Raw genomic sequence first — 60,948 nt, 5'->3', positions numbered from 1 at the left:
AATATAAGAAATAGAACAAATATACAAATGTGTACAAAAAGATAAACCCTGGTTTTATTATAGTAGAAAAGCATAGCTCTTACAGATTTAGCAAACTGTATAAAATACAAAATATATTGAGTTATGTCAATTTTTTAAATGTGATAATTAGCGCTCAGGGCCATTAGTGTAACAGTGTTAGACTATGAATAAATGTATAGACATATGTATATAGATATATAGACCACTAGATAACTATCAGCAAAATGGTATTCGACAAAATATTGTTTATTTGTGCTGACATTTTTTTTTACTGGTAGTTTGCAAATACTTTGTAAATAATACTATCTACTGTACAGGACAATAACAAAATTCAAAATTAACACAATACACAAAACAGCATGAACAAACAATAGGAAACACTAAGAAAAAAAAATCTGTTTTCCTTTGTTATCAGATCTTGACCATTGACTGTCTAAGGGTATGTGCACACACACTAATTACGTCCGTAATTGACGGACATATTTCGGCCGCAAGTACCGGACCGAACACAGTGCAGGGAGCCGGGCTCCTAGCATCATACTTATGTACGATGCTAGGAGTCCCTGCCTCGCTGCAGGACAACTGTCCCGTACTGTAATCATGTTTTCAGTACGGGCCAGTTGTCCTGCAGCGAGGCAGGGACTCCTAGCATCGTACATAAGTATGATGCTAGGAGCCCGGCTCCCTGCACTGTGTTCGGTCCGGTACTTGCGGCCGAAATACGTCCGTCAATTACGGACGTAATTAGTGTGTGTGCACATACCCTAAGGGCATGGGTTCTTTGACTTTTAATCGGTATCCACTGCATACATTGCTTAAAAAAATCACTAAGTGGGCCATGAGGTAAAAGCTTAGCCCCGAGGCAGCAACTGAATACTCAAAATTAATACTCCATACTTTTGCTTGAATCAACTTGCAAAATTCACCTTTAGTGCATTCTATATGGTATTGTACTTCAGGTTGCCTAGCAACCACTGGCTTCCTGTTTGGGTGTCCACCTTTTGAGAACATAAGTTAGAAATACGGAAGTCTACAATAATTTGCCCCTTCATGCTACAGAGGCTAGTTTTAGGTTACTCCCTCTGAGACAACAAGAAGCATTACAGGACTGCAGAAGAAGTAATGAAGCTTCAGGATATAAAGCAATCTAGACTTAGGGGTGAAATGTGTAGGAACAAGAAATATTGTAGGTAATGCACTTTATTTGTATTGAGTGGGAGGTTCTGGAGGAAACATTGTGAACCATACGGGGATACACTTGAAGAGCCTGGTTCAAAATTACTGCCACGATGCTATGATGTGCAAGTAATGGTTTTCGTTTCATGGTTTTTGCTAGAACCTATAATATTGTCACATAATGTTAACAATGTATAAAAGAAGAACATTGAAATGCAGCTAACAATTAGATTATAAACAATTACTTTGCAAAGCAAGTATTATAGAAACCAATCCTAAATAAAATATTAATAATCTAGTTCCCCAACTACATCAAAAACCCTTAGTTAAGGGAATACTAAAATACACAGTGTGCCTGTCACTCTCCTGTGTACAAGTAAAGCCTCTGGACTGATCTATGACCACAATGCTTATCTCGACATTGCATATCCCTGAGCTTTTATAGTATTGTTATACTGTTTTACCTTCAATTGATGTAAAGAATCAATGTCATGTGGGTGTCCAGATGGTAAAAGGAATGACGCCAGGCTAAGCAGCCCGGCCATTTCTGTCCTACAGATATATATATATATATATATGTACAGCATGTCCTATAGACTGCATAGAGTAATATATATGTTCAGCGAGGATCATATGAGAGAAACATCATGCAACATTCTCAATGAACATGGTGCACAGATATACTGCAAACTATGGCAGCCAATAAGATATTAACTTTGCAAACGCTCAGTAAATCAGCACGTAAAGCAGTTTTTACATCTCAGTTTCTTTTACAGATGCCACATTACCAACCATACACAAAAGGCAAACAACAGCAATATACATTCCTATGCAATGCATTCTGGGGATTGATCTTCACAGGTCAATCTTACAATCTCTTATGGATATCCCCACAAGGTGCTTTAAAAAAAATGTTATGAATCATTTTGATAGTTTTTGTTTGTAGTAGATCTTTGCTATATCCATTGCTTGACCATTGAGCTCAAAGAACCAATGCATTGATGGTGATGTATGTTGACCCACAATATATTAAGACACCATGTCCATTGAGAAGCTTTCCCAAGAAATGGCTGCTGATATTATAACTGCCATTGATCTTCCAAAAAAAATAAAAAAGATAAACTACATTTTGTATTTCAGTGAATTAAAAGGAAATTCAGGAATGTGGCCTATCGCCCAATAGAAATAAAATGTTTCAGGTTGAGGTTTCTGGTTGGACTTTTGACACTAGGTGCAATCACTGAGAAGCATATACATATTAAGACGTGTAGATACAAAATAAAGCAATTTAGCAGCAAGGCCTCAAACGCCTCTCACTGTTTTAGGAGACATGGAAAATCAAGAAATGTGTTGTTTTTCGGGAGAACACATGGCTCCATAGAGCAGAGCTTTATCTCACTCCGATCTTCTGGCATTTCAGCACATTGCACACAGTACTTAATATCAAATATCGGATAATATAACCTAATACAGGTGCAGTGTGCTGCTTGAATGAATAATGCATCTTATATCTTCTCACAGTGCCGTGTATCACTAGCATTCACTTGTCCTTTCGTGCAAAATAAAATGATCACTTTCTTTTGCATTTTCCTCTTCATTTTCCTTTCCTGCCATTTTCTCCTCAATTCCACTGTTTTCTGAGTCTTCATCTTCCTCATCTTTTTCATGTTTTTTTGTTTTTCCTTCCACACTATTTCTTATGCCATAGGCAAAGTAAATCAGAAAACCTTCAAAACAAGAATAGTAAAAATTAAAGGATAAAAATATAATACATAAAGTAAGTTGTACACTAAACTTTATATTAACAAAGGCATAGCTGCCAACAGTCCCAAATTTGCCAGGACTGTCCCGAATTTACAGAGACATTCCCAGCAAATTACTCTCCCAGACGTGCCCCGGCAACTTGCGACTGTCATATTCAATTGTATCTGTGTCCTGCTCTGCCATTCACTAGGCGAAAGGCCACATTAGGCTTGTAGCCTATAAGATGCTGGGATCGCGCCGGCCTCCACAAGGATCCCGTCTTGGCGCCTAGTATGCTGCAGGACTGAGGAGGCTGTGGATCTCCGTTCTTTGCGGGAACGGTGCTAGGTGAGTATAAGGTTTTTTTATTTGTTCGGGTGGCACCCGAGCACCACCTACAGGGGGCTTTGTGGTACTATCGATAAAGGGAGGAGTATGGCACTATCTATAGAGGGTGACTGTGTGGCACTATCTACAAAGGGGGGAGTGTGGCACTATCTATAAAGCGGGAGTGTCTGGCACTATCTACAAAGGGGGTGTGTGGCACTATCTACAATGGGGTGTATGTGGCACTATATACAGGGGATGTGTGTGGTACTATCTACAAGGGGTGTGGCACTATTTACAGGGGGTGTGTGGCACTATCTACAGAGGGCACTGTGGCATTATCTACAGAGGGCACTGTGGCACTATCTACAGGGGGCCATGTGGCACTATTTACAAGGGGTCCATGTGGCACTATCTACAGAAGTGCCGTGTGGCACTATCTACACGGGGCCGTGCGGCACTATCTACAGGGCGCCGTGTGGCACTATCTATAGGGGTGCCGTGTTGCACTATCTACAGGGGACCATGGGGCACTATCTACAGAGGGGCCGTGTGGCACTATCTATGATTCTGAGATTGTTTTCTCGTGACATATTGTACTTTGTGTTGCTGAAAAAATTTGGTCAATAAATTCAGTATTTATTTGTGAAAAACATCAAAATTTAGAGAAAATTTGCAAAAAATAGAATTTTTCTAAATTTAAACGTATCTGCTTGTAAAACAGATAGTAATACCACACAAAATACTTACTAGTTTATATTTCCCATATGTCTACTTTATGTTTGCATCATTTTTTGAACGTCCTTTTATTTTTCTAGGACGTTACAAGGCTTAAAACTTTAGCAGCAATTTCTCACATTTTCAAGAAAATTTCAAAAGGCCATTTTTTCAGGGACCAGTTCACTTCTGAAGTAGCTTTAAGGGCCTTATATATTTGAAAGTCCCCATGAATCACCCCATTTTCAAAGTATTCAAAACAGCATTCAGAAAGTTTCTTAACCCCTTAGGTGTTTCACAGGAATTAAAGCAACGTAGAGGTGAAATTTAAAATGTTCATATTTTTTGCAAAAATTCTTTTGTAATACTTTTTTTTCTGTAACACAGTAGGATTTACCAACGAAACCCAACTCAACATTTATTGCCCAGATTCTGCAGTTTTTATAAATATCCCACATGTGGCGCTAGTGTCCTAATGGACTGAAACACAGGCCTCAGAAGCAAAGGAGCACCTAGTGTATTTTGGAGCCTCCTTTTTAAAAAAATATATTTTAGGCAACATGTCAGGTTTGAAGAGGTCTTGTGGTGCAAAAACAGTGAAAACCCCCAAAAAGTGAACCCATTTTGGAAACTACACCCCTCAAGGAATGTGTCTAGGGCTATAGTTACAATTTTGACCCCACAGGGTTTTTGCTAAACTTATTGGAATTAGTCTATAAAAATAAAAATCGACTTTTGTTGTGAAAAAAATTAGAACGTTTTAATTTTTACAAGGAATAAAGGAGAAAAAGCACCCCAACATTTTTAAAGCAATTTCTCCCGATTACAGCAATACCGCATATGTGGTAATAAACTGCTGTATGCACCCATGACAGGGCTCAGAAGGGAAGGAGCACTATTTGGATTTTGGAGCGCAGATTTTGCTGGAATGGTTTTCAGTGCCATGTCGTGTTTGCAACACCCTGGTGGGACCAAAACAGTGGAAACCCCCAAAAAGTGACCCGATTTTGGAAACTACACCCCAAGGAATTTTTCTAGTAGTATAGTTAGCATTTTGACCCTGCAGGCATTTTGCAGACTTTATTGAAATTAGGCCGTGAAATTGAAAATCTACATTTTATCTAATAAAATGTAGTTTTAGCTCCGATTTTTTCATTTTCACAATAGATAAAGAAGAAAAAGCACCACAACATTTGTAAAGCAATTTCTCCCGAGTACAGCAATACCCCATATGTGGTAATGAACTGCTATTTTGACACATGGCAGGGCTTAGAAAGGAAGGAGCACCATTTTACTTTTAGAGCTCAAGTTTTGCTGGAATGGTTTGCGGCACCATATCACATTTGCAAAGCCACTGAGGGGCCAAAACAGTGCAAACCCCGCAAAATTGATCCCATTTGGGAAACTACACCCCTCATGGAATTTATCTAGCGGTATAGTGAGCATTTTGTCCCCACAGTCTTTTTGCTGAATTTATTGGAATTAGGCAGTGAAAATGAAATTCAACATTTTTCCACTAAAATTTTGAATTTTTTCATTTTCACAAGGAATAAAGGAAAAAAAGCACCCCAACAACTGTAAATCAATTTCTCCCGAGTACGGAAAAACCCCATATGTGGTCATAAACTGCTGTTTGGACATACCGCAGGGCTCAGAATGGTACTACTTGTCATGCAAATTTTGTTTGATTGATTTCTCTGCACCATATCACATTTGCAGAGCCCCTGAGGTACCAGTACAGTAGAAACCCATGAGAAGTGACTCCATTTTGGAAACTATACCCTTTAGGGCATTCATCTAGGGGTATAATGAGCATTTTGATCCCACAGGTGTTTCATAGATTGTATTAGAATTAGGCAGTGAAAATGAAATTAAATTTTTTCCAAAAATACATAGTTTTTGTTCCCAATTTTTAATTTTCACAAGGGGTAATAGGAGAAAAAAACGGGACACAATTTGTTACCCAATTTCTTCCGAGTACAGCAATACCCCATGTGTGGCCCTAAACTGCTGATTGGGCACATGACAGAGCTCAAAATGGATGGAGCGCCATTTGGCTTTTAGAGTGCAGATTTTTCTGGACTAGTGAACGGGCACCATGTCGCATTTGCAGAGCTCCAGCGTAGTGTAGAAAACCCTGAGAAGTGACCCCATTTTCTAAACTACACCCCTCAAGGCATTTATCATTTCCCTGGACTCATGACAAGTAATAGAGCACCATGCGCATGTGAGGTCTATTTTGGTGATTATTACAAAATTGGCCCACAATGTCAGGGCTCTGGGGTCAAATAGTAAAACAAACCCCCAAGGTGTGACCCCAAATTTGGAAACTGCACTCCCCAAGGCATTCAGGTTTTTTTTTTTATTAGAAATGAACGCTCAGTGGATGGTGCAAAGTGAAAATTGCAATTTTCCATTGATATGCCATTTTAGTGCACAATATGTTGTGCCCAGTTCGTGCCACTGAAGACAAATACTGCAAACTGTTAAGTGGGTTCTCCCAATATGTGGACATAGGGAGGGAGCGCCATTTGGCTTTTGGAGCGCAGATTTTGCTTGGTCATAGTTCTGCTTGAAGTTTTGCTAATATTTCAGTTTATAATGTGGAGGCATATGTAAGCTGGGCAGAGTACATCAGGGCATAATAGGGTGGTATAATAATACGGTAAATAAATAATAATTCATAGATATGTGGCTGGTGTCGCACTGATAAATGGTGCCCAATCTTATCGGCTTTTGGAACACTGCACATTTTCGTCGCCATATTCTGAGAGCCAGAACTTTTTGATTTTTTCTCCACCGGAGCTGTGTGAGGGCTTATTTGTTGCGGGACAATCTGTAGATTTCATTAGTACCATTTTGGGGTACATGCGATTTTTTTATCACTTTTTATTTAAATTTTATGCAAGCAAGGTAAGCAAAAACCAGCAATTCTGATTATTTGTATTTTATTTTTTCTTACGACGTTCACCGTGTCGATGCGATTACAGCGATACCAAATGTATATTTTTTTTTTAATGTTTTGCAGCGTTTGCACAATAAAATCACTTTTGTTTCAAATAATTTTATTTTTGTGTCACCATATTCTGAGAGCCATTTTTCCTGCAAAAAAGCTGTGAGAGAGCATGTTTTTTTGCGGGACAGCTGTAGTTTTTAATGGTATAAGTTTGGGGTACATGCAACATTTTGATCACTTTTTTTATTCTGTTTTGGGAGGGGTGGTGACTAAAAAACAGCGATTCTGGAATTGTTTTTTATTTTATTTTTTTACGGTGTTCACTTCCGTACTAGGAGGACATTGTTACCATCGGTTGCCACAGAAACCATCGGGTGCGATCTAACCACCTAAATGCAGCGATAGCATTTTATTGCTACATCTAATGGGTTAATCGGCCGGATCGGAGCCTAGCTCCGGTCCTGGCCGTTACAGCAGGATGTCAGCTATGGCAAATAGCTGACACCCGCGTACACGGCACCTGTCAAGGGTGGAGACAGGCTAAATACCACTTAGATGGTCTCTGCAACTAAGGAGTTAATCGGCCGGATCAGAGCCTAGCTCCGGTCCTGGCCGTTATAGTGGGGTGTCGGCAGAAATATACAGCCGACACCCGACACTTCTGAGCCAGCTCCATTACATACCCGTTCTCAAGGAGCTGTGATTGGTCAGTCTGTTGTGACTGACCAATCACAGCATTCGCCGGCAGGAGACCGCTGTGCTTGGTCCCCTGCCGTCTTACTGTGCCGATCAACTGTCATAAACAGTTGATGGCACAGTTCTGTCACCCTGTCAAAGGGTGACAGGGTGACAGCTAACATCCATTACGCACCAGTACTGCCCGGTGCGTTAAAGCATTGTAATGCATGACGTACCGCTACGTCAAGGTGCGTCAAGGGGTTAAATCCCGCGATCAATTGTGATCGCGGCATCTAAGAAGCTAGAACGAGGAGATAGCCCCCTTCGACGGCCCACTGTTGCGGGCTGCTGATGTTTGTCAAGGCAGCTTGGGGGCCTAATGTAGGCCTCCGGCAGGGCTTGAAAGGGGACTGGCAAAATAACGACATACCTCAATACTTTAGCATTGAAATATATAGTACCAGAGATCAAACGACCACTGGTTCAGGACATCTAGTTGGACTAATAAAAAAAAGTTAAATACAGTTAAGTAACATTTGTATGTATATGTATATATATATATATATATATATATATATATATATATATATTAAGAGTAAAAAAATATTCCCTCAAACACAATGTAAAGTTTTTTTTAATAATTAACATTTCTGGTATCATCATGTTTGTAAAAGTCCACACTATTACAATATACCATTATTTAACTCACACGGTGAATGCTGTAAAAGTATAAAAACGCCAGAATCTTAGTTTTTTGGTCACTTCATCTCACACAAAAAATTTAATAAAAAGTGATCAAAAAGTCTCATGTATCCCAAAATGGTACCAGTAGAAACTACAGCTCGCCCCGCAAAAAATAAGTCCTCACACCACTCAATCGAGAGAAAAATAAAACGTTATGGCTCTCAGAATGTGGTGTTAAAAAAATTATTTTATTTTTAACAATTAGTTTTTTCATTGTAAAAGTAGTAAAACATAAAAAAAACGATATAAATTTGGTATCTCTGTAATCGTATTGACCCGCAGAATAAAGTTAACATGTAGTTTTTACTGCATGGTAAATGCCATAAAAACAAAACCCCCCTAAAAATGGTGGGATCACTGTTTTTTTCCCATTCCACTACACAAAGAATCTTTTGCCAGTTTCCCAGTACGTTATATGGTACAATAAATGGTGTCATGAACATCTACAACTCGCCCCGCAAAAAACAAGCCCTCATACGTCTATGTCGACGAAAAAATATAAAGAAGTTATAGTTTTTGGAATGTGGGGAAGAAAAAACAAAAGTGAAAATCAGAAAAATGGTTGTGAAGGGAAGGGGCTCAAAGGGGTGAACTGCACTGTGAAAATCTGTAATCGAAATTGATATGCTACGAACTAAAAATTCTGCACCCCAGGTAAATTTTCGAAAAATATCCCCTACAAAATGAGACCACTTTTAGATTTTTTTGCAGGGCTCAACCTGCCCCTGAATGACTGTCATTTTTAGATAGCTAGTGACAGGTACGAGAGCTGACGTCTGATAACTGACCCCAAGCCATCTCCTGCCACTTGACCAAGAGGACAGACATGAGAAGAGTCAGCAAATAAACAAAGTTAATATCAAAGATTGCTGAAAAACCAAGCTTTCAACTTTTCATTGGTGTTCTCTTTTAAGACGATTTCTTTGTTTTTGTTATGGGACAATTTTTGATGGAAATATGAACTAATAATATACATTAAGGTAAAAATATTCCAATGAGTTTATAGAGTCAAATTCTAATATTTCTTACCAAGCGCCATCCAAACACTAAATCGTATCCATGTGTCACCGCTCAGCTGTACCATCAAGTAAACATTTACCAGGACACTAAAAACTGGCAGAAATGGTAGTAGTGGAACCTAGTCGGAGAAAAGTAAAAAGGAAATTGCATTATACAGTAATACCTATTTTACTAGATGTCTACTATAATAAAACGGAACAGATAGAGAAATTGCCGCTGTGGATTAGTCCCTAGACATAGAGTAAATCACTAACATGAGCCAAACAGCACAAGAGGGCATAAGACATATACTGGGTCCTTTGTGGGTTCTGGTCAAGTAATTTTTCACTCTTCCCCCACTATTTAATAAAAATGTGACTTTGTGCATGATCAACAATTTATTTTGTGGTGCCCAACTGCTGCTGTATACACCAAAATTTCCATATTAAAATTTAATTTTTAATTGCCTCTAAAATAATACTTGCATCCAGCATCATTTTCTTTCTCTATACAGACTTCTAACATCAGGCTACAACATACAGATTCCAAACTATACTCAAGCAACGTTTACCATAAAAGCGACTTTATGTTGGTTCTGAGGTTGTCTCCAGATGATGAAAACAATCAGTAAGATCAGTATAAAGAATAAAGCAAGAAGCAGGATACTCCATATCTCCAGGTTGCCTATGGCTTGGACTGCATATGTTGTAAGGACACTCAGTGCACAAATTATAAATGCTGCAAAAAAACACAGAAAAAGAGTCTTAAGTTCTCTACTTATTCACTTCAATATCTATCCCACATAAACCCAGAATATTAGAAAGTTATAGAACATGCATTGAAGCTTTACTGTGCTAGATCAGAGGAAAATTAAGATGTCATTTATTATATAATTTACATATTAAAGGGGCTGTCTAGCTTGGAGAACCCCATTTCCGATTAGTGGTTCCTCTTCATGAGGATGAGTTCCCCCTGCCAGATGTCTGTGTGAGCATTTTTTATACATACGGGTGTACTGCAATTTAAATGTACATTTCCCCCCCAAAAAAAATATTCAGAGAATACTGAAGTCAATGTACAATGTGCGTCTATAGTTTTCAATGGAAATTCTGGTGTCATCCACAGGGCTCTCTGCATAAGCTTCAAGTTCCCAAGCAGGAGACCCCCACTATAACATCAAAATTCTCTAATGTGGCATATAAGAAGTTAACATTTTACTTTTATACAATACATTTTCCTGTGCTGTAGAGTACAGCAATCTTAGTATGTAATAAATGGGGTGGGTATCAAGACCTTCTTAGTAAACTATGAAGAGCTGATCTTCACTGCCCAGTACTCATGCTATGTTATCTGGAAGCTAATATGTATGTTTCTTCCCTTACTGTTCTTTCTAGTGACAAGTACTAATGGCTTCCATTACACCTACTTGTCACTCAGCTTTGCCATCAACAAATCTGCCTTAATATACTGCAATACAAGGCAAATGATGTATCACTGCAGACATAGGTCGATTTGCTACTTAGGGAAAATTAAACTCAGAAAACTTGGAAGAAATCCCTATAAAAGGATTATTCTTTTTAACAATATGACCGGCATCGAAACCATGGAACAAAAAGAAGACAAAACATTATAAAATGTAAAAAATCTATGCAAATGGTTATGATGCCCCATCTGTGGAGAGACTGCTGCCATCACTGAATGGCGGGCAGGAGAAGCAGAAATCAAGTCTGCATGGTAATTAAAATATCTTGACTAGAATTAAACACAGGCACCGTAATATTCTATTAAAACAAAACATGTAAGCCTGCCCAACACGTCTTCCACTATAACATACTGCATGCAGCAGGGGCATACCTATAGCGAGCAGTAAGTTTGAAGTTGCACCTTGCTTTGGTGTCTAACAGTGCCTAATGGCCCCTCTACCACATAGGAGGACACCAGTATTATAAATGGCACATGATTTTTTGGGGGGTCTGGTAAAGATTTAGCATCGGGGCTCAAGAGCTTCAAGCAACACCTCTGGCCGACAGCTTGTACAGCAACGTGACAGATCAAACCCCTTTTTCTCTTGCTAGTTCCCCTATGATTTACTAATTTTAGGGTTCCTACTTCTGGTAGCCCCAGAAATGTAGTGTTGAATGCCACATTACCCTGTGTAGAAGAATAGAAGGCTTGTGGGTCTTATGATTGGAACCCTCCTCCTATTACCTCAAAATACCCAATTAGGGCATTCTAAAATTAGCTGACAAAGGAAAATCTTAGGTAGGGGCAACATGACAGAATCCTAAAACAGACACATACAGTTGTTATATACTTAATAGCGTCTTACCAAGAAGTCCCACCAGTAGGCTAACCACAGAGGCGGACTGTTCTGTTGGTAGGCTGGGGGGATGCAGGAGGGAGAGAAAGCTAAATCCCTGTTCTTGTAGGATAATAATTTGGGATTCGTTCATCATTGATTCTCTCTCTGATGCTGACAGCATTTCTTTATCTGGAACACATTTAGGCATCTCATAACCAATGCCGGGCTGGTACCTATATAGAGAATAATACATTGAAATTGTACACAAAATGTATGGAAGTCAGGCGTCTTATACTACATATTTAAACTGCAGTCTTTATTAGTTAAACGCTAGGTAGAATGATCTGCAAACGTCAAACAAGTACAGTTGTATGCATATTATTTCCCTAATTTTGACTGAGGTCCCATTGTCCCTCTTTTAGAATAGACCAGCAGATCTGCGTTAATAAATATATTGCTTTCTGATTTATAGTTGCATAATAACTCCTTCCATGTACAGAATATAATGAAAAACTGATACTTGTTTCTCAGAAGTTCCAATAACCACTTATTTTTATGGTATTGAGTAAACGAAAGATGCTGAAGAACATGGTCATGTAATACGGCCCGTTTACACTGGGCAAATATCGTTACTATTTGTTCACTTCCAAACGATCGTAATGATAATTGTACAGTGTAAATGCACTAAAAGATCAACAATACATGATAAAACTATAGAATAAAGACTTTTTTTACTCTAAAAAGTTGAGACAAGTGCCTAAGTAGACTCTTCCATAATTTACGACCCCTTTCCATAAGCCCTTCTAGGGTACATGGATGTCATAGAGGTGAGGGTGACCTGGTCTATTAGCCAGTGTGGAGAGCTGCTAGCAAAAAGTCTACTTCTCTGGTCCATCCACATATCAGGGTATGTTCACACATAAACTCAAAAACTTCTGAAAATATGGAGCGGTTTTCAAGGGAAAACAGCTCCTGATTTTCAGATGTTTTTTAAGCCACTCGCGATTTTCGCAGCGTTTTTGGAGCTGCTTTCAATAGAGTCTATGAAAAACTGCTACAAAAACGCCCCAAGAAGTGACCTGCACTTCTTTTTCGCAGCCGTTTTTTTATGCGGCCGGGTAAAAAAATGGCCCATCGGAACAGAACGCCGTTTTTCCCATTGCAATCAATGGGCATATGATTGGAGGCATTCTGATCCGATTTTTCAGCCATTTTTGTCTGTCTACGGCCCAAAAAACGCCAGAAAATAAGCCGTATGAACATACCCTCACAAGGACAGCCTTTCACTTGAATGCTGGTATGTAATACTATATTTCCCCTCCAATATACCGCGCGCTGAGGCTTTTTATAATGAAAACAGCTTATTGCCAGGCTGCCTTCAATCTGAAAAAAGGAATTGTCTTCATGAGACAACCCCTTTAAGATAATATATTGGATCATATAACAAATAATTGCACATATAATTTAGCTCTGCTACATCTGCATTTAAATGTGTATATCATATTCATAGCAAATACCAAATAATGTTATAATGTCAAATGAATAATGTTCCGTTGTTTATCTCTGTAGACTAAATCAGCAATAATATTTTCATGATGTAGGTATCTCCTACAGCTCTGGACAGCTGTAAGGCCAGTTAAGGCAAATTCACTAAGGAGAAGAAAGCGAGGGACTTGATATAATGGATAAAATAGCTAAGGACTGACATATGGTCGTGCAGCAAAAGCCAATTTCAGCTTCGCTGCTAAAGTTCTCACTGATAGTTTGCAGACCCAATACAAAAAGTGCTGGAAACAAGACAATATGGGTCAATATTTCCGGTCATCTGTCATGACTGTACTGAAGAAAAGACCTCTTGCCCTATGTATTTTAATGGGACTGTCAGCTGAGTGAAGGATCTTTTCTGATATCTCCCTGCAGTTCTGTAAATATAATTAAGTACATTATCCAACAAGACAGAAAAGAAAATCAGGACCTTTTTTAGGCAAAAAAAAATAAACTGTAAAAAATAAGCAAAAATCCTCTGCTTTTCTTTGCATGTTAGAATGTTTCATTTCCTTGGAAACCTAAGGCCAATTTGGCAGGATAACACAGCTGTAGTACAGCATGTGGAGGTATTGGGCTTCTTCCATTGATCTCTAACGCAACTGAAATGAGTTAATTCTACTGTGACAAGAATCATTGACTCATTATTGTGTCAGAGCCTGGGTTGGGAATTCTCTGGTTCTCTGGTGGGCCAGTCTGACCCTAACAATCATTTTTGAGATGAAGATAGACTTTACAGCCTGATGCTAGCTATTTTTAATTGCGTCTTTTACCAGGTTCAATATGGACCCCTTTCATTTCGAGAAACAATAAACTACACACAGCTGTATACTGTAGTCATATGATTGATACATTACGATCTATTATGAGCCATTATGACCCATTGATATATCTGTCATGACAGGTTCGAAATTATTCATTATGAATGTTTTTGTTTTTTCCACCCATTAACTTATAACAGGTTCTCCAGGTGTCCATCAGGTGAATTTAGTGAATAAATTAGCTCAGCATACTACACTATGCCGACCTTCAAAATGCTAGGAAAACCTGATGGAAAATAAGTAACGCAAGACAACCCCTGTTCCTATGCTCTGTTAGGACATATGGACATCATAAAAGGGGATACCTCGCATAGTACACCCCGCTATGAGCCTAAACGACCGGCTTCTTTCATCTTCCTTCCATTCTGGCGGACTATAGCCGTCCTTGTATTACAAGGACGGCAATTTATCTGAACGGCCGCCATGTAATACTGTATGTCCTTCGCTGTGCCCACTGCAGAGGAAATGCCTGGTTGCCATGGCTTTCCCCACAAAATCAGCTGTTTGTCAGGGGTCCTGGGAACAGGACCTATGCAATCAGCTTAAACCCCCCATTGTGGCCACATTCTATAAAGGGTTGTCTTTGTTGAGACAACCCCTGTAATATTGAAACAAAACTACTTCTAGTATGGATGGCTTCTATAACAACATTTTGAGATGTTAATCAATATGGTATGTACTGTACCGGAGGATGAGGACACAGGCGGCCACAAGGGAATAGGCAAGGAGTGTTCCAATGGACATCATGTCAACCAGAGCTTTTAGGTCAAACAGAAACGCCATTATAGCTATGAGGAAAAAAATTCACACGTTTTAGCTCCACCTAGTTATATAACAGTAGGTCAAGTAATAAGTGTACAAATATTTAGAGGCATACTGCTCTGTGTAAACAGGGCAATGATCAGCCAATGAACGAGCAAACATCTTATAAGGGAGATGTCCTGCCGACTAGCGACCATTTCATCCCCATATATTACCGATTATAGCTCCTTGTGAAAGGAGAAAACGAGTGGCCGATCAACGAGCTGTCTCGTTTTCATGGCCTATATCGGACCATGTAAAAGGACCTTGAGTGGTGATCAGAACATTTCAGATTTATTTTGCAATTGGTAAGACAATGCCATCTCTGTGTCTTTGTCACTTCCATCTGCAAGACTTTCTTTTGCATGGAAATACGATCATATTATTGAATAACCGATTAACAAAGGAATAAGTATCATAGTTTTTGGAATTCCAAATAAATACCATAAGAAAAGCATAAAGGACAAAATACATGCAAATTAACTCCAACCCAAATATTAGTCATTCTCATCAAGTACCATTTATATGTATAGATAATCACCATGCTGTGTTTTTACCTGTACAAGGAAACGATTATATTTACTTTAATACTATAAATATATTTGTACTTCTTTTGTGCTGCAGTTACTATTTCAGTAACAACGGCTTCTGTGGTTACTATTTGTGTTAGTAAATTTTCTGTAACAAAGGCAAACATAGCATGATGTGCATATACAATAAGAACGATTATTATCACATAAGTACAAACTTGCAGCATCCAACATTTCATATAACACCTCTCCTGGATGTCCATGGACCTCCAATTACTGCCAGCCATACATATTGGGATATAATAAATATTCAAAGAGTCTCCAGGCAAAACATGATGGCCCAACTGTGGAGAATGTCAGAAGCGAGTACATGGCATCACCCATAGCATATCTATCCACTAGATGGAAGAGTAGGAAAGTGGGTCAATATTATAGTTCAGAAAGTAATTAAGGGAAAATAAAAGAGGCGATAGAAGCACTAGGACTCATTAAAGGCTATGCATACTTTTGAAGGCAACCTTATTTTTAATAAATCAATGTTTTATTTGATTTTAAACAATTTTTAATAGTTTTTATTAAAAAAAAGTGTTACTTTTTGAGATAAAGCTTCTATGTATCCTGTATACAAAGAAATTGTATCTTGTTGTCAAAACCGATTCCGTCAGGTCAACTGTACTGACGGCTTCAGTCAAAGCTGGTCCTGCATGTCTCTTTATGAACTTAAATGTGTTCGTTATTAGCTGGATCCTGCATGTTAGAGACATGCAGGACCTGCTTTCTGATAAGGAATCAGTCCTACTGGCCTGACAGAATCAGCTTTGACAGCAAGATACAGGTTCTATGTATACAGGATACATAAAAGCTGTATCTCAAAAATTACTCTCTTTATAGTCTGGGATATAGCACTTTTAACATTTGTGTTAAATAATTTTGAAAGTCTCTATACTATTTTTATTATTATTGTTGCTGTTGGTCTCTGGCTATTCATGGATAAAGGTGTAGAATTTGACAATAGCAATTCCTTGGGTTATGCCAAACATTAGCAAACTCCAAATTCCTCATTTCAACGCCTGGAAAATTGCAAGGGAAATTCACTCTTATAAGATTTTCTGCTGGCAAAAAATGAAAGGTCTATTTAGTGACTCAAGGAGAGATGGAAATGATGACAACAAATGTGTTACATTCCACAAGTTTGTGAAAAGAGTAAATATGTCTTAAGACTACACACACTGGACTTCAGTTTCAAAAGGCAAAATGAGGAATTGCTTACATTGAAGAAATTCGTCTTCAGTGTCACATGATTTAGAAGATGCCCATTTTTTGCATAAGGTGGCACCCTATACTTTTATTGGGTCCTATATTTAACTTGATTTGCACTGTGAAGCCACAGCACCTCCACCTCACATTGTTTGCCTTTCGTAACAGAGGTCCATTGCGGCAACCAATTTTTAAGCAGAACTACTGACCAACAAACTTCAGTGATGTCATTTATTATGAATCGATGACATCAGATTCATGGTTGTTGGTTCAATCCACAAAATGCTTGCCTCTTTTGCACAGGGCTATTAATATTTACACCACACATCCCATGTAGTTCATGCATATATAAATCAATAAATAAAAAGAATGGAAGAACATTTATAAATTGATTATTAATTATTGCAGTATCAAAGCAATTCCGATGATAGTTTTACCTCTTACATTAAACCAGTAGCTCACCCCTGACTTACATGCAAAGAAAGACACAAAGCAGATCCCACTGATAAACTTGCATGCAAACCACCATGAGCCATTTTCCAGAGATCTTCTTTTTCACATCTTACCAGAAATCACACCAGCTGTTAGTGTGGCGGCAACTGGTGACTGACGTTGACTCACGTTGGAAAGATATCTAAATAGTAAACCGTCTCTTGCCATGGCAAACAGAATTCGGGGGAGAGGAAACATAGAGCCCAGCAGGCTAGAATAGAAAAATGATGGATGTTGAAAAGCAGCTTTTAGCGCTAAAGAACTACACGGGTGTAAAGTCAGCAAGCCCAAAGTGAGAGCGTTTGAAGAAACAATGAAAAATCATTTACCCTTGACTACCACAGAATCATTTCAATAAGTTAGATCTATGGTTAAAATTGTATCAAAATATTCAATCTTTTAACTACATGTGGTTTTCAAGGGTACTTGGTTAAAATTTCTTCAATGACAAAGAATAAAGTAGATTTCAAAAGTGGATTCAGGTTATGAAATGGATTAAAAAATGTTGACAGGTTTAGTGAGTCAGTACAAACAAACATAAAGACCAAACTGTGATCTCACTGTATATAATCTACATTAAATGTTCCAATGATTTTGTGCTATTTACTCCTGAGCAATCTCACCTGCCACTGCACCAGACGAAAGGGTGGCAATTACAGGGGTCTTCGTCCTGGGACTGATCTGAGCTAGAGATTTGAAAAGCAACCCATCCTCCGCCATAGCATAGATTACACGAGGCATTGGGAAAATGGATCCGAGTAGACTGAATAGAAATCAAACACATGCAACACAGCAAAACACCGGTCATGCAAGATTGTGAGAGAGAAATTAATATTTAATTACAGTCAATAAGCCACCACCATATTATACAAAGACTTGAAACTATAGAGAATTAATAGGGCTAATAGATCGTTAGCCCTAGACCTGGACCCAGACAATAAATTGGCTGCATATGTATATATATACATATATATATACATACATAGTATTGTGCAGATGTTTTAGGCAGTTGTACAAAAATGCTGCAAAGTACACAAACAGAAGATAAATCAAAATCAAATCAATACTTTGTGTGACCATCCTTTGCCTTCAAACAAGCATCAATTCTTCTAGGTAGTTTTCATATGTAAATTAACTGTAACAGAAACAGCTGTGTAGGAAGCTTAAAACTGTGTGAGGAACAGCCAAACTCTGATACAGAGGTGAGGTTGTGGAAGAAAGTTTCATGTCACAGGTCCACTATGGCAAGACTGAGCACAGCAACAAGACACAAGATAGTTATACTGCATCAGGCTATGATTTCAAAGCAAGATGTGCTGTTCAAACTCTTTTGCAGAAGGGCAAAGAAACGGGCAGCATTGAGGACTATAGACGCAGTGGTCAGTCGAAGAAACTTAGTGCAGCAGATCAAAGACAGGCTATGCTTACTTTACTTCAAAATTGGAAGATATCCAGCAGTGTCATCAGCTCACAACTGACAGAAACCAGTGGGACCCAGGTACACCCATCTTTTGTTTGGAGATGTCTGGCCAGAAGTGGTCTTCATGGAAGAATTGTGACCAAAAAGCAATACCTTTGAGATTGAAAACAAGGCCAAGCGACTCAACTATGCATGAAAACATAGAAACTGGGGTGCAGAAAAATTGGAGCTCTGGACTGATGAGTCAAAATTTTAAATATTTGCCTGTAACAGAAGACAGTTTGTATGCCGAAAGACTAGAGAGCAGTACAATAATGTGTTTCTGCAGGGAGCAGTGAAGCATGGTGGAAGGTCCTTGCAAGTTTAAGGCTGTATTTCAGCGAATGAAGTTGGGGATTTGCTCAGGATTATTGATGTCCTAAATTCTGAGAAATACGGGCAGATACTTATCCATCATGCAATACCATCAGGGAGGCGTCTGATTGGCTCTAAATTTATGTTGCAGCAGGACAATGATCCCAAACATACAGCCAATGTCATTAAGAACTATCTTCAGCATACAGAAGAACAAGGAGCACTGGAAGTGATGATATGGCCCCCACAGTGTCCTGATCTCAAAATCATTGTTTGTCTGGGATTACATGAAGAGATAGAAGATTTTGAGGAAGCCTACATCTACAGAAGATCTGGGGTTAGTTCTCCAAGATGTTTGAAACTACCTCTCTGGCTAGTCCTTTACAAAACTGTGTGCAAGTGTACCTAGAGGAATTGATGCGGTTTTGAAAGCAAAGGGTGGTCACATCTAATATTGATTTAATGTAAATTTATCTTCTTTTCATTCACTTTGCATTTTAACTTCTTAAAAAAAACTATTAACACTTCTACTTTTGAAAGCATTCTTACTTTGAAGAATTTCTCCACAACTGCCTAAAACTTTTGCACAGTACTGTATATATATATATATATATATATATATATATATATATATGTATACACTATACTCTGTTAACAGCTTATAGTCAAACAGTGAAGCTGTGAATGTTCTGCAGATTTGAAAAGTTGAATACATTTTAAGGACATGCAGGGGCTCTAAATGTTACCACTGTTCCTTAAAGACATTCTCCACTAGATTTATGTTTTAGAAAATTCTTATAGTACAGACTGAGATGAGGATTGGCATGAAGTGACTGCTTCCAAACTCCTTTTCCCATCTCTGCATTCAGTAAGGGCTTGTCCACACGTAACGGAATTGCTGCATATTTTTCGTCCGGAATGAAAAATATGCAGCAGAATACGGTAGCAGCAAAGTGGGCGAGATTTAACAAATCTCATCCACACGCTGCGTAGAATTTTCAGAGCAGAAATTCACCTGCGGTGCGTATTTTTCATACTGCAGCATGCCAATTCCTGCTGCGGAAAGTGGACTGAATTGCTGCGTTTTCAGAGGAGATATCATCACCTCCCAGCATTGAGAAAAAAATGCCGCAAAATCCACACCCGTAAAAAATGCAAGAAATGGTGTGGTTTTTCCGCAGCGGAATGTCTGCTAGTTTCTGCTGAATTGCTGCACTTCTGTTATGTGTGGACAAGCCCTAAACATCCAATACCACTTTGAGCTGATCAGCACAATCATGTTTGACAGTTTGGTTACTAGGGATGTACTGCAATGGGATTGTCACTCAGCATGTCCCTAGCAACTAGTATGTCTCAAATTCAAATTGCCAGTGAACTGAGGGCAGAGAGGGGGCAATGAGGCTTGGCAAGGTGTAACCAATACCTTTCTCTCCCCCTGCCTGCTGCATTAATCATATTTTTGTAATAGTAAATCTAAGTGAAGAACCTCTTTCAGTATCCCCAACAGTCCATGATTAAAACATCTCCATGTCTGGAAAAAGATAACATAATCAACTAGGTTATAGAAATCGTCTATAAAACTAGGTCCTTGCACAAGTGGTAACACAATTTACTGAAAGTAATACTGGTCTAATAGTGACCAAGATCAATCTACATGACTTTCATTTGACAGAACTATAGGGTTCTTGAGTCACCCGTACAAGTTCATTATAAGAACAGGACAAAACTGAATTACTTGTAATCGGATTATATACATGATTAAAGGAGTCCTCCAATTATGTACTGTTGAGGAATTTCAGGGCAAAACATGGTTAGATTATTTGCTACAAGGATCTTAAAGAGGCTCTGTCACCAGATTATAAGTGCCCTATCTGCTACATAATCTGATCGGCGCTGTAATGTAGATAACAGCAGTGGTTTTTATTTTGAAAAACGATCATTTTTGAGCAAGTTATGAGCTAGTTTAGATTTATGCTAATGAGTTTCTCAATGGACAACTGGGCATGTTTTTACTTTTACCAACTAGGTGTTGTACAGAGGAGTGTATGACGCTGACCAATCAGTGTCCTACACTTCTCATTGTTCCAGCCCAGCATGATCCACAGCACAGTGTGATTGTGCAGTGAAAGAAGTAAACACGCCCAGTTGCTAAAAACACAATACACGCCCAGTAGGAAATAAGAGAAAACACGCCCAGTTGTCCATTAGAAAGGCTCATTTGCATAAATATAAAATTGCTCATAACTTAGCCAAAAATGATCGTTTTAAAAAAAACAAAAAAAAACGTTACTCTTATCTACATTGCAGCGCTGATCACATGCAATAGGAGATAGGGATTTGATAATCTGGTGACAGAGCCTCTTTAAGGATCATGTGACTAAAGCATTTATTAAAATGATAATTTAATGCACAGTACTGAATGCAGAATATTTTTCCTTTTTTTGCTCTTTTACGACAGCACATTTTGAAGACTTACTACAAGTGTGCATTATACAGTGTACTATTGCCATACAAACATATAGAATGTTCAGAAAAATTTAATGTATACCAAATACCAATCTACTTTGTATATAATGAGATTATATTCCTAAAGTGAATGCCCTGCCTTTAACACCATTTTTAAGGAAAATCTAAACAGGTCTAAAATTCTGTGCTAATTTCTGTAATTTCTTAAAATATCTTTATGAGAGTTAGGCCCAGTTCACACAGAGTTTTTTTACGCTGATTTTGACGTGGAAACCGCTGGGAAAAAAAAGCGACATGCTTTTTCTTGCTGCGGTTTCGCCTCTGACTCCCCCATTAAAGTTCCCTTTTTTATATACAGAGGTTTAAAGCCTGATGCAGAGTTAATTAATGAAATTCAGCTTATTTTCAGCTATCTCTGGGGTTAGCATAGGAACTTACTATATGCAAGTTACATATTGAACTCAATAATAAATCTAATAATATATGAAGTAAGCTCCTCCTAGTGTGGGTGGCAGGCAGAAAGGCTCCAAATGCTATAAAGATATATTAAGAAATTAATCATTATAGAAAGGTGAACCTAAAAATGGCATGTGTTAAAACGTGGAGATTCACTTTAAGAATACTCAACCAGATTTCCATGCCTGAAATAAAAATAAAGATAAAAAAAGTTTTGCCAAAAAGAAAAAACTGCAACTATGAATTAGTCCTGAACCACGGTGATTGGTTTTCACCCAGCTTTTCTAGCAGCAGATGAAACCTAAGGACCAGACCCAGCCATTGGCTTTCTTCCGCTTAGTTCTTAAAGGGAAGGTGTCACGAAATTATTTTTTTTATATAATATTGCTTTTAGTATGTTATTAAAATAAATTTTATTTATTTGGGTTTTTGTGTTGTACTTTTTTCTTTTTTCTTACATTTACTTCACTATGGGGGCTGCCATTTTTTTTTCATCTCTGTATGTGTCGATTAACGACACATACAGAGATGGAATACGGCACATACGTCCCCATAGAGAATGCGAACGGGAGCCGTTCCATTCACTATAGCATACGCCGTCTGTGTGGGAAAGGCGCATGCGCCGCTCCCACACAGACCAAAAGGAAGGTCTTTGGTAGAGCGACATACGGCGTCATTTTCATGTGGACCGGAAGACGCGGCTGGACGGTAAGATGACGACTTCCGGTCGCGGCTTCCGGACATATGTTCAAGGCAGCGCAGACATAAGGACTAGGAGCGGAGGCGGCAGGAGCAGGTAAGTTATGTTTGTTTGTGTATGTATGTTAGTGTTATACTGTCTGATTACTACTGTATCTAATCCTCCTACACTGTGCATTCCCGCAGAAAATGGTGGCACACAGTGTAGGAGATTTGAACATTCAACCCCCTCCTTTCTCCTGGCACTAGCCGGGATAAAGGAGGGGGGATTGTGTGAGCACACTAGAGCGAGTGTGTCTACTCCAAATTTGCAGCATAAAGCAATGAGGTTGCTTTACCACATGCCAATGCTGCAATTTTGGGAATTGCTCCCTCTAGTGACCAGCACATGGAAATATTATAAATTAGAATCTAATTTATAATATTTCCTGACTTGTGAAAAATTGTACAAAATTCAAACAATGTGTAATCATTTATATACTAACAGTTTAACTGAAAGAAAAAAAAAATTCTACCGACACATTCCCTTTAAGAATTCTATTCTGCCAAAATATACGTACACAGTCGAGTCACATTATTTTGACCACCAGCTAATATCCAGAGTAACCGCCGTGTGCATCACGGACAGCAGCTAGACGGGCTGGGAGTGACTCAATAGAGTGCTGGTAGGTTGGCTCAGGTATCTGGAGCCATGCTGACTGCAGTGCATCCCACATTTGCAAGGGGGTGTGTGGGGGAGGATCCATAGAGCGAACAAGACGATCAAGGTGGTCCCACAGATGCTCAATTGGGTTCAAGTCTGGCGAATTAGGGGGCCAGGGAAGTATTTGGAAGTCTTGGTCATGCTCACATTGTCTTGCTGGAAGATTCCATCTGCCCCAGGGAAGACAAACAGCATGTATGGGTGGACATGATCTGCAACGATGGACTCATACCCAAATTGGTTCAGAGTGCCTTCCACATGGATGAGTGGGTCCAGAGAATGCCATGAAAAAGTTCCCCAGACATAACGCTGCCGCCACCAGCTTGTGTTCTTCCAGCAATGGTTGCAGGGTGTTTGTTCTCTGATGTTTCTCGCCTGACAAGCGTTCGATGAAGTAGAAAACGTGACTCATCGGATAAGGTAACCGTCTGCCAATCATCAATGGTCGAATTCCGATACTGCCGTGCAAATTGAAGCCTCTTATTCTGATGCACCTTTATTAGCATAGGAGCAGTGACCCTCCGTCTGCTTCAGAGCCCCATACGCAGTAGGGTTCGCTGAACTGTTGTTTTAGACACACGTCTGGTAGCCCCCTGGTTGATTTTCATGGTGAGCTGCTCCACTGTAGCGTCTAGTTCAGCCACCGTGCACCTTCATAGCCGACGTTCACCTCTCACATCCATGGCATGTGGTGCTCTGCAGTTTCCATGTCGGTTATTCCCAATGGGGCCATTTGTCCACTCATGATACACTTTCACCACAGCAGCACGCGAACGGTTCACAAGCTTCACTGCTTGAGAAATACTGCCACCCTTGGCCCGAAAGCCAATAATCATCCCTTTTTGCAACTCTGATAGATCGCCCCTTTTACCCATGGCAACAATGAGTGATATGTCCTCAGACAGTCTATCGCACACCTTATGTATCCACCAAGCCAGCCCACGACACATCACATCCTTCATGGGCTACGCACTGCCGACATCGAAAGTAGGAGGTGGTCATAATAATGTGACTTGACTTTGTATATGCTACTAGGAAAGCTGGGTGAAAAACCAATAAGGATGTTTTGCAGCTCCTGTAGTGGTTGACTACCAGCTTACCTAGACAAATCTGTTTAGTTATGGCCTAAATCATTACCTGCTTCAAAATACTGCAAAACTAGACAGATTTGCTACTCAGGAGTTAAAGTGACAACACTTGTAGGGGCTGTATTGGCTGAACTAAAACAGCAGGTGATAGAAAAAAAAGTCTTATTGTTTATAAGTTTGTCTGGAAATTATTGGAAATTCAAAAATGTTTATAGAAATATCGGTCAAGACTGCAGTTCTTAGACCAATGATGGCATGTACATTTAATGCTATTATTTATAAATAAAGACTGTGCCCAAATTCGTTCCCTAGGTGAAGACCATGGGGACCACAACAGTAAGGGGATAGTCTGTTTACATGTATATGCCTAATCTATGGATTCAATACAAACATATATGTGTGCACACCGTTTAATAAGATATATGATATGAACATGTCGTACACATGTAAATTTTAAGTCCCCCATCCTGCACTAGTGGATTCTTATATCAGCCTGAACAGCATTAAATATACTACATTTAGTCGAACCTTCTTCACAAAAAATCCAACAAAAAAATCACAGCATAACTGTTACTCATTTGCAACCTCAGTGGTTCCTTATGGGAAGAATCATCAATCGCCATGGTGGGAATTATTGTTATTGTCACAAGTCGCCTCAACTTTTTGTCTCATCAGGAAACATTGAGGAAGTGCGCGAGTTATGGTTATACTGAGATTCTACCACGACCACCAAGAAACCAGAAGTCGCTTTGGAGCACTGACCTGTAAGTTTGCTTTGGCACCACAACTAAAATGAGTCTCTACTGCTAACCACCATAAATACGAAATTATTATGGTAGGTATAGTCTAATGCACTATTGCCATCAAACCAAAATCAGTTTTGGTATATATTTATAGGTTAATACATTGTAGAAATTACAGAAAAGTTGAGGATGCTCATAAATTCACTAGAGCAGTGGGAGCTTGAGAATGTATTTTTGGAATATATATTATTGGAATATACGTAATAATATGCTTAATCCAACCGTGAAACTGGTTACTAGTACCTGTTGAGTGATTCTAGGTGTTTACCTGGTCGAGAGTGCGCAGAGAGACCCAACAGCCACAACGTATTTAGCAGGTCCCCAACCAACATACTGAAAGGCAACAGGAAGAGGACTTTTCTCATCTAACAGGTAGTAAGGCATCATTAAGGTCAGGGCTGCGGACACGCCAAAATATGCCATGAAGCACACCAGCAGGGAGGTCACAATTCCAATGGGTATTGCTTTTTGTGGATTTCGCACTTCTTCTCCTGCAAGCAAACAGGTCAAAGTACAGGTGAAAAAGATGCCGTGAACACTTGCTATATATGATCCATTCATGTGTTATCTTTATGCTTCAGTATACCTAATATTAGAGTATTGTTTCCAGGCATGGAGGTTAATTCCGGTTGGGAGATGCATTTATACATTTCACACATAATAAGCCGATGAGGAGAGATTGTAGAGTAACCACACCACTGAATACCATTTTTGACCAGCAACAAGGCATACAGTGGGTTTTCCCAGTACAGACATTTATGACATATTGATTATTGCCCGGTCTCTCATTCCTAGTGGAGTGGTGACCACAAATTTGCAGTCACTCTCCGTTATGGCATATGGGAGATATAGAAAAAGTTGAGCGCACTTACCCAGCTGTTTCTGTATCTTTTATTCACCATAAAGGAGAGTGATTGAATATGCACACCCACGAACCTTTCTGTCTGGAAATGGAGAACCAAGTTCCCAGTAGTCTGACCTCCGCCAAGCAGACGTTTATTATGAATCCAATAGATTTCCCATACTGTACATGTTTATAGAAAGAAAGCCCCTTTCAATTTTCCATAAATAAGAATGATGTAATGCTAACCCCTGTAAAACTATTATCTTAAATAGGTAAAGGTAACTAATATGCCATTGTGCCATGTAGCATTAAATGGGGTGGATATATTACACAAATATGTCTCTGCGTTATATAAGTGATGTAAAGTTAGCCAATACCCATACAAGACAACACATACTGCAAGTTGTTACAGTGAGGTTCTTAGCGCACATTTTGATCAAATTGAGTAACCCCACCCGCCACAACAAGACAACCTCACTTATAAGATGGGTCCCTATGCCGCACATACACCCTATTCTGGGTCTAAGCTTGCAGAATATACTCGGGGACGTCACGAACCAGCATTAAATAATTAAAATCATCCTAGGGCAAGTGAGGAACTAAAATCCCCTTATTAGTGAGGTCGCCTTGTCGTTACGGATGGGCTCACATAATTTGATCAAAATGTGCGCTAAGAACCTCACTATTGTAATTAGATTCAGCAGTAATGCATATTTATTTATATATAGCGTTTTAGGTAGCATTGGTGTTTGCAGAGTGCTGTCGCCAATTTCTTGTGTATATATATACAGTGGAGGAAATAAGTATTTGATCCCTTGCTGATTTTGTAAGTTTGCCCACTGTCAAAGACATGAACAGTCTAGAATTTTTAGGCTAGGTTAATTTTACCAGTGAGAGATAGATTATATATAAAAAAAAAAAAAGAAAATCACATAGTCAAAATGATATATATTTATTTGCATTGTGCACAGAGAAATAAGTATTTGATCCCCTACCAACCATTAAGAGTTCAGCCTCCTCCAGACCAGTTACACGCTCCAAATCAACTTGGTGTCTGCATTAAAGACAGCTGTCTTACATGGTCACCTGTATAAAAGACTCCTGTCCACAGACTCAATTAATCAGTCTGACTCTAACCTCTACAACATGGGCAAGACCAAAGAGCTTTCTAAGGATGTCAGGGACAAGATCATAGACCTGCACAAGGCTGGAATGAGCTACAAAACCATAAGTAAGACGCTGGGTGAGAAGGAGACAACTGTTGGTGCAATAGTAAGAAAATGGAAGACATACAAAATGACTGTCAATCGACATCGATCTGGGGCTCCATGCAAAATCTCACCTCGTTGGGTATCCTTGATCCTAAGGAAGGTGAGAGCTCAGCCGAAAACGACACGGGGGGAACTTGTTAATGATCTCAAGGCAGCTGGGACCACAGTCACCAAGAAAACCATTGGTAACACATTACGCCGTAATGGATTAAAATCCTGCAGTGACTGTGGTCCACCTGCTCAAGAAGGCACATGTACAGGCCCGTCTGAAGTTTGCAAATGAACATCTGGATGATTCTGAGAGTGATTGGGAGAAGGTGCTGTGGTCAGATGAGACTAAAATTAAGCTCTTTGGCATTAACTCAACTCGCCGTGTTTGGAGGGAGGAAGAGAAATGCTGCCTATGACCCAAAAAACACCGTCCCCACTGTCAAGCATGGAGGTGGAAACATTATGTTTTGGGGGTGTTTCTCTGCTAAGGGCACAGGACTACTTCACCGCATCAATGGGAGAATGGATGGAGCCATGTACCGTCAAATCCTGAGTGACAACCTCCTTCCCTCCACGAGGACATTAAAAATGGCTCGTGGCTGGGTCTTCCAGCACGACAATGACCCGAAACATACAGCCAAGGCAACAAAGGAGTGGCTCAAAAAGAAGCACATTAAGGTCATGGAGTGGCCTAGCCAGTCTCCAGACCTTAATCCCATCGAAAACTTATGGAGGGAGCTGAAGATCCGAGTTGCCAAGCGACAGCCTCGAAATCTTAATGATTTACAGATGATCTGCAAAGAGGAGTGGGCCAAAATTCCATCTAACATGTGTGCAAACCTCATCATCAACTACTAAAAAGTCTTGTCTATTAAGTCTTGTTTGCCAAAGGGATCAAATACTTATTTCTCTGTGCACAATGCAAATAAATGTATATCATTTTGACAATGTGATTTTCAGGGTTTTTTTTAATATAATCTATCTCTCACTGGTAAAATTAACCTAGCCTAAAAATTCTAGACTGTTCATGTCTTTGACAGTGGGCAAACTTACAAAATCAGCAAGGGATCAAATACTTATTTCCTTCACTGTATACAGGGTGGGCCATTTATATGGATACACCTAAATAAAATGGGAATGGTTGGTGATATTAACTTCCTGTTTGTGGCACATTAGTATATGGGAGGGGGAAACTTTTCAAGCTGGGTGTTGACCATGGCGGCCATTTTGAAGTCGGCCATTTTGTATCCAACTTTAGTTTTTTCAATGGGAAGAGGGTCATGTGACACATCTAACTTATCGAGAATTTCACAAGAAAAACAATGGTGTGCTTGGTTTTAACGTTACTTTATTCTTTCATGAGTTATTTACAAGTTTCTGACCACTTATAAAATGTGTTCAAAGTGCTGCCCATTGTGTTGGATTGTCAATGCAACCCTCTTCTCCCACTCTTCACACACTGATAACAACACCGCAGAAGAAATGCCTCCCGATCTGACCCCCTTAGACTTTTATCTTTGGGGTCAACTGAAGGCAATTGTCTATGCTGTGAAGATACGAGATGTGCAGCAACTAAAACTACGGATACTGGAAACCTGTGCTAGCATTTCTTCTGCGGTGTTGCTATCAGTGTGTGAAGAGCGGGAGAAGAGGGTTGCATTGACAATCCAACACAATGGGCAGCACTTTGAACACATTTTATAAGTGGTCAAAAACTTGTAAATAACTCATGAAAGAATAAAGTAACGTTAAAACCAAGCACACCATTGTTTTTCTTGTGAAATTCTCGATAAGTTTGATGTGTCACATGACCCTCTTCCCATTGAAATAACGAAAGTTGGATACAAAATGGCCGACTTCAAAATGGCCGCCATGGTCAACACCCAGATTGAAAAGTTTCCCCCTCCCATCTACTAATGTGCCACAAACAGGAAGTTAATATCACCAACCATTCCCATTTTATTTAGGTGTATCCATATAAATGGCCCACCCTGTATATATATACATACATATATATATCTATATAGATATATTCATAATGAAAAGGCAATTCCACACTATGCATTATGATAATACAATGAAGGAGGAATACTCAGGATGATGAATTGAGTACGTATCTATACACTGTTGTTTTTGCATAGCTTCTTCTTGTCCTACTAACTAGTGACGAATTACTTTATAGCCTGTGCTGGTTTTCCAGCCAGCTTCATTCAATAGGGCTATCAAATACTCTGCCAGCTATTTAAAGGTCGCATACACACTAGTTCTTACCGGTTGTTGCAATGCAGTCAAATCCAACGAAGGCATAGAAGCAAGTAGCTGCGCCAGCCAGCATCCCAGTCATACCATATGGCATGAATCCTCCAGCTCCATGTTTACTTGTCACATTTTCATATGACACATAGTTGCTGAGAGAAGACAGAATATTAAAGTATTTATCAGCCACCTCATGAATTTAGCTTGATATTTAATTTAGCTTGATATATAAAAAAAATATTTAAAGCTTTATTGACTTACAGAAAAGCTGTTTATTACATACATGATATGTGATATATGATCAAAATATTTCTAATGTACAACTAAACTTTGTATATTGTAAATTATAAAAAAACAACAAAAATATTGCTAAAAATAATAAAACATAGTTTTTAGAAACCAACTAAAGTTATAAATATAAGAAGTACATAAATATAACAGTAGAGATTGAGACTCAAAAAATTAAAAATGGATATGATCACAGAACCCTTCAGTAGAGATCGATTTCATGGTTTTGCACTAGAATCTGTTAAAATCTTTTACGAAATGTATGAATTTTTAATAATTACACAAAAGATTATTATCTGCACCGCCAATAGCTATGCCCCTCAGGCAGTTGTGCACCCCTTCATATAAATGTTATGCTGAACATACATATTTATGGGGGGATGGAGACATACAATAACTATGTGAACACATTTTGACTGACAGTTATGTTTTCTTTATGGCCACATTTATATTTCATGTTAGCACATTAGAGTAGAAATATGACCCTTTAATAAAAAGTATATGTTAATACATCTATTATTTGGAGAAATTAGCATCTTCCCTCTGCCTGCAGGCTCCCTGTAAATGTTCTGAAACCTCCTTGGTCCCCCAAAGAAATATTCTATCTAATGTAAAACAGTAAAAAAGAAGACAGGGAGGAGGGGGATGCAGCTGCAGCTTCTCACTCAGTATTTTAGTGAAATAGCATGAGAGGGAGTGTCGGAGTGGGGACATCTGATTGGCTCAGATCACACAGCACAACTCTTACATTACACCAGGAAGAGCCTGACCACTCAGTAAGCATTACATTTACAGAAACCCTCTTCTCCCACTCTTCACACACTGATAGCAACACCGCAGAAGAAATGCTAGCGCAGGCTTCCAGTATCCGTAGTTTCAGTTGCTGCACATCTCGTATCTTCACAGCATAGACAATTGCCTTCAGATGACTCCAAAGATAAAAGTATAAGGGGGTCAGATCGGGAGGCATTTCTTCTGCGGTGTTGCTATCAGTGTGTGAAGAGTGGGAGAAGAGGGTTGCATTGACAATCCAACACAATGGGCAGCACTTTGAACACATTTTATAAGTGGTCAGAAACTTGTAAATAACTCATGAAAGAATAAAGTAACGTTAAAACCAAGCACACCATTATTTTTCTTGTGAAATTCTCGATAAGTTTGAAGTGTCACATGACCCTCTTCCCATTGAAAAAACTAAAGTTGGATACAAAATGGCCGACTTCAAAATGGCCGCCATGGTCAACACCCAGCTTGAAAAGTTTCCCCCCTCCCATATACTAATGTGCCACAAACAGGAAGTTAATATCACCAACCATTCCCATTTTATTTAGGTGTATCCATATAAATGGCCCACCCTGTACATCTACAGCTGCCAAGTGGAGTTATTGTGATGTTTTTTCTTTGTAAAAATAGGTACGTTTTAATCTAGTTTTAATGGGTGTGATAAGGTAAGCATTGTCACTATATGATGGTAGATGTAGTAAGAGTCGTCAGCATCACTTGTCATGAATAAATGTCCCCATCTATTAATGAATGTCTTACCCAGGTGGAGCTGAAATATTTTGAAGAAAGGATTCGGATATTCTCCAGTTTTGAGCATCTCCTTTCACAAATCCAGCAATCATGACAAACACGAGGACCAAAACATTGACTGCTGTGAACACCTTATTCACCCAGGCAGATTCCTTCACTCCAAATGATAATAACCCTGGATAACACATCCATAGACAAGAATTAGTGTTTATATAGAACAACACTCTGTTCATGGTAATAATAAATGGTGGGTTTGGTTTTCTTGGACCCTTTTAATTTATTGCATATAGTTAAATTGGCAGATATCGCAAGCAGCATACAGTCAAAAAGTGTAATAATATGTGTATGTTCACCCATGTTAGCTTCACACTCATTCAGCCAACCACTATCTCGCCTGAGTGCCCGATAAACATGTACATTCGGTACATTTAGTCTGGCTGATCATGCAAGTCGCTGCCAGATACTTCTAGCAGAGGCTTATCTCCAGAGGGAAAATATATACATTTACACATATATATATATATATATATATATATATATATATATATATATATATATATATACACATGGAATCTGTAGGCTGCACAATAAACCAACTTTCCTGAGTATACTGACAAAGTCACTATAATCTTTCTGAACAGAATATTTCAAACGTAATCACACTCCTTATTATAAGAAGATTAAGGAATCAGCTTTTTATGACCATGTGAACTAACTTTATGAGATCATGTGCTACAAATGCTACTTGAATTTAAATATCATGCAAAACAAATTATTATGGTAAAAGGGTTATAGAGCCTTCAGCAAAACTTTAAAAAGAATGAGTAAAGAAGCAAAATAATATCTATCTATCTATCTAAAGAGCAAAAATCAGGCAGCACTCCGTTTATGAAGGTGAAAAAAAGAGGGTAATTTTATTGTCCCATAGGCAACGTTTCAGCTCCTTCCCCTGGAGCCTTTCTCAAGCTGAGAAAGGCTCCAGGGGAAGGAGCTGAAACGTTGCCTATGGGACAATAAAAGTACCCTCTTTTTTTCACCTTCATAAACGGAGTGCTGCCTGATTTTTGCTCTTTGTGTAATTGGGATCTTGGTCTATCCCTTTGGGCTTGCACCCACGCTATACCGGTGCTGCTGGATCCATTTATCTATCTATCTATCTATCTATCTATCTATCTATCTATCTATCTATCTATCTATCTATCTATCTATCTATCTATCTATCTATCTATCTATCTAATATATATATATATATATATATCTCTTATGCGTGAATTTGTACAGTTTGAATCCAGAATGCACCTCCTTTTATAAGCATTTAATGGTTAAAACCTACATAAAAAGTTGAAAAACGGCAAATTCTCTCAATTGCTATAGGGAATATGACAATCCTGTTACCTAATGGATGTAGAATATTTTTTCTTTTTTATAAACAAAAATTCAAGTAACTGTATTGCTGCCATAGACTGTACTGACCTTCTTCCATTCTTATGATATTTCATGTCATCATGGCTCAGATGATACTATGGATATTGCATATTGTTTCTTACACGATTTTACACATGTTCTTTTATTTTGTAAACATTTTATAAATCTCAATAAAAATATATTGTTGGTAAGAAAATTCAAGTGAAATTAAATTGTAATAATAAATCATGTGCAGATAATTGCTAGTCTGCACTTGTATAATAGCTGTTATTTCTTTTCATCTCTCTTCTCTGGCTCATAAAGGGGGGTCCTGAACAGTGAAGGGCAGACTCATAGGAGTAAAATTCGTGAGAAAGCCCCTTTAGGCACCACTCAAGACTATAAATATTCCACCATAATCTAGTGACTAATGTATAGAATGTTGATTCCATAGACTTGAATACATTTTTATGTTCTTTCTTGGTAGACCATATAAATGTAACACAAATGTAAGGAACAGGGCAAGTTGAAATGTGAAAAAAATGCAGTATGCTCTAAAAACAATGCAAATCCCAACTACATGGTGTGAATGGATAATGTAAAAATCACTACTTAGGAAAACTTGAGCTACATTTTTACTTTAGTGGAAAAAAACCATAGCAACTGAAGATGTCCAAATTACTAAAATGGAAAGATATGGGAGCCTCATATACTGCGAGTGATCATGTATCCTATTTCAGTATGTTTGTACCATTTAGGAGCATAGAATAAACACAACCAGATATAATTGAAGTGTTCAGTCCAAAGCAAATTATCTTCAGACTCTTACCTGATAAAAGCAATATAAGACAAACTGCAAAAAAGTCAGGGTATTCAGCCAGACCTGGCGAATTCATTCTGAAATATGTTCTAAAAAACACACCAATCTGCTTTCCTAGAAGTTCATCAAATGTGCCACTCCATGCCCGTGCCACACTGGAGGTACCTGCAAAGACGGAACATTAAAGAGATGATTTGATGAATTATGATGTCCTTTTAGAGATGAAGAGAGACTAACCTCCAAAATCCTTTTTTATTTTATTTTCAGTACACAAGGTAATAAACGTGTTTTGCCGTAGAATTAAGAGAAGTTGGTGAAAACCAAAGTTTCCCATTGTAATACCTAATTTTGCAATCCTTGGAACGCTTTAAAGCACCAAGCCTGCTCGGCAGCATCTCAATGAGTTCTTACCATTGCTGGATGTCCATGTTCTTCAGGATATCAGTATGATCACCTTCTACATTACAGAACTTCTAGTAGTGCACAGACAACTTTTTTCCCTGGTCTCATAACGTAATACCACGGTGGAAGTAATGATATGTTGGCCAAGAAAAGTTACACAATTACCCAGTGAAATGAATTGAATGCAATTGTTGTAGGCTTCAGCTGCTGACCAATGATGCTGTGTATTCCTAGCCATAGATACATTTTTTTATGTAACTTTCTTCATAAAAAAAAAATGTGAAAAGTTTTTTTTCTAACATTCAATATTTATCTTTTGTATTAAAAACTATTTTTTATATTGAAAACTTTATCAAACTTTTTTCAATTTTTTTATTTCCGCTAGGGAACTTGAACATGCGATCATAATCACACTCCTCATTATAAGGAGATTAAGGCATCAGCTTTTTATGACCATGTGAACTAACTTTATGAGATCATGTGCTACAAATGTTACTTGAATTGAAATATCATGCAAAACAAATTATTATGATACTTAAGTATTTCAGTGTATTGTCCTTTTAGCTTTTCAATTCTTCAATATTGTTAGGATTTCTATTTGGTACCAATATAAATACAGATTCTGAAAACCCAAACAGACATAGTCCTACTGTGACAGCAGCTGTTTGATACAATGTATTAGTGTAAGTAAGAACTATCCACCTGGAATCCACGACAGGGGAGAAATATATCCCCGTGGTGTGTTTATCTCACAGACAATTGCCTAGATATATTGTATGACCCTCAGACAAAGTATTTGGTCTCCACAGCTGTTTAAATAAAAAATTTCCAGTCACAGACAGCAAGCTGAGATCTTGCAAACGGTGAGGAAATTGAACATAGTATATTGGAAAGTAAGATATATTTTACAAGAATTAAACTTTCTTTAAAAATAGGAGAGTTGTCGGCTGAACAATCATTTGACCATCAGCTGTATTCCTCCATGGGGAGAAGTCAGGGACAGCTAGGGTGCAGTCACACACAGCAGATTTTGTTGCAGAAATTTTCTGCTACTGAAAATCAGTTCCATTCATCTGCATGAGATTAATTCTACAGCAGGTACATGGATTTCTGCAAGTTTCATTATGATGAATGGAAGTGATTTTCAGTTGCAGAAATTTCTGCAACAAAACCCGGCGCGTGTGAACTTACCCTTTGGGTGTTGCTGTAGAAAATTAATTGTTGGTGTACCCTGCTGAAATCTGCATCAGCACCTTGAGGGTACGAACACACACAGCGTAAACACTGCAGACTTTCCGCAACGGATTAATTTTGGAAAATCCACAGCGTATTATAGTAGCAGCAGCATGGGTGAGGTTTCAACAAATCCTGTCCCCACACTGCGAAAAAATGCCACTGAAAAAAACGCACATAAATTGACCTGCAGTGCGGTTTCTTCAGCCGGAGCATGTGAATTAATGCTGCGGAATCACAGTTTTTCTGTTGCTGGTTTTCCCATTGTAATAGGGGGCTTAAACCTGCAACAAAGTGGTGTGCTGCGACATTTGCGGTGGAATCACAGCGATTCCGCCGCAAAAAATAATTAAAGTTATGTGGTATCCCAGAGGATGCAGATGTTATGAAATGACCTGATGGGGGTAGTAGTCCCCCTAATGGCTGGTTTATTAGTGATGTCACGGCAGCTGTAATGATCCAACCCTGGGGCACCTCTCTTAGGACACGCACCAAGTCAATTGTCAAAATCAGACACAGTCCTCTGCTAACCAAAAGTCTCTTTACTGAGGAGAACTTCCATAAAGTGCAGCAATAATTCACAGCAATGCAGTCTCTTATTACAAGTATAGTGGAGTGTGCATGTGAGGAGGACCCCTGTTATAGTGGAGTGTGCATGTGAGGAGGACCCCTGTTATAGTGGAGTGTGCATGTGAGGAGGTCCCCTTGTTAGCTGACTTGCAGGGATATGCTAGTGAGGGGTGATGCTGACAAAGTACTTTCCTCAGATTATGCAGTTTATGGTTTTGGGGGAGACACAGTCCTTATTATGGCTACAGAAGGGATCTTATTATGGCTCCCGGCGAGTGACTAACTTGAGGGAAATGTAGTTACTCACGGTTACTGGGGCGCGGTATCCGATAGCCGGACACGGACCTAAGACGTGGCATGGAAACCACAGAGCACTGGACTTGAACGGAGGCCTACTTTAAAGTCCAGGATTGCAGAGGCTCCTCTTGAAACTGCTCCTTTCTGGCAGATAGGTTCTCTCCTTCTCGGAGGCGGTAGAAATGTATATGTTATCCCCTCTGTATGGACTGGTGAAGGGTCCTAGAATATCTGTGCTTTGCATGGGCCGCGAGATTCACCATGCAGCTCCTAGGCGTAGATAGCTGTAGATTCCCTGCCATCTCTTGCACAGCATGGGTTGCTGGCACCTCACTCTAGACTCCCCAGAACTCGTTTGCACTGGTTTTCCTGCACTCTGCTAAGAGGTAGGCTGGGCTAAAGTCTCCACCCACAGAATGCTAGAAGCTTCTGGAGGGAAAACTGGTTATGTCTCAGGAGTGATTGAAATCCTACACTCACATGCACTTACAGTGGGTCAACCATAGATGGCAGCAAAGTAATTAAGACATGGAAAAATACACAGTGTATGCACACAGGAAATACATGATATACAGAGGCATACTGACACACAGTACTATTACATTGTGACAAACCTACTACCATATGACAACTACTCCTATTATGGAAGTAGGGAGTGTACTGGGACACTACAGTTATACATACCGAGAGTCCCTGCTTCTTCTCCAGTCCGGCCTCTAGGGATGACGTTTCATCCCATGTGACCGCTGCAGCCAATATTTTCCATTTTTTATTTTTTCCGGCTCTGCTTTACGCAGCGGAAATTCCACCGGAAAAACGCACCACAATGTGGTGTGATTTTTGGGACAGCATTCCCTGCGGTGTTCAAGTCGGGTATGCTGCGCAGTTTGACGCAGTGTATCCGCCCTTAACATGCTGTGTCTGTTCCTACCCTGAAAGTGAATGTCCAACTCATTTATTTTTATTTTTTTATCTACATACACTACCGTTCAAAAGTTTAGGGTCACTTAGAAATTTCCTTATTTTTGCAAGAAAAGCACAGTTTTTTTTCAATGAAGATAACATTAAATTAATCAGAAATACTGTAAAGGATCTGCCAGGCACTGCTTCGGGGTTAACTCCCAGAATTAATCAGTCAACACCTGAGTGTACATCCCTGAGACAGACACCAGCTTCCTCCACTCAGGCTGGCAGGCTTAGGAGTGGGAGAGCCTATCGCAACCTGGCCAGACTCAGCTAGCTCCCGCCCTCGGTCTATTTAAGCCTGCTCTTCCTGTCCATCTGTGCTTGTGAATTCTTTCCTTGAGGTTTCCTGGCCCAGCTACAGCTCCTGCTACTTTTTGATCCTGCTCCATACAGACCCCGGCTTACCGACTACTCTTCTGCTTTTCGCTTTGTACCTCGCACTCTCCTGGCTTGACTCGGCTCGTTCACTACTCTGTTGCTCACGGTGTTTCCGCGAGCAACTGCCCATTTCCCTTGCTTGTATTCCCTTGTTTGTTTGTCGTGTTTGTCATGCACTTACTGAGCGCAGGGACCGCCGCCCAGTTGTACCCCGTCGCCTAGGGCGGGTCGTTGCAAGTAGGCAGGGACAGAGTGGCGGGTAGATTAGGGCTCACTTGTCCGTCTCCCTACCCCCCCCACCATTACAAATTCACAAGCCGTATACCTAGTCTACCCTGGTCCCTGACACCATTATGGAACCCCGTGAAACCCTGGCTCAGCAAATGCAGGGTCTCTCCCTACAGGTCCAGGCCCTGGCTCAGAGGGTCAACCAGCCTGATGCTACCTTGGTAGTTCCCCTCACCGCACCCCTTGAACCCCACCTCAAGTTGCCCGACCGGTTCTCAGGTGACCGGAGGGCTTTTCTCTCCTTTCGGGAGAGTTGTAGGCTTTACTTTCGCTTAAAGCCTCACTCCTCAGGTTCTGAGAGCCAGCGGGTGGGTATAATTATGTCCCGGCTCCAGGAAGGGCCCCAAGAGTGGGCCTTCTCCTTGGCTCCTGGCGCCCCTGAACTTTCCTCCGTTGATTGTTTCTTTTCTGCCCTCGGACTTATTTATGACGAGACTGACAGAACTGCCTTTGCCGAGAGTCAGCTGGTGACCTTACGTCAGGGTAAGAGACCTGTTGAGGAGTATTGCTCTGACTTTAGGAAGTGGTGCGTAGCTTCTCGGTGGAATGACCCTGCCTTAAGGTGCCAGTTTAGGTTGGGTCTGTCGAATGCCCTGAAAGACCTGCTAGTTAGTTATCCCTCTTCTGACTCCTTAGACCAGGTTATGGCTTTAGTGGTACGACTTGACCGACGTCTCAGGGAACGACAACGTGAACGTTTATGTGTTTTTTCCTCCGACTCCCCCATGATGCCTCCCGAAGTCCCGTTGCTTCGTTTCTCCCCTAAAGACTCAGAAATACCTATGCAACTCGGGGCCTCCGTGTCCCCTCAACAACGTAGAGAATTCCGCAGGAAGAATGGTCTCTGCTTCTACTGTGGGGATGTCAAGCATCAAGTAAACAACTGTCCCAAGCGTAAGAATGCTGTCAGAGAGCTCCCGCGTCTAAGTGATCATCGGGGAGGTCACTTGGGCGCACAGGTATTTCCCGTAAATATGAAACGTACTAAGATATTGCTTCCCTTTCAGGTCTCTTTTGGTGGTAGGTCTGCTACCGGCAGTGCCTTCGTGGATTCAGGGTCCTCTACTAATATCATGTCTGTGGAATTTGCTATGTCTCTCGCTATGCCTCTGATTGATTTGCCTAAACCTGTTCCGGTAGTGGGTATCGACTCCACTCCTCTTGCTAATGGTTATTTTACACAGCATACCCCTGTTTTTGAACTCCTTGTTGGCTCCATGCATTTGGAGCAATGCTCTGTACTATTGATGCAGGGATTATCGTACGATTTGGTTCTAGGTCTTCCCTGGTTGCAGTTGCATAATCCTACGTTTGACTGGAATACTGGGGAGCTAACCAAATGGGGTAATGAATGTTGTACGTCATGTTTTTCTGTTAATTCTATTTCTCCCCCTAAGGAGGTGAATACGCTACCCGAGTTTGTTCAGGACTTCGCTGATGTTTTCTCTAAAGAGGCCTCCGAAGTATTACCGCCTCATAGAGAATACGATTGCGCTATCGAATTGGTACCAGGAGCTAAGCTTCCTAAGGGTAGGATATTTAACCTTTCTTGTCCCGAACGTGAAGCCATGAGGGAGTATATCCAGGAATCCCTGGCCAAGGGTTACATTCGTCCCTCTTCTTCTCCGGTAGGTGCTGGCTTCTTCTTCGTAGGGAAGAAGGATGGGGGTCTTAGGCCATGCATTGACTACCGTGGCCTGAATAAGGTCACGGTAAGGAACCAGTATCCCCTTCCTTTGATTCCTGATCTCTTTAATCAGGTTCAGGGGGCCCAATGGTTCTCTAAATTGGACCTACGGGGGGCGTATAACCTTATTCGCATCAAAGAGGGGGATGAGTGGAAGACTGCGTTTAACACGCCCGAAGGCCATTTCGAATACCTCGTCATGCCCTTTGGGTTGTGCAATGCCCCTGCGGTCTTCCAGAACTTCATAAATGAGATTTTGAGAAATTACCTGGGGATATTTCTTGTAGTGTACCTTGATGACATATTGGTGTTTTCCAGGGACTGGTCCTCCCACATAGAGCATGTCAGGAAAGTGCTCCAGGTCCTTCGAGAAAACAAACTGTTTGCCAAAATCGAAAAATGTGTATTTGGGGTACAGGAGATACCATTTTTAGGTCAAATCCTCACTCCTCATGATTTCCGCATGGACCCTGCCAAGGTTCAGGCTGTGGCTGAATGGGTCCAACCTGCCTCCCTGAAAGCGCTACAGTGTTTTTTGGGGTTCGCTAACTATTACAGGAGATTTATTGCTAACTTCTCGGTCGTCGCTAAGCCTCTTACGGACCTCACTCGCAAGGGTGCTGATGTCCTCCATTGGCCCCCTGAGGCCGTCCAGGCTTTTGAGACCCTCAAGAAGTGCTTTATCTCGGCCCCCGTGCTGGTTCAGCCCAACCAAAGGGAGCCATTTATTGTGGAGGTTGACGCGTCCGAGGTGGGAGTGGGGGCCGTCTTGTCCCAGGGTACCAGCTCCCTCACCCATCTCCGCCCCTGTGCTTACTTTTCTAGGAAGTTTTCGCCCACGGAGTGTAACTATGATATTGGCAACCGCGAACTTTTAGCCATTAAATGGGCATTTGAAGAGTGGCGCCACTTCCTGGAGGGGGCTAGGCACCAGGTAACGGTCCTTACCGACCACAAGAATCTGGTTTTCCTAGAATCTGCCCGGAGGCTAAACCCGAGACAAGCTCGATGGGCGTTGTTTTTTACCAGATTCAATTTTTTGGTTACCTATAGGGCCGGGTCTAAAAATATTAAGGCGGATGCACTGTCGCGTAGCTTCATGGCCAGCCCTCCTTCGGAGGAGGATCCTGTTTGTATTTTGCCTCCAGGTATAGTCATTTCCTCTATCGAGTCCGATTTAGTCTCTGAAATTGCTGCTGATCAAGGTTCAGCTCCTGGGAACCTTCCTGAGAACAAGCTGTTTGTTCCCCTGCAATTCCGGCTAAGGGTACTTAGGGAAAATCACGACTCCGCACTATCTGGCCATCCAGGCATCCTGGGTACCAAACACCTCATTACCAGAAATTATTGGTGGCCTGGTTTGCCTAAAGACGTTAAGGCCTACGTCGCCGCCTGTGAGGTTTGTGCCAGGTCCAAGACTCCCAGGTCCCGACCAGCGGGCTTACTGCGTTCGTTGCCCATTCCCCAGAGACCTTGGACACATATCTCCATGGATTTTATCACCGATTTGCCTCCATCCCAAGGCAAGTCGGTGGTGTGGGTGGTGGTAGACCGCTTCAGTAAAATGTGCCACTTTGTGCCCCTCAAGAAACTACCCAACGCCAAGACGTTGGCTACCTTGTTTATCAAACACATCCTGCGTCTCCATGGGGTCCCCGTCAATATTGTTTCTGACAGAGGGGTACAATTTGTTTCATTGTTTTGGAGAGCCTTCTGTAATAAGTTGGGGATTGATCTGTCCTTCTCCTCTGCTTTCCATCCCGAAACCAATGGCCAAACGGAGAGGACTAATCAGTCTCTAGAACAATACTTAAGATGTTTTGTCTCTGACTGTCAATTTGATTGGGTTTCTTTCATTCCCCTCGCCGAATTTTCCCTTAATAACCGGGTCAGTAACTCGTCAGGGGTCTCTCCCTTTTTCTGTAATTTTGGGTTTAATCCACGGTTCTCCTCCGTTTCACCTGGTTGTTCCAACAATCCCGAGGTGGAGGTCGTTCATCGGGATCTGTGCACAGTCTGGGCCCAGGTTCAGAAGAACCTAGAGGCGTCCCAGAGCATACAGAAGGCTCAGGCCGATAGAAGACGTTCTGCTAACCCCCTGTTTGTGGTCGGGGATCTGGTGTGGTTGTCATCCAGGAACTTGCGTCTCAAGGTTCCGTCCAAAAAGTTTGCTCCCCGGTTTATTGGGCCGTATAAGGTCATTGAGGTCCTCAGTCCTGTCTCTTTCCGGCTGGAGTTACCCCCGTCTTTTCGTATACACAACGTGTTTCATGCCTCCCTCCTGAAACGCTGCTCCCCGTCCTTGGCCCCCTCGAGGAAACCTCCTGTTCCCGTCCTCACCCCTGAGGGGGTGGAATTTGAGGTGGCCAGGATCGTGGACAGCAAGATGGTCCAAGGCTCCCTCCAGTACCTGGTCCATTGGAGAGGATACGGGCCCGAGGAGAGGACTTGGGTACCCGCCCGGGATGTTCACGCTGGGGTACTGGTCAGGAGGTTCCACCTGCGTTTCCCCAGTAAGCCAGGTCCACTTAGAAAGGGTCCGGTGGCCCCTCATAAAAGGGGGGGTACTGTAAAGGATCTGCCAGGCACTGCTTCGGGGTTAACTCCCAGAATTAATCAGTCAACACCTGAGTGTACATCCCTGAGACAGACACCAGCTTCCTCCACTCAGGCTGGCAGGCTTAGGAGTGGGAGAGCCTATCGCAACCTGGCCAGACTCAGCTAGCTCCCGCCCTCGGTCTATTTAAGCCTGCTCTTCCTGTCCATCTGTGCTTGTGAATTCTTTCCTTGAGGTTTCCTGGCCCAGCTACAGCTCCTGCTACTTTTTGATCCTGCTCCATACAGACCCCGGCTTACCGACTACTCTTCTGCTTTTCGCTTTGTACCTCGCACTCTCCTGGCTTGACTCGGCTCGTTCACTACTCTGTTGCTCACGGTGTTTCCGCGAGCAACTGCCCATTTCCCTTGCTTGTATTCCCTTGTTTGTTTGTCGTGTTTGTCATGCACTTACTGAGCGCAGGGACCGCCGCCCAGTTGTACCCCGTCGCCTAGGGCGGGTCGTTGCAAGTAGGCAGGGACAGAGTGGCGGGTAGATTAGGGCTCACTTGTCCGTCTCCCTACCCCCCCCACCATTACAAATACACTCTATACATTGTTAATGTGCTAAATGACTATTCTAGCTGCAAACGTCTGTTTTTTAAATGCAATATCTACATAGGTGTATAGAGGCCCATTTCCAGCAACCATCACTCCATTGTTCTAATGGTACATTGTGTTTGCTAACTGTGTTAGAAGGCTAATGGATGATTAGAAAACACTTGAAAACCCTTGTGCAATTATGTTAGCACCGCTGTAAACAGTTTTGCTGTTTAGAGGAGCTATAAAACTGACCTTCCTTTGAGCTAGTTGAGAATCTGGAGCATTACATTTGTGGGTTCGATTAAACTCTCAAAATGGCTAGAAAAAGAGAGCTTTCATGTGAAACTCGACAGTCTATTCTTGTTCTTAGAAATGAAGGCTATTCCATGCGACAAATTGCCAAGAAACGGAAGATTTCCTACAACGGTGTGTACTACTCCCTTCAGAGGACAGCACACACAGGCTCTAACCAGAGTAGAAAGAGAAGTGGGAGGCCCCGCTGCACAACAGAGCAACAAGACAAGTACATTAGAGTCTCTAGTTTGGGAAATAGACGCCTCACAGGTCCTCAACTGGCAGCTTCATTAAATAGTACCCGCAAAACGGCAGTGTCAACGTCTACAGTGAAGAGGCGACTCCGGGATGCTGGCCTTCAGGGCAGAGTGGCAAAGAAAAAGCCATATCTGAGACTGGCTAATAAAAGGAAAAGATTAATATGGGCAAAAGCACACAGACATTGGACAGAGGAAGATTGGAAAAAAGTGTTATGGACAGACGAATCGGAGTTTGAGGTGTTTGGATCACACAGAAGAACATTTGTGAGACGCAGAACAACTGAAAAGATGCTGGAAGAGTGCCTGACGCCATCTGTCAAGCATGGTGGAGGTAATGTGATGGTCTGGGGTTGCTTTGGTGCTGGTAAAGTGGGAGATTTGTACAAGGTAAAAGGGATTTTGAATAAGGAAGGCTATCACTCCATTTTGCAATGCCATGCCATACCCTGTGGACAGCGCTTGATTGGAGCCAATTTCATCCTACAACAGGACAATGACCCAAAGCACACCTCCAAATTATGCAAGAACTATTTAGGGAAGAAGCAGGCAGCTGGTATTCTATCTGTAATGGAGTGGCCAGCGCAGTCACCAGATCTCAACCCCATAGAGCTGTTGTGGGAGCAGCTTGACCGTATGGTACGCGAGAAGTGCCCATCAAGCCAATCCAACTTGTGGGGGGGGGGCTTCTGGAAGCATGGGATGAAATTTCTCCCGATTACCTCAGCAAATTAACAGCTAGAATGCCAAAGGTCTGCAATGCTGTAATTGCTGCAAATGGAGCATTCTTTGACGAAAGCAAAGTTTGAAGGAGAAAATTATTATTTCAAATAAAAATCATTATTTCTGACCTTGTCACTGTCTTGACAATATTTTCTAGTCATTTTGCAACTCATTTGATAAATATAAGTGTGAGTTTTCATGGAAAACACAAAATTGTCTGGGTGACCCCAAACTTTTGAACGGTAGTGTAGGTCTAAAATTCTGTGCTGATTCATTTTTTAATATATGTTATCGCGGCCAGAACGCCCTCTCGTTACACTGCTCCGAACCCTGAACATAGATTTAAAAGTTAACATGCTGGAATCCTGCAGTCACCACTACAAGGAGCTCACTGCATACTGTTATACATGGAACTCAATAATAACGCAGGTCAGATACATTTTCACAGCAAGCATTTGTTCTACAATCATTCTTTATCAGTATTTGTAATTCACTTTACGCTGTGTTTTTTCAGCTTAGCATTTTACTCCTGCCCCCACACAGATCCGGCTTGCCTAGTTTATCATTTGCAAATATTGACATGTATACAGCTAAAAGGTACTCTAGATTTTTACTATCTCCATAGACTTTAGTGCGCAAAAATTCAAACCCAACACAGACAAAATTAGAACTTTTCAAAAATGACTGCAAAGAGTACGATCATGTGCATTGGCCCATTAGATGACAATGATTCTGCATTTTGGTTTTTAAACTAGAGGGAAGTATGGATAAATAAACGCCCCCGTAAACAAGACCATGACGTTGATGCCAAAGATACTGTAGTGGGTTCCTTTGCACACATCGAATAGCTCTCTGTTGGAAAATCTAGATAGTATCTGTTAACATAGGACTTACCTATGACATAAGATAGAATAAGATTCCATCCTGTAATAAACGCCCAGAGTTCTCCAACTGTGACATATGTGTATAAGTAAGCTGATCCAGTTTTCGGTACCCGGGCTCCAAATTCAGCATAGCAGAGGCCTGCCATTACAGATGCCAATGCCGCAATAAGAAAGGAAATGACAATGCTGGGTCCAGAGTTTGACTTTGCCACTTCTCCAGCAAGAACATAGACTCCAGCTCCAAGAGTGCTTCCAACTCCCAGAGCAATGAGGTCCACCGTCGACAGGCAGCGACATAGCTTGGAATCTTCAAGACTGTCTAATGTTACAATCTTCCTTCTAAGTAAACATCGAGCAACTGATAAAGCTGGTCCACAGGGAACCATGATGACTTCTTTCTGAACATGGAAAAAAAGCAAAAAAATTGTTATTATAGCTGTTCTGAGCAAAATTAATGAAATAGTTGTTAGCAGCGCTTCAAGAGAGGAGGCCATGATGTATCCTGCCTTGCCTTTTCTGAGCTGATTTCTGGGGTCATTAATATGCTCATAACAATGTAAATATATCTTTGCTAGGGGAGAAATCTATAAAAATGTTAAAATATTTACAAACATTCAGGCATAGCCAAATGCAGTCTAAATACATATTCTGAAAGGTTGTGAGGTGAAAGGGTCTATCTACATCTTACAATCTTCTTATACCACCGGTTACTGATAACCAACCCTAAAGGTGGTGTCACCCGGCCGAACGTGGGCCGTGAAAAGGAGCGCCGATCAACGAGACTGCTCATTGATCGGCGCTCGTTTGCTCCTTTCACAAGGAGCTAGTATGGGGACAAGCAATCGTTACTATGATCGCTCACCCCTATATGTTTCTATCAAGTCGGTAGCACATCTCCCAATTTACACAGGGAGATGTGCTGCCGACAACAATAGTTTCATTTAAAACGATACAATCAGCCGATGCTCGTTCATTAGCTGATCGATGCCCTGTTTACACAGGGCAATTATAGGGAACGAGCGTTCTGTGAAGGGCCTTTAGAGTTGTTATGGCCATATCATGGATGTTTACATCATCGCAACTATTGTACCACAAGTGTAACTATAGCTATAACAGCTGCCACAGGGTGCAGGAACAGTGGATTGCTGCTATCCAGGACTACTTTGGTGTTTTCTCCCTTGTGCTATATGACACTACTATACAACCCTTGATTCCTGCTCAAATAGTTATGCTGCTGTTTGCATTACTGCAGTTCAGTTTACTGTCAATAATGTAGGGGGGGGGTCAATCTTGACTTAGCAATGGGGACCTCTGAATTCTGGTTAAGCCCCTGTTTCGTATCTACTTGAAACCAATTTCTTTGCATGATCAATCACAGTAGTAATATGCTGTAGTCTGATAATTTACATGTTATAATTTACTTATGGCAGCCTGTATTCAGTTAATGCAGACCATTGTAAGGTTGACAGTATCTGTAGTCAGCCAAAGTGAAGATTCCAAGAAATGAGAAAAATAATATAATAAACTGTTGTCAAATACAGTAATATTGTGTAGTTTGATATCTCAATTTTTATTGTTAGAAGGGTTATTATAATTAGACAGTCACTGCAAATAAATCTATTTATATATATACACAGCAATCACAAAATAGGCAGCATTCTGTAGAATTAAAGTGAAAAAATGAAGGGTACTTTATTGCCCTTAGTGCAACGTTTCAGCTCTGTCCACTAAAGCCTTTTTCAAGCCTTCAGAAAGGCTCTAGTGGACAAAGCTGAAACGTTGCGCTGAGGCAATAAAGTACCCTTCATTTTTTTCACTTTAATTCTACGGAGTGCTGCCTATTTTGTGATTGCTGTGTACCTGGGACTTTGGTCAGTTCCCTAGGGCTTGCACCCAAACACTGCCTGCGCTGCTGGACTTTTGTATTCCTGCATGAATATATATATACTGGGTGGGCCATTTATATGGATACACCTAAATAAAATGGGAATGGTTGGTGATATTAACTTCCTGTTTGTGGCACATTAGTATATGGGAGGGGAGAAACTTTTCAAGCTGGGTGTTGACCATGGCGGCCATTTTGAAGTCGGCCATTTTGTATTCAACTTTAGTTTTTTCAATGGGAAGAGGGTCATGTGACACATCAAACTTATCGAGAATTTCACAAGAAAAACAATGGTGTGCTTGGTTTTAACGTTACTTTATTCTTTCATGAGTTATTTACAAGTTTCTGACCACTTATAAAATGTGTTCAAAGTGCTGCCCATTATGTTGGATTGTCAATGCAACCCTCTTTTCCCACTCTTCACACACTGATAGCAACACCGCAGAAGAAATGCTAGCACAGGCTTCCAGTATCCGTAGTTTCAGTTGCTGCCCATCTCGTATCTTCACAGCATAGACAATTGCCTTCAGATGACCCCAAAGATAAAAGTCTAAGGGGGTCAGATCGGGAGACCTAGGGGGCCATTCAACTGGCCCACGACGACCAATCCACTTTCCAGGAAACTGTTCATCTAGGAATGCTTGGACCTGACACCCATAATGACATAAATAACTCATGAAAGAATAAAGTAACGTTAAAACCAAGCACACCATTGTTTTTCTTGTGAAATTCTCGATAAGTTTGATGTGTCACATGACCCTCTTCCCATTGAAAAAACTAAAGTTGGATACAAAATGGCCGACTTCAAAATGGCCGCCATGGTCAACACCCAGCTTGAAAAGTTTCCCCCCTCCCATATACTAATGTGCCACAAACAGGAATTTAATATCACCAACCATTCCCATTTTATTTAAGTGTATCCATATAAATGGCCCACCCTGTATATATATATGTATATATATATATATATATATATATATATATATATATGATGCTGCATTGATCCAAAAGTAAAAAAGTAACAAATTAGCTGGAGATTACCCATCCCAACAGTTTAGGGAAATACGCGTTGGGTTGCTGGACAGTGTGGTGAAAGATTATGTTATGGCGTGAGGTGGTAATCTCCATATCATGTGTGTTTTTTTTACTTTGGTATCGATGCAGCATGATATACATTTGCATGCAGCAATAATGATTTTTTGCTAGAAGAAGGACATGCATTGATTGATTCCCATTACAATAGTTGTATATTTTGTGTACTTATATGAATTGGTACTTATGCCTAACCCATTCATTGTTTCTAATGGGTGTTTTTTAAGTGCTATTTTCGGCTGTGTTTATATATTGCATTTAATAATGATATATTTATATGATCCATTTGGATAAATTGTCTTACTATATTGTGGCTAGTGTTTCCTCTAGGCATGGTGCAGGTTTCTAGATGTAATTGTGATCATTGAGCAGTTTGGGTCATGTGGCCTGGTTTCCTTTATAGATTTATAATATGTTTTGAACAACCCTGCTACTAACCTATACGTGTAAAACCTAAAGCTGCTTCAAACACTCTTTTTTAATGAAATGGATAATGATCGCACAACTTTACAAAATGTGTTCTTAGCTCTCATGGTATTGCGTACATGTACCCTGTGGAGGAGGAAGATGGGGTAGTAGAGTAGGGATTCTTTGATAAGTTCATTGACTTTACTAGCACTTACAGGTCATTGCACTGAACATGGGCTAACATATTATCTTATGCTACTACCGCACAGTATCACACGTAGAAATAGGGCATGAGGGCAATATCCAATGTGGCCCTACAGTATAAGACAATATGTTTTGTGGCCATGGTGAAAACTGGCACTGCTATTCAGCTTCACAGAATGATGGCATTATGTCTGTACATGAACAAATAAGAGGCTATGCCACTTAATCATTTTCATCAAACTTTTGATATGTCATGGAGACCTATCAAAAGTTTGGATCGCTGAGGGTCTGGGTGCTGAGACCCCCACTGTTGCTGAAATGAAGGAGCAAAGCTCTCACTACTGCCCCTTTCTTCCAGCAATGGAGGGGGTCTAAGCACCCGGACCACCACCGATTCAAACTTTTGATAGGTCTCTATGACATATCAAAGGTTTGATAAAAGTGTAGTTTCTATTTAAGTCATGCCTCTCGTTTCAGGTGACACCGACCTGAACACTTCATCTGTAAAGACAGCGTTAATGTGCCAACGATGATACAAAGCACAAACTAAAGTTATGTAAGTAAGAAAATTACATATTTTAAAGGCCTGTGAATAACTTCTTACTTCTATAACTTTCTCCTGCCTACATTTCCTCCAACCCCATGTCTGAATGGTAATGTAATGTAATACTTTTTTAATATGTTAATCCAAGTGAGCTCAGCAGATTGAAGAGTTGTTAATTTATCTAAAGATTGCAGATATCATTTTTTTTTTTTTTTACGGACATAAATATATTATTGTAACCAATATGCATGCTGTATATCATGTGGTCTGGGAAGTTTTTATATTTCTCTATTGTGCCTAAAACTATAAACCTGGAATGATTAGTTTAAAAAAAAAAGCAACCTTCAATCTACTGGACTCACATTAACATATTAACAAAATATTAGATTAAAGAGGCTCTGTCACCAGATTCTCAAATCCCTATCTCCTATTGCATGTGATCGGCGCTGCAATGTAGATAACAGTAACGTGTTTTTTTGTTTTTTTTTAAAACGTTCATTTTTGGCCAAGTTATGAGCTATTTTATATATATGCAAATGAGCTTTGAAATGGACAATTGGGCATGTTTTTTTTCGTATGTCCAACTGGGCGTGTATTGTATTTTTAACTGGGCGTGTTTACTTGTTTTACTAGCTGGGCGTTGTGAATAGGAGTGTATGATGCTGACGAATCAGTGACCAATCAGCATCATGCACTCCTCTCCATTCATTTTTACAGCAGCCTCACGTTCTTATTAGAACGATGTGCAGCCACATACACAAGTGTCCTGATAATGAATACACATGACCTCCAGCCTTGACGTCATGTATATTCAGAATCCTGACACTTCTGAATCTTTTCTGTGAGATTCCAGCAAGCCACGCGTAATCTCGCGAGATTACGAGGTAAACGAGATTTCGTTTCCCTTGCTGGAAATCTCACAGAAAAGATTCAGAAGTGTCAGGATTCTGAATACACATGACGTCCAGGCTGGAGGTCATGTGTATTCATTATCAGGACACTTGTGTATGTGGCCGCACATCGTTCTAATAAGAACGTGAGGCTGCTGTGAAAATGAATGGAGAGGAGTGCATGATGCTGACTGGTGTAAAGGATCTGCCAGACACAGCTTCTGTGTCGACGCCCGTGGGTAATCAGTCTGCATCTGCTCCTATGTCTGTGAGACTGACTCCATCTTCCACCACTCAGGATGGCAGGCTTAGGAGTGGGAGAGCCTATCACAGCCTGGCCAGATGGAGCTAGCTCCCGCCCACTGTCTATTCATACCTGCCTTTCCTGTTCCTCCTTTGCCTGTGATTCTGCTCTGCTTGTTTCCTGGCTCTGCTGCTGCTTGAACTACTGATCCTCTGCTTGAAATTGACCTTGGCTTATTGACCACTCTCCTGCTCAGCGTTTTGTACCTCGTGCACTCCTGGTTTGACTCGGCTCGTTCACTACTCTCGTTGCTCACGGTGTCTCCGTGGGCAGCTGCCCCGTTTCCCTAGCTTCTGTGTACCCTTGTCTCTTTTTCTGTCGTGCACTTACTGAGCGTAGGGACCGTCGCCCAGTTGTACCCCATCGCCTAGGACGGGTCGTTACAAGTAGGCAGGGTCTGAGTGGCGGGTAGATTAGGGCTCACCTGTCTGTCTCCCTACCCCATCATTACAACTGGTCACTGGTTCGTCAGCATCATACACTCCTATTCACAACGCCCAGCTAGTAAAACAAGTAAACACGCCCAGTTAAAAACACAATACACGCCCAGTTAAAAACACAATACACGCCCAGTTGGACATACGAAAAAAAACACGCCCAGTTGTCCATTTCAAAGCTCATTTGCATATATATATATATATATATATATAAAAAATAGCTCATAACTTGGCCAAAAATGAACGTTTTTAAAAAAAAAAAACGTTACTGTTATCTACATTGCAGCGCCGATCACATGCAATAGGAGATAGGGATTTGAGAATCTGGTGACAGAGCCTCTTTAAGTAGAACTCCGCCCAGGCACCAATCAGACATGGGGTTGGGGGAAATATAGACAGAGGAAGGTTACAGGAGTGGGGTGTTACTCACAGGCCTTAGTAAGAGCTAATGCAATTACGGGCGCCATATTATCCAGCACAGGAGGGCCTCTTAACCGCCTCCTGTTTTGTGGTCCTAGTGTAAGTGGTGGGCTTTGGGCACAGGAAGTAATGCAAGAAAAGTGACTCATTTGAAGGGAAAGGTGGTACCATCAAATGGTTTCAAAAGGCAGTTAGCCTTTTGGGCTTATACTAAAATGACCGTGTGGAGTGAAGTTTTGGCTGCTGAGGAAAAATGGTGAAAGAGGTTACTATTGTTGTGTGGGAAGAGGGTGAAGTTGGCAGTCCTCCACCTGGACTTTTATTCTAAATAGTCCTCCGTATATAGTTTTTGATAAAATATAACATTTACTTTGTCATTTAAAAGAACAATTTTTTAACAGACATATAAAAGAATTATGTGATCATGATAAATCCCAGCTTTATAGATTTGTGTATCACAATAATCTAGTAATAAGTTTTAAGTGGGTTATACTGTGTCAAGGCGCGCTGCACATATATACCCCTTGTCTGGAAATAAGAAAAAATTGGGTTTATTTTAAAACCCCCTTACGAGTTCTGTGCGGTCAGTTCCTTTTTGCGACAAGGGGATCGGGAAACCTCTTTTTTTGGATGTATTTGCTTTAGTCCTCCCAATTTGTTGTGTGGGGAAATTCAGGAAGTATTGTATAAAGCAGTGAGCGAAATAATTTCCCGAATGCCCCACCCATTTATATAGGTCACCCCTAAACTATGGCATTTATAGCACAAATTTAGTATATGGCGTCCTTCATCACATTCCCAAAAAATATAGACCCCAGAACCCTTAACCTAATACAGACCCCCTAAACAAATACAGACTCCAGCCCCACTAAACAAATACATACCCCAGACCGACTACATAAATACAGACCCCCCAGATTAGACTGCCTACATAAATACAGACCCCATACCTCCTACATAAATACAGACCCCAGACCCACTAAACTAATATTAACCCCTTAATAAATACAGACCTTAAGACCAGACCCCAAAAATACAAACCACAGACATGGCGCCCTAATAGAAATACAGACCCCAGACTTTGTAATATTCCCGTTCATGCAGTCCCCATCTAACCCCGGTGCAATAGAGGACAATACTGGACCCGGCATCCGGACACTGTCTGCAGTAGCACCAGGGAGTGAAGAGAACAGCAGTAACGAGGAGTGGTGAGTATTTTGTCAGAACGTGGGGAACGCGTGAGATTTTCCTTCTCTTTCTGAAGTATGAGAGATCTGCCCTTTTTCCAGGAGTCTCCTGGACATTCCAGGAGGATTGACAAGTATGATTTATATACATTTTTATATTTCTATGTTCATTAAGGTTATATTGCTCTAACTTGCTATAAATTATGTTAATAAAGAAGCCGCAGCATAAGGATAATCTTTCACACTTTATAGACATGTGTGTACATCTACAGATGAAGCTGAATTTCTCTAATACAGCATGGATGAGTTTGTCATTTGATATATAGCTGATATTGATATCAACATCAGTGTTACCAACCTTCAGTTTTTTCTGGACAACATAGCCAAAAATCATGGACAGTCAAAATGTTTACGGACAATTTGGACAAATATATGTCTATGGTTCAGAATACTAATATGAACATATTGTTAAATACCTACAAAAAAACATTTGGAAAAAGAAAAATAACATTAAAAACCTTGCCAGGAAAACCGCATACCGTTGTGGTTTTTGCACATCAGCCAAACCTAAGTCCTTCACAAGCGGCCTCACCCAGTCTTTCTATGTTCGCTATCTGAAATGGTTATTGTAATAAAAACAACATTACAGGAACCATCAAAAGCTCAGCATGTAAAATTCTAGTAGTTTCACTGTGAGATATAACAAAAAAAGATAAAAGCAAATGGAGCACAAGCTCTCAATAAGGCTTTGTTTCAATAATAATATCCCAAAGGCTGAATTCATAAAAACACCTTTTACTCACATTTTCGAGGACGTTTTTTGTGGCGTACATTTGTGGGTTTTTTGTTATATTAAAATCTATAGTAAAATATGAGAGAGCCTACATATACAGCGTCTTGGTTTGTGGTGTTTTTGTAGTGTTTTTGGGGTCCAATCTGTTACAGGAGCACTTTTCTTCAAGTATGCAAGATATAGCAAGTCATTGAAATCATTATCAAGTGAATTAGAGAAAAAAAATTAAACATTTGCAGCTCCAGCTAACTGTACAATCTGCAATGAGAGCAATTTCTAAATGCAAGAGCTTTTTCACGTAATGTGTTTGCTTGTTCGCTTGTGGGGGGTGGAGGGAAAGAGCGACAGGTGATTGGATATTCACTGACTTGGTGTACATAGCTGTGACTAAAAGACCTATAAATCATGTTTGTGTAAAGGGAATCAAGACAAATAAATACACCAAGAAATACGAACATCGGAGAAAACCAGATAATTTCTGCTTACTTAACCATTCTGCCAATCTCGAACATAAGAACAGTTTACTACAAAACTATCCCAATATATCAGATGTTTCCTAAGTAAATATCTTTCATAGTCCTTTAGACATTGTTGTTTGAAATCATTTCTGACATGTCATAGTGACATGTCAGAAGTTTTGATCAATGCTGGTCCAGGTCCTGAGACTCCCACCAATCGTTGAATAAAAGGGCTGTCATCAGCTTTGCGCTGCTCTCCTCTAAGATGTGAGCAGATCGGTGCACAGACACATAGAAAGCATAAGAGTCCATACGCCGCTCTGTTCGAACCTCTGACCAGAGCCGATCATAGCCAAAAGGTCACAGTGCTCAATGAAGTGCTTCTGCCCTTCGTTTCAGTGACCTGTACCCCCACGATCAAAACTTCTGACATGTCACTAATTACAGTTATCCTTTAATGTATTGCTTTGGATCCACAATTTGTTAAGCAGCGTTCCAAATACATTGAGTCTACTGCATAACCAGAGGTGTCGATATAGTGGATACAGAGAAAGCAGGTTCATTTAAATGGGTCTTCCCATCAGGGATATTTCTGACATAGCCACAGGAAATGTCATAAATATCAGATAGATGTGGGTCCCACCTCTGGGACCAGCACCACAGGGGCCCTCTAAACCCCATTCTACTGCTCTGTGTTGTGGTTGAAGAGTGTAATTTCCGACCATGAATTACAAAAACAGTGTCGCTCGCTGAGTGACGCTGTTTCCGTAATTCCCATAGTAGTGAATGGCAGTTATGTTGGCAACATAGCATGGGCTCTTTGCTGTTTCTGTAACTACCATTCAGTTCTATGGGACTTACGGAAATAGCGTAGCTCAGCGAGCTACGCTGTTTTCGTAATTCATGGTCGGAAATCACACGCTTCAACCACAACACAGAGCAGTAGAATGGGGTTTAGAGGGCCGCGTCCTAAAGAGAGGTGCCAGTCCCAGAGGTGGGACTCGCATCTATCTGACATTTATGACATATCCTGTGGATATGTCATAAATGTCTCTGATGGGAAAACTCCTTTAAGCCCTGGTGGTGCCTGAGGGGACCAAAGGCCCCCTCTACCACATCAGACTAGTATTATAAATAGCACATTGTGGATGGGGGGCACTGTTATAGATTTTGGACAGTGACATCAGGGGAAACTCCTGAAGCGGAATCCCCGGTCAAAGCGTTGCAGACGCTATGACCAGGGATTCCACTCCAGGAGAAGCCAATGACGTCATGGACACAGACGACCGGAGCTTCTCCTGGAGTGGAATCGACGGTCACAGTGTTAGAAACGCTGTGGACGGGAATTCCGCTACAGGAGTTTCCCCTGATGTCACTGTCCATATATGGACAGAGACATCAAGCAGCGCTCCTTCAGGGAGCTACAGTGGCACTATCTATACTGGAAGGGTTTGGGGGGGGGGGTTCTATCTACAAGGGGGCTGTGGGCTGTGTGGCACTACCTACAAAAAAGGACAACTGTGCAGGAACACACAAAATACCCAGCTTTCCCAGCTATCAAATAAATGTGTGGAAATAATCTAAGATATAACTTTGATTTAATCTAGCTAAAAGGATTAATCCTTTAGCTAGACTAAATAGAAGTTATATCTTAGTTTATTTCCACACATTTATTTGAAAGCTGGGAAAGCTGGGTATTTTGTGTTCTCCTGCACAGTTGTCCTTTTTTGAATGTCTATTGTCTGCCAGCTATCAGGGTTATTTCGTAGTCCTTGCACTACAAGGGGGCTGTGTGGCACTACCAACCAGGGGGCTGTGGGCTGTGTGGCACTACCAACCAGGGGGCTGTGGGCTGTGTGGCACTACCAACCAGGTGGCTGTGGGCTGTGTGGCACTACCAACCAGGGGGCTGTGGGTTGTGTGGCACTACCAACCAGGGGGCTGTGGGCTGTGTGGCACTACCAACCAGGGGGCTGTGTGGCACTACCAACCAGGGGGCTGTGGGGCACTACCAATTAGGGGGCTGTGTGGCACTACCAACCAGGGGGTTGTGGGCAGTGTGGCACTACCTACCAGGGGGCTGTGGGGCACTACCAACCAGGGGGCCGTGTGGCACTACCAACCAGGGGGCTGTGTGGCAATACCAACCAGGGGGCTGTGTGGCACTCCCTACCAGGGGACTGTGTGGCACTCCCTACCAGGGGTCTTTGCGGCACTCCCTACCAGGGGTCTGTGCGGCACTCCCTACCAGGGGTCCGTGCGGCACTCCATAGCAAGGGGCTGTGCGGCACTTCCTACCAGGGGGCTGTGTGGCACTCCCTACAGGGGCCTGTGTGGCACTCCCTACAGGGGCCTGTGTGGCACTCCCTACAGGGGGCTGTGTGGCGCTCCCTACAGGGGGCTGTGTGGCGCTCTTTACAGGGGGCTGTGTGGCGCTCTTTACAGGGGGCTGTGTGGCGCTATCTACAAGGGGGCTGTGTGGCGCTATCTACAAGGGGGCTGTGTGGCGCTACTTACAAGGGGGCTGTCTGGCACTACCTACAAGGGGGCTGTCTGGCGCTACCTACAAGGCGGCTGTGTGGTGCTACCTACAAGGGGCTGTGTGGTGCTACCCACAAGGGGGCTGTGTGGCGCTACCCACAAGGGGTTGTGTGGCGCTACCTACAAGGGGCTGTGTGATGCTCCCTACAGGGGGAATCTGTGAGTGGTGGGCTGATGGTCATTATACTGTGAGTTGCGAGCTGATGGTCATTTTACTGTGAGTGGGGGGCTGATAGTCTTCAAGTGGGTTCCGCCTCTGACCTCCAATTGAAATTAATAGGAGGCAGAAAATACCTGCGGCGCTCGTTTGGAGCTTTTTTGCCTGCGTCTTTTGCATTCGCTTCAACAGCTTAAGAAAAAACACAAAAAAAAGGTCACACAACGCTGTCAGTTGCTGAAGGAATTTTGAGGCAGATGTTTTTTGCCTTACAAAAAACGTGTGTGAACATACCCTACGAGTGTAGTGCTTGTTCTTAGCCGTTTTCTATCTTTCTCGAAACAATTTTTGGTAGGGGGGCCCTGAGCAAATTTTGTTTTTCCAGTGCGGCCTCGAGTCTGAAAAGGTTGGGAAACTCTGTACTAGGCTACAGGATCCCGTCGTGGAGCAGCTCAGTTCGTCATGGGAACGGGGCCTAGGTGAGTACAATTTTTGTTTTTGTTTGGGGGCACTGTCTACAAGGGTGAGGTGGGGGACTGTATGGCACTGTCTACAAGGGGGAGGTGGGGGACTGTATGGCACTGTCTACAAGGGGGAGGTGGGGGCTGTATGGCACGATCTACAAAAAGGAGGTGCGGGATTATGGCACTGTCTACAGAGAGGCTATATGGCAAAATCTACAGGAGGGCACTATACTGTCTGGGGGCCACTAAGCGGACATTATACTGTGTAGGGGTACTACAGATGGCATAATACTGTGGGCACAATTAGAGGACAAAATACTGTGCCCTTGAAGGGGTTGTAATATATTATTAAATATTCTTACTATAGTGTATGAGGGCACTAAAGGGGCATTATAATCTATTTATGGGGCTTTTTTTTTTTAATGATGGGGTGGGGCGCCGAAAGATCATTTCGCACAGAGCGCCATCTATCCCACACACACACACACACACACACACACACACACACACACACACACACACACACACACACACAGACAGCGCTATTATTCCATATACAATTTAGTTAATAGGTAACTGCACAGACACATCTGTATCCATTCACATTGCACATACATTGGATGACCAGCTGAAAAAAATACAACATGACCAACTATATTTTCAGTAAACAGCAGTCACGCATTGGCCATCATCTGTATTGTCAGTGTAAAATGTCAATATGATGATTGTCTGATACGGTTGAAATCAGCTATTTTGGATGATTATCATCTAGGTTAGAGGACATAGCTGTCAGAAATCTAATGTCTAGGGCCAGCTTTACCCTAACCAAAGTATGAAAATGTAGGCTTCCAAAATATAAAATCATATTGAGTTTCACAGGGCCCGTGGATAGAGAGAGTGTGTCACCAAGGGGTTTGACATGAGCCTAAAGCGGGGAGCAGAGTTTAAGGGAACCCCAGGAATTCACCCTTTAACCACTATACATGGATCGTGGCTTTACTGCTTGGGAACCCCAGGTTGCTACCCCCAGAGTAGTCTCCTTCAGCAACAGTAGATGTCAACAGGTGTGGTACAGAAAGAGCAGACGGTATACAATGTTAGGTATAGCAAAATTTATGGCAGGTGGCAGACGGGCACTCACGGTTGGTAGAGCAAAAGCTCAGGGCAGTCAGCTTTTCTCGGAAAGCCGAGGTAACGGTATACGGACTCAATAGAAACTCTATGAGCCCATACACCCACTGCCTGGTTTTCAGAAAAAAGCAGATCAGAAACTAAGTGGCTCGGCGCTCACTCGAGCACTTCTGCCACTTCGTTTTAGCGACTGGTGGGGGTCTCAGTGCTCAGACCTTCACCGATCAAACCTTCTGACAGGTCACTGACATGTCAGAAGTTTTCTGAAAGTTTAGTTATCCTTTAATCAAGTAGAATAGTAAAGAACATATTTGTTATACATGTTGAACAGAAGCACCATGAGGAATGCCTATGGATCAGTAGTATGGAGCCACAGGGTATATACTCTTTACTAAGATTCATATGTAACCTTTATAACTGTAGGATAAAGCCTCTAGGGACGCTTATCAGTCACACACACATACACACAAACACACACACAAACACACACACACACACACACACACACACACACACACACACACACACACACACACACACACACACACACACACACAGTGCTATTATTCCATATACAATTTAGTTAATAGGTAACTGCACAGACACATCTGTATCTATTCACATTGCACATGTTAGAATCTATGTAATTTCTATTTTTATGTTAAACAAATATTAGAAACATTGACTGGGCAGAAACCACCTATACCTTTAGAAAAGGAATTTATATTATATAATATGTTAGTCCTACAGAGCAGTTACTGGAAATAACAGGGGTTATTGTAGACCGAACATACATGTAAAGTGGAGATAGATATAGAATTATTGTCAGTAGACATATGGGGACATACATAAAGCATCAGGGACATACATAGAGTAAGGAGGATCACATAGTGAAGATCAAAATGGGGCTCCATTCCATTACAGTCTAGCATCCTTTTGATTTAACCTTAAAGAGGCTCTGTCACCACATTATAAGTGCCCTATCTCCTATATAAGGAGATGGGCGCTGTAATGTAGGTGACAGTAATGCTTTTTATTTAAAAAAACGATCTATTTTCACCACTTTATTAGTGATTTTAGATTTATGCTATCCCTGCACTTCGATAATGTGTCTGTGGTAGTTACAGCAGAGCAAAGCGTAATCTCATTGTAACCTGTCATCTACAGCGTAATCTCGCGAGATTACGCTTGCTCTGCTGTAAGTACCACAGAAACAGTAACGAAGTGCAGAGATTGTGAATAGACATCCCGTGGAATGTCTATTCACTGTCTAAACACTTCAGTATTGTTAATGTGTTAGTATAAGACAGCACATACTGATCTAAAAGGATCCCTATGAGCTGAAGAAATGAATGGAGAGAAGTGCATGACGCTGATTGGTCAGCGTCATACACTCCCCTGTACAACGCCTACTTGGTCTAAAGTAAAACACGCCCACTTTGTCATTAAGAAACTCATTAGCATAAATCTAAAATTGCTAATAAAGTGTTGAAATAGATCGTTTTTTTAAATAAAAAGCACTGCTGTCATCTACATTATAGCACCGATCTCCTTATGTAGGAGATAGGGCACTTATAATGTGGTGACAGAGCCAAGGTGTCATGAAAAAAAAAAAATTTAAATGTTTGCTTTTAGTATGTTATTAAAATAAATTTTATTTATTTGTGTTTTACTTTTTTCTTTCTTTTACTTCTCTATGGGGGCTGCCATTTTTTTTTTCATCTCTGTATGTGTCGATTAACGACACATACAGAGATGGAATACGGCACATACATCCCCATTGTCAATGCGAACGGGAGCCGTTCCATTCACTATAGCGTACGCCATCTGTGTGGGAACGGCGCCATTTTCATGTGGACCAGAAGCCGCGGCCGGACATTAAGATGACTACTTCCGGTCGCGGCTTCCGTCCGTATGTTCAGAAGCAAGGACTAGGAGCGGAGGGAGCGGAGGCAGCGGCGGCGGCAGGTGCAGGTAAGTTATGTTTGTGTATGTTCGTGTTATACTGTGTGATTACCACTGTATCTAATCCTCCTACACTGTGCATTCGCTCAAAAAATGGCGGCACACAGTGTAGGAGGTTTGAACATTCGACCCCCTCCTTTCTCCTGGCACTAGCCAGGATAAAGGAGGGGGGATTGTTTGAGCACACTAGATCGAGTTTGTCTTCTCCAATTTTGCAGCATAAAGCAATGAGGTTGCTTTACCACATGCCAATGCTGCAATTTTGGGAATCTAATTTATAATATTTCCTGACTTGTGAAAAAATTTAAAAAATTAGAACAATGTGTAATCATTTATATACTAACTGTTTAACTAAAAAAAATAATAATTCTAGCGACACATTCCCTTTAATCATGCACCCTTTGCTCAGCATGTTCTTTCAATAGAGCAAGGGAAAACCCCTAGTACTACTAATATCTGGTGACAACAAAAGGAAAAAGTCTTCCTTTGGATCCTTGTTGTTTTTGATGGCAGCCAAAGGTTTTCAAAAACTATAGGCATTAAGGTGGTCATACACATCTGATCTGCCAGGACTGAACTGGCAGATTAGGGACATTGTTTTAGAAAAATGTTTAAAAAATATACTCAAAATGCACTTGCCCAAAGTGGCAAATGAACAGCCAACCATGTCATACATATAAAGTGTATATATATATGTATATATACAGTGCCCTTTCTTGTTTGGGGCGGCGCAAGCAGGACCCATGCCGCAATTGTCGCCACTGCCATCTCCACATACATACGCTCCCCGCTCCTGAGTCAGGTCCTCTTCAGCTCTGGGCACAGCGTTGGGTCCTGTAAAACAAGCTGTCAACGCTGTTGGTCCACCTGTTCTAGTGAAAATCAGTCCCGGCTGTGTAGTACTGGGACCGGTTGAGTAATTAGGGGCCCCCACATTTAATTAGACTATTTATATACTGGTTTATTCTTTAACAGAACACAGAGAATGGTTCAGTTTTATGCCACTCATATATTTCATTGTTTGCCTATGCTGTATTTTCGAATTCTCACAACACTGGTGATTTTTGTAAAGTGCAAGGAGGGCCCCACTATAAACCCTTGCCCTGGGCCTCAAAACGGCTAAGGATGGCCCTATATATATACACATATATATATATATATTAAACACACCTGTGTGCGAGCACTGTCCCAGAACTGCATTCCCCAAGGACCGTTCTCTTTAAAAGATGCTCTCTGTAAGATTTCCGAATAACACCAAACTTGAGGTTGCAATAACATCTACTAAATAGCCATGGTGGGCAGGAATTTAGGCCACAACATATGAAGATGATCACACTTGAGTGCTCCCCTTCTTGAGTGATTCCTATCTGGCTGACATCAAAATAACTGAAGTGAAGATGGAACTAATGACATAATTTTAAGACTCCAAAGGAGTCTGGTAAGTCC

At 41.1% G+C, this 60,948-nt stretch overlaps 1 protein-coding gene across 2 annotated transcripts; it reads right to left on the bottom strand.

Moving 5' to 3' along the window:
- Positions 1-738: 738 nt before the first annotated feature.
- SLC7A2 (solute carrier family 7 member 2) lies at positions 739-45,013 on the bottom strand. 2 transcript variants are annotated; one of them, XM_075860132.1, is made up of 11 exons: positions 44,633-45,013; positions 33,515-33,670; positions 31,291-31,456; positions 29,476-29,612; positions 25,367-25,589; positions 17,733-17,872; positions 14,715-14,817; positions 11,691-11,896; positions 9,933-10,099; positions 9,392-9,500; positions 739-2,924 (listed from the first exon to the last, which is right to left on the bottom strand). In XM_075860132.1, the coding sequence occupies exons 1-11, from the start codon at positions 45,006-45,008 to the stop codon at positions 2,731-2,733; spliced, it is 1,977 nt and encodes a 658-aa protein (XP_075716247.1). In that variant the 5' UTR covers positions 45,009-45,013; the 3' UTR covers positions 739-2,730. The 2 variants fall into 2 exon arrangements, with proteins under 2 accessions (XP_075716247.1, XP_075716248.1); XM_075860133.1 differs by lacking the exon at positions 17,733-17,872 and adding an exon at positions 17,184-17,320.
- Between the last annotated feature and the right edge of the window lie 15,935 nt (positions 45,014-60,948).

This window comes from Rhinoderma darwinii, chromosome 1, assembly GCF_050947455.1.
Source record: "Rhinoderma darwinii isolate aRhiDar2 chromosome 1, aRhiDar2.hap1, whole genome shotgun sequence".
Classification (NCBI taxonomy): domain Eukaryota; kingdom Metazoa; phylum Chordata; class Amphibia; order Anura; family Rhinodermatidae; genus Rhinoderma; species Rhinoderma darwinii.
The sequence above is the reverse complement of the archived record's forward strand: the minus strand, read 5'-3'. Positions and strand labels throughout refer to the sequence as shown.

Bases quoted from the DNA above. Each gene is read 5' to 3' on its own strand.
- SLC7A2 (XM_075860132.1), bottom strand. From the start codon at position 45,008: ATGGTTCCCTGTGGACCAGCTTTATCAGTTGCTCGATGTTTACTTAGA. The intron at 10,100-11,690 runs GTAAGACGCTAT...GTTTTTTTGCAG, and splicing joins CCTACTGGTGGGACTTCTTG to CATTTATAATTTGTGCACTG. The intron at 2,925-9,391 runs GTAAGAAATATT...CTTGTTTTGAAG, and splicing joins TAGTGTTTGGATGGCGCTTG to GTTTTCTGATTTACTTTGCC.